At 38.2% G+C, this 72,089-nt stretch overlaps 2 long non-coding RNA genes across 4 annotated transcripts; both read right to left on the reverse strand.

Moving 5' to 3' along the window:
- Positions 1–10,447: 10,447 nt before the first annotated feature.
- LOC111147348 lies at positions 10,448–37,993 on the reverse strand. 3 transcript variants are annotated; one of them, XR_002640615.1, is made up of 7 exons: positions 37,420–37,993; positions 28,117–28,318; positions 27,629–27,688; positions 25,315–25,431; positions 18,252–18,336; positions 17,747–17,853; positions 10,448–12,337 (listed from the first exon to the last, which is right to left on the reverse strand). It is a non-coding gene; the product is annotated as an uncharacterized LOC111147348 (long non-coding RNA). The 3 variants fall into 3 exon arrangements; XR_002640617.1 differs by lacking the exon at positions 25,315–25,431; XR_002640616.1 differs by lacking the exon at positions 10,448–12,337 and having other exon boundaries at positions 17,746–17,853.
- Positions 37,994–43,683: 5,690 nt separating this feature from the next.
- LOC111147349 lies at positions 43,684–50,737 on the reverse strand. The gene is made up of 2 exons (XR_002640618.1): positions 50,678–50,737; positions 43,684–43,839 (listed from the first exon to the last, which is right to left on the reverse strand). It is a non-coding gene; the product is annotated as an uncharacterized LOC111147349 (long non-coding RNA).
- Positions 50,738–72,089: the final 21,352 nt, after the last annotated feature.

The following is a 72,089-nucleotide window of genomic DNA, read 5'->3' on the forward strand; positions in this document are numbered from 1 at the left end:
AGTTTTTCATTAAAAACACGCTTTCATAATCTAAGTACTGTAGACTACGACTTCAACAAAGGAAGCCCTGTTGTACCGTGTTGGAAATTAGAATTCTATGAAATCAAGTTTATCTTTAGAAGGAGGTTTTAAGAAACCTGAAAGAACTGGTAATAAAGTAAACAAGGAGCAGATGTTGCCTCAAGGAGGTTCTGGATAAATTTATATTTTGACATGAAGCTAACGAAAAAGGATGGTGTCATTGGTGTGATTTTTGCAAAATTTATACATTTTCTTTCTAATCTGCGGTGTGTAACTTCCTTTTAATTTCATGACTAGCTGAACAATTTTAATAATACTGAGTGTGCTTTGATTTTAGATTTAATAGGCCATATATTTTACAAAAAACTACCACATGAGATTTTAGCAGTACAAATCTTCCTCTTTGTTCAAAGGAAGAGTTTCTCATGAAACGATCTGTTCTAGTCCTTATAATTAGGTCTGCCCAGAAGATAGGCCTTGAGAGATAATAAATAATAATCTAATAGTATATGTGATATGTAAGTTTGTAAACTCTAAGGAATTTCATGATGTCATCATGACCACACTGGTGTGCTAGACGTCCTATAAAGATTTAAAGATAAATATACAATAAACAGAATATACCCTATTCTCTAATACTTAGGAGATTTATGGAATTTCAGAAATAAATAAAACATTGTAGATATTTTATTTCAATATCCTAACTTTTTATATGAAAAAACAAAGGGGGATAAAATGGCTATCTCCCCTTCTCTTTTGCTTTGTACAAGAGTCTCCCTGATCTTTGGTTTCACTTTTTGAGGTTTCGATCACCACAGTCAACCGTGGTCTGGAGCAGATGACTTTTGATGATACACCTTAGCTTACCCCTAAGTCACAATGCCTACATCCTTCACCTACCTCATCATACAGGCATTTTATCATCCCATAGCATCACAAGGAGAAGGGTTAGTATATGATAATCAAGTGCTCTGAGAGAGAGAGAGAGAGACACCACATTCACATAACTTATTACAGTATATTGTTCTATTTTATCATTAGTTATTGTTGTTACTCTCTCACCATGCCTAGTTTATAAATTCAACTTTGCCACAGGTATGCATGGATAAGAAAAAACAGTATCTACAGGGTTCAGTACTATCTGTAGTTCAGGTATCCATTGGAGGTCTTGGAATGTATCTCCAGCAATTAAAGGGGGACAACTGTATTTAAAAACCATTTCACTATACTTATATTTGATATCTATACTGCAATGCCCGGCTTTTACACACAAGCAAAATGATTTTTTTAAGAGTTTAATTAAAGTTTATGTTTTATTATAAAGGTATGGACTTCACTAGAACTAATAAGTAAAGACTGAAGAAAAGAAAGTTTCAGGTGGAAAATTGTTTCATTAGAGAAATGGGATCCAGAACCAGAGATCCTATCAGCCCAGACTTAAAACGAAGCAGAGAATTGATATTCATAAAGGTTTTCCAATAAGATATTTATTTGTTCTGCCCCTTTTCCAAAAATAAACACAAAATTTTCGTAATAAAGAGATTCAAGGGGCGCCTGGGTGGCTCAGTGGGTTAAAGCCTCTGCCTTCAGCTCAGGTCATGAACCCAGGGTGCTGGGATCGAGCCCCGCATTGGGCTCTCTGCTCAGCGGGGAGCCTGCTTCCTCCTCTCTCTGTCTCTGCCTGCCTCTCCACCTACTTGTGATATCTCTCTCTGTCAAATAAATAAATAAAATCTTAAAAAAAAAAGAGAGATTCAAATATGTAGTGCTATTCCACTAAAGCACTGGATGCTAAACCATTGGGCCCAAAGTTATACAGAACCAGAACTGACTAGTTGGAGAGCCTCTTCAGGTTGGGAAGGCTGGATAGTTAAAAGAAGCATGGCTAAAGCACGTCTATTGTTCTGACTTCCCCTAATGGTCACATAAACCCAGAAATTTCTTTCTCCCTTCCTCCCCAGATTAAAGATCAGCCAGGGTTGAAAGCAGAATTTAGAATGTCAGACCCATGAAAATGTAATGGTTTGGGAGTATTTAATCTTGGTAAACTGTTAAAAAGATCTGAGTAGGTATTTGGTTTTATTTGGGACTAACAGCAGACTCTAAGCCAGAAGAACTCATCAAGACATTTAATAGCCACTCCAAATAGATTTTGGCTTAAAGAAAAAAATTTAAAACCAGACTTACAAAAATGTATCAGATGACAAAGCATTTTTATATATATACATAAATATAAATATATATAATTTCTACCACTGAAATTTTGGAAAATTGAAGAACGTATCCAATTTGGCCTTCAAATATTATTTTTTATCTATATAGTCTCATCTTCTTAGAAGATAAGATTTTGTCACTTCTCAGATAGTAGCTACACTTGTGGTGAACACAGCATAATGTATAGACTTGTCAAACCACTATGTCATACACATGAAACTAAGGTAAATATTGTGTCTACTTCAATAAAAATTAAAATGAATAAGAATACCAAAGGATATGCTACAATAGAGCACACAAAGACTTTTTTACAAAATCATGAGCAATAGAAGAAATTGGAAACAACGATAAAGAAATGATTAAATGCATTTGACTTGGCTAATGATAAAAAAAAATAAATTTTAGTCATTCTCTTTCCTGGTGCAGGAATAATAATTAACCTGTTCTACATAAAGTTATACTGCTTTCCTCTCTACCTCCTACTTAAAGCAATCCATAAGAATTTGGCTTTAAGAAAATTATCTCCAGGCTCTTATCCAATAAGACTCACTAAGTCATTTATTATGTACTCAGTGCCTTAATTGTAGGGCAAAGTGTATGTTATAGCTTGAGCAGTATATAAAATATAAGCAGAAATCTTGATGTCAGAACTATTTTCTATAGAGTTTTGCATCAATTGGTCCATCAATGTCCTATAGATAAAGTAATGAGCAAAAACTTCAGAGCAACATTCACTGGAATGTTGAGTTCGCCTAGATGATGGCTTACTCATTGCTTTATCCCAGCTGTAAAGAGCCAGACACATAGTTGTGCTCAATGAACAGTGAATGTGGAAGGAATGGAGACTTCTGGGCTATGAATGTGTGATAGCATGTTCAGACAACTGTTCCTAGTAAGTACTGGCCCACAAGCATCACGTAGGCCACATAATGAAGAAGGTTGGCAGATGCTAAATTTGCTACTGGATTATTGATCCTAAAATGATTTTTTTTTTCCTTGCAAGGAAAATTACAGGCTGGTTTTTTTGTTTGTTTGTTTTTTCCTGGTTTTAAAGAATGCAAGTTCTGAATTTACTGTCCGCTTTTCAACAGAGTATGTTTTGTAGTTAATATCACCTTTGGCCACCCTGTCAATGCTACTGTTAATTTACTTCACCCAGGAGAAGGTATGTGCCTACCTCCATTTTTCCTAAAGGTTGTCGGTTTCTATTTTTTCTTCCACTGAAAAAAGCCATTACTACTTAAAAAGCCAGACACTTGGATTGGCTGAGCCAACATGTTTTTCAGATCCATTTTCATCTGCCTCTCACTACTACAGGACAGTAAGAGTTTAAACTCAATTTCCCAGCCTCTCTTTCAGCTACCAGTGGTCATGTGACAGTTCTAGCCAATGAGATGCGTATCTCACTGGGGCTAGTGTTCTCTGTGCCCTTGCCTCCTCCTTCTTGCCTGGAGCACAGATGGTAGAGTGGCCTCCTGCAGATGTAGGAATTAAAATCTTATGCTAACATTGGCAAAGCAGAAAGCTGTAACAAGCCCAGAACACTGACCCCGTTATGGAACCACTGCACCAGCCTAGGAGGACCTATCTGAACTTCTTTTTATGTAAGAAAAATTAATCTCTTTCACTGGAATTTTGGTTTTATACTGCTAAACACAATCCTAACCGATACACTGGAATAATGTATTTTTGGTGTGGAGGTCAATAACTTAGAATGATTTCCAAAAAATAAATATTTACAAATGATTTATTTCTCTGGTAGGTAAGACAACAGAGAAAATGCCTCATTAAGATAATTTTGTAAGAAAAGGCAGTTTCTTTTGTTTTGTTGAATATAGGTACCAGAAAATTGATGGTTATTCATCTAAAAAATACCCGAGAGTCTTCTAAGCTCACAGCTATATAAACCAACTCAGGGATTTATTATGAATAATTCAATTGAGTTATCTGCTTCTGCACTTAATCTGTTGTGATATGTTATTCTTATTGAAATATTAAAGAAAATCCCATCTTATATTCAGATGTGGCTGAAAAGGGGAGTATTTTAATAATAGCTTCTGAAAAGTTAATTGTAGTATGGAATCCGAAACTGTCAGTAAACTCTACTTCATTAGATCAAATGCCACTGGTCTCGCACTTTGAATGGATCTTTGGCCCGTGCATAACTTTGTAACATCATGTACTGGTCATTTGGAAAATGTTGGTTAAGTATGTTATAATGCTTTTCTAATGTTGACCCATTTCATCATGTAACATAGGAAAATCACAGTCAATAATACTGTATTGATTATATCAGGAAAGTCTTTAAGTATTGGGAAGCTGTTACGCCTACAATGATCAATACCAATTTCCCAAATTCTTCCACCAGAAAGCTCAGATTTTATCACTGACTAAAATACTGCCAGTTCTTTTCCTTGAAGTAACAGGCTCACTTTGATCATTTTCAAGGGAATGTGTGTCTGTCAAATATACAGCTCTGAATAACCATAGCCCTCTGTCAATCATTCTTTCAAGTAAAAATGGTGTCCCACGACAAAAGTGACAATGCAGCTTCGAATTTAATCAATAACACAAGTTCTTGTCCTTAAGACACTCATCATACATGGTATGCTTTAGGTTTATTTCCTATTAGGTCTTAGAGAATAATAAAAATGCATACGCTCAAGGACTGATACTTAGTGAAGTCATTTTTACTGCTTCCTCAAGGACGTTCTAAAGTAAATATTTTTGTCTTCTTTTTTTTTTCTTTCTTACAGTGAGTAGTGGTAGCAAAGAAAACAGAGCCAACTGATACAGTTGGGGTCACCTCCTCGCTTCCTGCTAAGGAACCAGGAGTTTTAGCCACACTGTTTTTGTATCATCAGTGTAAATGTCAATGCAACATAAAAAGAAAATAATGTCTTAGTATTATGAAAATACTTTTGAAGCCAGGAACTGTCACGGATACCTGTCACATTTTGAGTACCATTACCATATAGACTATTAAATGGACCAATAACTAAACCAAAAATACAAAATATATCCTCAAAAGCTATAGCCCCAGAAACCCATTAATCACAAAACAAAAGAAAGGATCATTTATTCATAAAGAATGAATTCTTTTGCTGAAATAATTGCCTGGTACTCTAGAAACAAGTTATTATATTAAAATATGCTTATTTCTTCTTCTAACGTACATAATATATGCTATCATTTGGAAAAGCATGAGGAAAAAAAATTAGCTGTCTGCTAGCACCCACACAGATTAACCGTTGTTGACATTTAACATGTTTTCCCAATATTATATAATAAGCTTTTAAACTATCATTCAAAATACTCTCTAAACATAACTTCTACTGTGTTTTGAAGTGATACAATATTTTTCCGATATTTTCTAAGGGTTAGGTAGCTTAGTTCCAATTTTCTTCTGTTATAGGCTTTGCTGCCAACATTGAATATAGATGCACACTTGGCCATTATTAGGTATCATCAGACATTTTAATTTAGTCATGTTTTGATATTGCACTGTGGCTTAATTTGCATTTTCTTGGTAAATAATGACACACAGCAAATTTTTCACGTGCTCCCTTACCACTCATATATCCTCTTTTGCATATGTATTTACATTTTCTTTAAAGATTTTATTTATTTATTTGACAGAGATCACAAGTAGGCAGAGAGGCAGGCAGAGAGAGAGGAAGGGAAGCAGGCTCCCTGCTGAGCAGAGAGCCCGACTCAGGGCTCCATCCCAGGACCCCGGGATCATGACCTGAGCCGAAGGCAGAGGCTTTATTTAACCCACTGAGCCACCCAGGTGCCCCTGTATTTACATTTTTGTTACACTTTTTCTCTTGTATTTTTATGGTACACATTTTTGGAAAAGTTTGATTCTGTTGCGTATGCCATTTTTGTATCACAGTTCTTTTTAGAAAAACTGTTGTGACTTATTATAGAATGAATACATATTGCTCATGGGAAAGAGAGAAAAGAATGAAGAAAACGTAAACGTACTCATAATCTGACCACTAAGAGATAACAAGTCCCTTAGTTTATTTTTCCAGTCTTTGCCTTATGCAGTTTTCCATAATTGAATCAATATTGTATATTCATTTTAGCGTCCCATTCCTTTGTTTCATTTCGTTACCTTATCTTCAACATTTTTGTGCATTGCTAAGTATTCTTTCTATATCACTCTCTCTCTCTCTACACCACCCACAGGAAATTTAAGTTTACCTAGGGTAAATACACACAAAGTAATAAATAATAGAGAACTCCATTTTATAAGGCGGGTATTGGGGAATAGGATAAAGTGGACATGAGAGCTAGGGAAGATTGCTGAGAGCTGGAGCTGTCAGGAAAGCACAGGGAAGATGAAAGACGAGTTAGGCCTTGAGGGGATGGCAGCTTCGTGAACCGGGCAGCATGGAGCAAAGATGCAGAGGCGGGAGGAAGCACGGCTGGGTTGTGTTGGGGTCAAGTGGGTTTGGGCAAGGACTATGTGAGGAGAGCAGCAGGATTGGTTTAGTTTAAAAGATATGGGAGTGGCCAAATATCAGAGGTCCTTCCAAGGCTGACTCCCTGTAGAACTGAAATGTGTTTGGAATTATATCAGATTTAGTGTTCTGGGGGAGAAAGACCCACTTACCAAGAAGACACTTGTTTATGATAACATGAAAAGCAAAACATCACGTGCACACTACCATTTCCAGAAAAGACAGTAAGATCACTGCTGTTGCTAGAAATTGTATAAGCCTCCTGTGGTGAATGGCACATACATTTTGTAATTTTATGCTAATGACACGTATGTGGGATGGGTGTTGTTACTATTTCTGGCACAAGTATGATCCTAGCAGTTTGTAAAATGCATAAACTTAGTCCACATAGATGGAGCTTCAATCTATGGGTCTCCCAGAGCCTGGGTGGCTCAGCAGGTTAAGCACCGGCCTTCAGGTCATGATCTGAGGTCCTGGGATGGATCCCCACGTAGGGCTCTTGCTCAGCTGGAAGCCTGCTTCTCCCTCTCACTCTACCCTTCTCCACCATCCCCCTCCAACCCCAGCCTCCACAAGTGGTCTCTCTCTCTTGTGCATGTGCTCTCAAATAAATAAATAAAATCTTTAAAAAAAATAAATAAGGGATGGGTCTCAACCCTGGCTACATAAGAAAATCAAATATGGAGCTTTTAAAACTTTCAATGCCCACTTCTACACCATCTGCTCTGAATTACTGATTTAATTAATTTGTAAAGGGACTTAATCGCTGATGGTATAATGTGTCTCCTCCTGCCCCACTCCTCCTGCACTTGAGAACCACAATGCTTCACTACCATGGTGTTCTTGGGATGATGGATGATTATGGAAAGCATCAAGACACTTTCTCCAGGAAATGTTTAGATATGAATGCTTAATTTGATTACTTTCTTGAACACATGTTGAATTTCTCCATGAAATTTATTTTCAAGAAATGTACACATGTGCTATGTTTTCTGTACCTTTCATATGTGAGAATATCTTTTTTATTCTATACAAGAAGGATAATTTAGGTAAATGTCACCTTCAGCAGACCAATATTTACTAAAGTCTTATAGCTATTTCTCCCCTCTCCCCTCTGGCATTTATAGTTGCAGAAAGCAAATCTGATGCAAGCATTTTTAATTTAATTAATTTAGATCACTTGTTTATTCTTGAAACTTGATCCTTTCTAGCTGTCATCTCTCATTTTTTTAATCTCTTAATTCCTTGGTTTTCTGATAAGTTCTGAGAGAGCATCTCTTATTTAACTAATTCAACATCATACATTTTTAATTCCTTCACTGACTCCAACAAAAATTCAAACACTCCTGCGATATTTAATTCTAAAATCCTAAAGTTTCCTTATATGACATACTTAGCTTCTCAGTGCAGCCTTTTGATTTCTGAATCTTGTTTCATGGACTTCATATTCTTTCACTGCTACTGGTTATGTCAAGCAGTATAAAAAAATACTTTCCTTAAGTTTTTAGGATACTAGTTACTTACCCATGTTCTAAAATATATTTTCCCAGGGCGCCTGGGTGGCTCAGGGGGTTAAGCCTCTGCCTTTGGCTCAGGTCATGATCTCAGGGTCCTGGGATCAAGCCCCACATAGGGCTCTCTGCTTAGCAGGGAGCCTGCTCCCCCACACCCCCCACCTACTTCTCTCTGCCTACTTGTGATCTCTCTCTCTCTGTAAATAAATAAATAAAATCTTTATATATATATATTTTCCCTTATTTTGTTTTGTTTTCCTTTCTCTATCTAAATGAAACAAGATCTGGTTAGACTCAGTGTCAACTGATGGGCATATAGATTTCCCAGCATGACATTCAGTGTCTGTGGGAAGCTAGCTGTAAGTTAGCTAGAAGGCAGGTCAATAAATGTTCCTTCTAGCCCAATTCTTAGTTTCAAAGAAGCAGTCTTCATCGTAGTGATTCTGTCTGTATTGAATGGCTGGTCTCGGATATTATCCTTCCCAGTGTCAAATGTTCCAAACAAATTTAATAAATGTAAATTTATAACATCCAGTTAGAATTGTTACAAGGGGTTCTTGTGTCTTTACCTCAACCTACATCATTTTTATCTATGGGATCAATATATCCATAATAGAATGTGATAATGTTCTTTTCTCCTCCCTCCCTTTCTTCAGTTGCCAGATTAACTACAAGATGCCCAGTTAAGTTTGAATTTCAGATAAACAAGAAATAATTTTTAAGCATAAGTCTGTCCCACAAGTATTTGGGATATACTTACACTAAAAACAATTATTTGTAGTCCTACTTGCTTTTTGGGACACAGTTATATTAAAATACTGTTTGTAGTTTTTGCAAAACTCAAGTTTCACTGGCCATCCTCTGTTGGTATTTGCTCAATTTGGCAAATCTCTCTTCTCTCCGCTTGTTTTCTGGGAACATCCGTCTCTAATTTGTATAGAAAGAGATATATTCATGGTAGTGTGTATACATGAGACCCAAAAGGCTCTTGACCACTTCAGTCACACAGTGCACCCATGCAGGAGAGGGGCGGCTGCTCAGGTTATTTGCTGGTACTGTTCTGGTGTTTCTGAGCCAAAGGACAAATGGGGTGGGGATTTCTCTGCTCTCTTCAAGATGGCCAGCTTGCTGCCTTACAAAGACCTGGCAGCAGTGGCTTTCCACGGCATTTTTCAATCCAATTCTGTCCATCTTGCAATTGGATATAAGAGCTCCTAGATTCGAAAAATTCAAGTTTATGGTGACGTTTGTTAGTTTTCATCTTTTCGTGTGACAAATCAGGAGAGGCGGACTCTGGGGATATTAGCCAGACATTACTGGAAGTCAGACTCCTGGCACTATTTACTCTGTGTGTGTGTGTGTGTGTGTGTGTGTGCGCGCGTGTGTGTTTGCATGCTTGGACTACAACTTCAGAAGCATTCTTAGAGACCCAAAACAAAGGAGGCAATTATTTTTGGCTTAATGAACCCTGCCAAAATGGAATCAACTGTGATATCTAAATCTATCTCAACAGCAAGGCAGCCTTTTCTGAAAAAGGCTACAGTGATGCTGGATACAAGATTATGTTGCCTAAAGTATGTGTTCCAGGTGGTGCTCTGGTTCACTTTTTGAGTTTTTAACCTGTTGTTTGTCCAAAGACATGTGTTGTCATAATTCAGGGCTATTTGGCCCAGGATTATTTTTGCCCTAATAAGGAATAGCCTGTCAACCGTCTGCTCATCTTCTGCCTGTCTTCTAGCTACCCAACATGACACAGGCATTTTTTACAAGAATTTCTTCTTCCAGCTACTCTTGGGAGATAGTCAATCCTGCCACCCCTGACATAACTTAAAATCATAACCGAGATGAAGGACCATCTGCCACTGGCTGTTTGGCAACCTTAAGAGTCCAGGAAAACAGGCAAGTATAAGAAAACACCTTCAGAATCGCTCTTGACACTCTTAGCTCAACCAGTTCCCAGCTACCAGGTCTTCTTAAATAAATCATGCATTTAGCTCAGTTCAAAGCCCGACAGTGGTTACAGACCTTGCTTTTGTGTAAAAGTGCAATGCCTCGTGCTGTGTTTCATCCTTCCCAAGCACAGGCCAACCCACCTGCTTTGCCCATTTGATTTCTTCCAGCTGGCTTCCCATTTGTCTTGATTTACTCTCAAGGTTTTTGCCTTACCGGCTTAGAGAGGAGGCCTACTCATTCATTTCATGAAGATTATCTTTTTATGGCTGTGTTATTTGGTCAGCAGAACACAAATTTAGTAATAATTATATTTATTTGTAGAACAAGATGATGGGTTTCTTTTGTAAGGAATAATATACTCCTTAAGAGGCAAAGACTGACGAGAATTCACACAGAAAGAATCCTTTCTTCCGCTGTCCTTTGTCAGAGGTGTTGAGGTGAGCTGAGGTGACGCCACATAACCCTCGACCCTGCGAGCCCCTTCTGGAACTTCTTACAATGGGGACAGGCTGTTTGGAGAAAGCAGACCTCTTGAGGAGAACTGTTAAACAGAAGGGTGCTCATTTGAGATCCAGAAATGGAGAGATTAAAGACAGTTTCGACTTGGATCCTGTACGGGCTGAGTGTTCTCCAGTCCTGGGCCTACTTGCTGCTGAGGAAGATGGGGAAGCTGGAAAAGTCGTGACATGAGTGACTTACCTCCATGAACTTCACTTTTCTTGATCTGTAAAATGAAGCCAGTAATTCTGTATGAGCTGAGGTAAGAGCTAAGCTGCTGAAAGAAAGCAATCACAAAATATGTTTTTAAAAAGACAATGGCTTAAATTAGAGGTTTGTTTCTCTGCTTCTCCTAAAATGTTTTAAGGTGGGCAGTGTTGCTCCTCCAAGCCACTGAGGATCGTGGATACCTTCCATCTTGCTGCTGGGTCATTCCATAGGACATGGTCCACACTCACAAGGACAAAGCTGAGTCTCAGTAAATCCAGGCAGCCTGCATGGAGGGAGGAAGGACGAACTCCAGGATGAGCAATTTTAAGAAAGTCTGACTGGCAGAGGTTTGGCTCTTTCCCTCACAGCCCATTGGTCATGTGACTAAGTCCTCAGCAATGGGATGTGAGCATAAAAGCATGAAACGCTGAGAAATATAATCTCAAACAGGGAGTTTATGTGCCCAGGGAAAAGATAAGGATGGGATTTTGAAGGCAAATAGCTACTAACCAGAAACAGCAATCTCAAGACCTAAATGTAAAGATTAAATATTTAAGAAAATATTTTAAGAGTGTTAAGCACGTGCTAAGAACCTACTGCTCAACTAATAAAAATTATTAGTAAAAAAGGGGGGGATTAGAAATGATGTACAGCTCTATACACAGACATGGAGGGAATGGAAATAACTTGAGTCAGATCTGGGAACACCTGAAAGTTAAACAGATCATTTCTGGATGGTTTAATTAATTGAGTGTCACAAAGGAGATAGGGTATGGACGAATTCTCCTTAGAGACCTCTCTAAAACTATGACAAGATGAGGAGTCATTCCTTTTTTGGTTATAGGGACTATGGCTATACTTTGTTTCTAACACAGTTCTTTCTTTGGAAATTATAGGTGGTAGATAATTGCTAGCTTATTAGCTGCTCTTCAACCATATTGAGCATTGAGAGTCCCAAAGTAATAAGCTTAAGAGCAGAATAGACTGACTGGGGTCTTGTCAGTTGAACTGTTCATGTATGGATTTCTGAGTAAGGCATTCTCGAAATTACTGTGATTTCTCTTTATGTACCTTTGGAACAATCCAAGGGTTTGGATGGTATGTGCGCGATGATACACATGAAATATTTGACTCATACAAAATCCATTTAAAAACTTGTAAAGTATCACTGTGCCTTAGACAGAAAAAATGAACATTTGGGGAATTATTTAACAAAAACAAAGTTTTGTGGGAAATAAAATCCACAACAGACTTCTATTTGTGTAACTGTGGTTAGTTAAAAACTCAATTCCATTTGTTACAATTTACAAAATTTTAATTCTGACTTTAACAAAATATATATACATATTTATATGACCATAAGGATACACACTGAAAGTTAAACACAGGTTATTTCTGGTAGCTGTAGATATGGAGGGTTGTTATGTTCTTTATCTTTCTCCAGTATTTTCTTTCCTTAAGAGAGAGATAATTAAAGAGTAAGACTTGAGAATACCTTTTAATAGATCTTCTGACTACAAATGTTCCAAAAGGCTTTTCACATTGTCTGTAAACAAAACAATCCAGTATCCTCATTAGGTGTCCAGGGGAAGTGGGTACATTGTTGGTTGTTTTTTCAAGAGTAAAACTAAAGCGTAGCGTTATTATGTATGGTCCCCCAAGACAGTGGTGGGAATAGGACTGGAACCTGTAACAAGTCCATTCAAGGCCCCAAAACTCATGAAATGTATTGTTCACAGAAACATTATGAGTGCAAAAGACCGACATTTCCTCTGCCATTGTTTCTTTTCTTAATGCTCCCTGGTGCCCCATACTCTTCCAGGAAACAGCTCCCCACTCCTTCCGCTTAATGAACATCAAAAGGCTTAGAAGCCATTTATGTATCCATATGTGTTCATTGTGGAGACTGAAACCAAATCAAGTTTCAAGTTCTCAAGTAGGAATTCCAGTGAGTGCGGCAAAGCTACTCTGGGATATGAAGGGAGGCTAATTTTCCATACCCAGCAAAGTCTAAAGTAATCAATATCCAATAAGAGATCTGTCTTTTAAATTTGACTCTCTATGTCCAGAATAGAGTTCATTGTCTTCATGGTTTCTTCAAACATCCTCATACTACGGATTGAAATCTCTGGCAGTGAATTTTGAATACAAATAATTGAGTCGGGGTTGCAGAGGGGAGTAGAAATTTGTAGTTGTAAATGAAAAGTACTCCTTTAGGAAGTCTTACTACAGAATAGTGTCACTGTTCTGGCCTAGAGGTCTGGTCTCACCCCTTACTTTAGCACGTTTGCTCTTTCCCAAACATTATCTTCTCATTTTTCATAAACAGTAACAAAAGTTAATTTTGTTAATACAAAATTGTAAAAGTGGTCATATTGATTCACAAGAAGAGAATGTATTATATTCCTCCTATATATATAACTTTAATTTACCTATAATGGAGGGACAGGGGAGTGAAGTACAGAAGATACTAATCAACCTACAGCTTACACTGCCTTTTTGAGAAGTTTTTCTTTTATTTGCATTGAAAACCTTAGGTAAAACATGTTTAATTTCCTTTTTCTGTTACTTGTCTACAACTCAGCAATGTGGTAAGACAGGAAGACAATGTATGACTGAAATGTCCTCCAGAAAGGTGAATGCATATTCCCACTCCTCCGTTGTGTGGGGCCCATTTGAACCAATATTTACGGGGGTTCTTTGGTCACAAAAAGTTTACTGTCAACAATGAAATCAAATCTGGCTTAAGAAATCTAAATACTTTCAGTCAAAATAAATTTAGTAAACTTATACCTTGTTTTTCAAAGTGTACTTCATGAAACACCTGTTCTGAGGCATTACTAATAGGTATTATACAAAAACTAGCCAATCTCAATTTTTCAGAAGTACACACACACACACACACACACACACACACACACTCACGTGAACATACTCTAGCCAATGAAACATAAATCCAAGAAAAGAGCTATGGAAATAAGAAATAAGGTTGAGCAAGGAATCAGGAAAATTAATACCTGCCCAAATAATATTTAAAGTAACACTGTGCAGCTAAATGCCTGAGTTAAAGGCTTCTTTAAAAAGAGGAATACATGGCGGGGGGGCGGCGGGGAGGGCACCTGGCTGGCTCAGTTGGAAGAGCTTGCAACTCTTAATCTTGGGGTCAAGAGTTCAAGCCCCATGTTTGGTGTAGAGATTACTTAAATAAATAAAATTTCTTTGGGGCACCTGGGTGTTCAGTGGGTTAAAGCCTATGCCTTCAGCTCAGGTCATGATCTCAGGGTCCTGGGATCAAACCCCACATCGGGCTCTCTGCTCAGCGGAGAACCTGCTTCTTCCTCTCTCTCTGCCTGCCTCTCTGCCTACTTGTGATTTCCATCTGTCAAATAAATAAAATCTTAGAAATAAATAAATAAATAAATAAATAAAATTTCTTTTAAAAAAGGAGGGGTTCATGGGAACTTGTTTCAGAAACTGGAATAATTAGCCTCTGCCTACCTTCCTGGCATCTTTAGATTTAAGTATGAAAATAATACCATGGTGCATCTTACCTGAAGAAAAATGAGACCAGATATCTGGGAGCAAGACCCAAAGTAGGAAGTGAGAGGTTGTTGCTAGGTCAATTCTATGAATTATAAGTATGCAAAAATCATGCAGATTAAATTTGGACATTCGGAAGTCAAACTTTGTACTATTTATAACACAAAGAATTAGTCATTCATTTTCTAGAAGGGGATTATTACTTTGTAGTATGGAAAGAATATTTTCTTCCTGGGGGAAATGCAGATTGTAAAGCGCCACTGTGCATTTTCTGGACCATGCTTCTCTTAAAGGCTATAGTTCCAGAGAATGACAAGAACAGTACATGTCATGATCTTGGCAGCCTAAGAAAAATTCTGGTTGAAGCTTATCACCCTTCTCCATTCTCCAAAATACACAAACATCTCTGTAGGAAATATACAGAATTATTGTCTTTGGATGGTGACTTGGTTTCCTCTTTTTTATACTGTTCCATAGTTAGCAAATTTTAGGTTCATGGTTATTTATTTTTTACTTGTGGAAAGGTGAAAATGTCTTACTTTGTATTTTAATAGGGAATCATGAAATACTTACACATATATTTTGAAAAATACAATTTTCTACCAACATATCAGGGAAAGAGATAAGAAAGTTGCACACCAGAAATGTTTGAATTGAAACATTTGAAATGTAGACCAAAGAAATTTAGCTAACTTTCTAGTTGTAGCTTTGATAAGACAGGCTTAGACATGGTTAAGACATGTTAAGATACCTTAAGAAATGTGGATATTAAAAAATAAACTTTTGTTTTCTATTTTGTATTACCTAGGATTTTGTGCTTAATGTCCTGTTTCTATAGCCATGCTATTTAGGTAGAAGTTGTTCACTCCAGAATTTGTGTGATCAAATCTATTATCTCTCTGACTATTTAGTTTTCCCTAATTTCAAATATCTATCTTTTTCTCTCAAAACATGTGTAAGGGCATTGTGAGTGCCCTGAAATCCTTTTGGTGTGTGTCATGGAAAAAAGAAAGGAAGGAAGGAAGGAAGGAAGGAAGGAAGGAAGGAAGGAAGGAAGGAAGGAGGAAAAACAAAACTTATTGCAAATGATGCTAAAAATTCATAATGTTGAATAGCCTCCTATGATCTACACATGCTTGAGAGAAGATAAGAAACCAATCACTTTCTCTGTGACAAACACACAAGGAGCTTTACAAGTTAATTGAAATAAATTTCAAAACAGACAATTATAAATAATATATCTACCCTAAACCTTCAAAATCTCAAATCTTTAAAATGCCTTGCCTTTTTTGCAGCATGAAAAAAGGGAGTTTGGGAGATATGCTTCCAACCCTGAGATGTTGATGGGATGTACCTTTTCCAGACCTGCAGGAACCTTATCTCTGGCATGCCCTTGGTTATATAGACTTCCCTTCATTCGTTTGAAATTATGACTCCACACAGACCCCTATAAACTTCATTCGGAGGAAAAGAAACATCTTTCTATATAGCCAATTATTTATCTCTTTACTCTAAGCCTGCCTTCTCTCTCCTCCTTATCTTACAGAAGTATCACATCATACATTGAATATCTATGAAAACACTGTGCACCAGGCTTGGGCCTCCCATTACATACTCTCTGTTTCCCATGTTGACATCTTTTTTTTTTTTTTTTTAATTTATTTGAGAGAGAGAGAGAGAGAGATCATAAGTAGGCAGACAGGCAGGCAGAGAGAGAGGGGGAAGCAGGCTCCCCACCAAGCAGAGAGCCCGATGCAGGGCTTGATCCCAGGACCCTGAGATCATGACCTAGGCTGAAGGCAGAGGCTTAACCCACGGAGCCACCCAGGTGCCCCTCCCACGTTGACATCTTAAATTCTCTTATTTAGCCCTCCTCTCCTCAGAGTACTGCCTTTGGTTTCTATGTCTTCCAAAAAAGTTCTCTCATTCAACCACAAAAACCTTCCTGGGTAAAACGGAAGTGACAGAAAATATGGCACAGTAGAAACAGCATGAGCTCTGCGTCAGAGAAACTTAAACTTAGGTTGAAGCCCTGGCTCCTCTGATTACCAGCCATGTGAACTTAAATGAGTTGCTCTCTCTCCACCTCAATGTCCCCACCTACTGTATATGGTAGTATGCCTGCTTCCCAGAGCAGTTAGAGGCATTCAATGAAATATAATATAAATGGTCTTACACAGTGCCTAGAACAGGGGAAACAATAAACAGTAGTAATTCCAATGCTCAAAGATAGTTTCCACTTCAGTTCATACGGGCAGCTTCAGAATGGTCAGGTGACACTTTGTGCTCTCTTACGGGCACGTCCATTATGTAGACAGCCTACTCAACCAGCTCTCACTGTAATAATGAATAAATGAAATACAGTCTACACTCGGGAGGGCTTCTCTTCATTGTTGTAAATGTAAGAAAGCCCTCTCTTTTCCTCTTCTTCTGGTCTATAAGTTAATTACAGTTTCATATCCGCCCCATCCTTTTGTTTGATCTTCCCTGCAGTTTCTTAAATTGAAAAATACCAATAAATTTAGATTAGCCATAACGAAATCATGGTTTTCCTTCCTTTTGCCATTTCCTTCCTTTTCATCTTCTTGTAATTTAAACTTTCCACATCCTAGAGTGAGAAATATGAGTTCCCAGTTTTTCCATAGCCTCAATAAATGGGCTGGAAAATGTTTAACGTACCGCTTGAACCAATGAATTTTAATGGTTTCCCCACATCCTCCTGAAGATTTTCATATTTAGCTCTTCACTTTGTCTGGTGTCTTTAACATCCCAGTCTCATCATAATGAATTGAGCCTGTGGTATCAATACTAGAAGAGCTATTTCTTAGTTTAAATGGTACCAATGATACTTTGCAACTAAAATTAATTTTGCATTATTATGTTCACACAGTTCTTTCTCATTCTCTCTTTGTTTCTTGTTTGCTTGTTCTGAAATAAAAACTCCTACAATATTTCTTCTCTTTACTCTTAGTGGAACCCAGATGTGGTCTAGGATCTAGGATCTAGAATTAATCCTTAACTTGCCCAGGGACCCAACAGGTACCCAGCTTTAAAGATGTTTTTCTTATACTTAAATCTTACTCAAAACCTTACTCAAACGCATCTAGAGAAGTTGCACTCCAGGCATGTCAGATTTTTATCAAAGTGTTTAAGCTTTGTTTTTTATCATGTAAGGGATATGACTTGTGAGTTTTCCTTGATCAGTGAGAGAAAGTTGACCTTTTGTGCTAATTCCACTTCCTGGTGACTCAGCCGTCTTTCTCTTGGGCTGGTCTCTTTGCTCAGCGCCAATAACTTCTCACATTCCACTGATTCAGCACCTACCTCTCCTTATCCAAGTTCTTCTTTAAACCCATTATACCAGCATCATCCTTGATGCAGTGACTTCTTTGTGTGGCCAGTGACTTAATTTTTCAAAGCCTCAGTTTCCGCTTAGGAAAAAGTAAAATGAAAATAAAAACAACATACCATTGATCATCTTACTAGAACATATTAAGTGGGAAAAAAATACAAATGAGAGTTACTAGCAATGACAATCTTCTCCAGGAAGGAGGTAATGGTAAAATAATGAGAATTCATTTTATCACAAAAACTCAACATCCGGGCAGTGACAAATAGGGAGTAATTTCTTTTGCCCTATCATTTTCCTCCAGGAATTTGGCCTGTAGTTATCCAGGTTCCATTTTTCTTTATGTATTTCCAGTTCAAAATAGTGGAATGGAAAGAAGTAAAAAAATTTCCCAAGACTTTTCAAAACTTCCGTATGGATTTAAAGTGGATAGGGAAAAGCAGTACCAGGTACTGATTAATTTCCTCAGCAAATACTTACCAAGTGCCATTTTGGTGTTCTGTCACTGCTTCTGTATGTGGAAAGGAAGTATTCCTCTGAGCCATTCTCACTTCGTAGAGGTCAGCTGTTCAAGGAGCAGAGCACATACATATGTTTCCACAACTACAGAAAAAGGATACACTAAGGATCCTACATCTCTATTCACTGATTTCAAGAGCTGAGCTAAGCACTTTTATAAATAGCAAAAAGAAATAATTAGACTATGATTCCAGTAAGAGTGTGCACTGATTTCACACTCTCCTTTACTATGGTGTATTTTTAATAAGGTCTGCCTTTGAATTAGGTTTGATTAGGTCTGATCATTTTTCATGCGTTTTACTTCCTTGTAGCCTAGAATTACCAGTTGTTTTTTTTTTTCTTTTCATGATTATAAAGTCTTTGAATAAAATATCTAGTATGCCAGGCTTTTAGAGGAATAACTGTGTGTCTACACTATCAACTTTTTTTTTTTAAATAGGAAGATATTTAGAATTAAGGAGTTTTCGTGAGGTCTAATTAGGTCTCTTTGCAATCCTAACAGAAGAATGGTAGAATATAAATCATTAGATGAGATCATCATTTTCATCTAGAACCCTGTATCTCTAAAAAATGAGTGTTCCCCAAAGTGAGCACCATTTTTTTTTAAACTGAGTGTGTTTTCTAGCACTTAACACTTTATACTTTACCTAACATGATTGAGATTCATTTGACCTAGGAATCATGGTATTTATCCCTTACATGTATTTTTACCTCTTCTAACCTTAAAGTACAATTAAATTAATAGAATATATGTGCAAAATTTTACAGTTGCCAATTATAATACTATTTTGAAATATAAATAATTAATACTTTGGGAAGATGGGATGGTTTCATGGGAAAAGTACTGGATGAAGTTAGGAGACCTGAATTCTACTTTTGGTTTTGCCACTCACGGGTGGTATGAACTTGGAAAAATCACTCAATTTCATTTAAATTTGGTTCTTTATCATAAAGCAATAAGGCTGGATCCTTTCAGTGCTAAGATTCTAAAATAATAAAGATAGGCCCCTTTCCTTTTCCAAGTCAAACAAACTATCTAAATATGCTGAGCGATGAAGGAGCGCCTGGGTGGCTTAGTTGGTTAAGTGTCTGACTCTTGGTTTCCGCTCAGGTCATGATCTGAGGGTTCTGGGCTCAAGCCCTGTGTCAGGCTCTGCACTCAGGGCATAGTGTGCTTGGGATCCTCTCTCTCCCTCTCCCTCTGCTCCTTCCCATCATGCTGTCTCTCAAATAAATAAATGAATTTTTTAGATAGATAGGCAGATAGATAGTGATGGAACTCTTATGAGGGAGCTAAAGAACTACTTTCCATTTTTAAATATTATTTCTGTTTGAGATAGGAAAATACATAAAAACAATAATCTCACTGCTCAGATACTTACTTGGAAAAATACATGTACCGGGTTTAAAAAGAAATCCAGACACTGGAGGCAACAAATAAAATGAAAAGTCAAAGTCTTCAGCTCCATCCCCAATGGCCCCAAACCATTTCTTAGGAGATAAATACTGCTAATATTTTGCTCTGACTCCTTTAAAAATCATGGCATACTAGAAGATACATGTATGTGTTGCTTAAGTATTTCCTAATATACCACAAAATTGCATGCGTATCATATTTTTAAAAGATAAATCCGTGGTTTAGGGAATATTTTGTAACATTAGGGAGTGGCTAAAGAACTTTAAAATTTATTTTAAAAGCCTAAGCATTATTGTAAATAGTGTTTTCCTGTCCTACATACAAAGTAAGAACAAAGGCATGTTTGGAAACAGGCCCATGGGTATTCTCTGATAAACTTCCCTCTTAAATAGGTATAGCACTGTGGAATTGAGATTGTTTTTAAGCAGGTTTGAATATTATGCTCAATTTATTAATCCAAATAAAATAAGTTGGGATGTGATTATTTTTCTTCATCAAGTAATTATTTTCCTCAAAGTTTAAGTGTAACACAAAAAGGACAACCCAAATAGCCAAAGCTGGGACGAGTTTAGTGGCCTCAACACACCACCACCAATTTAATGATTCAGACAGTTCTTTTGGAAAGATCTCAAATGTTCTCTGAAAAGGCAGTGCAGTTTCTGAAAGCCCCACAGGAAGACCTTAATGGTAACAATGGAACCATCTGTTCTGGAAAACAGACTCTGAAATGAATTATAGTTGGGATGAGAAGATCAAGCCCTATTCTATATTTGTGGGTAACCCAAGATATATATCACAGCTGTTAGGGGCAAATTTATAGGGCTCCTGGAGGTTATATTTGTGATTCATAATGGCAAGATGAGCTCAATATTTAACCTACAGGAAGTTAGATTTACCAACATTTAGCAACTGCAGGATTCATACTCTCAAAGCAGAAAGTATATGAAATCTTCCTTAATGTAAGGGAGCAATGAGAGTGTACCAGGAAAGATAGCAGCAGGAGTCATTTCTTTAGTCAAACCAGCATCATAACTCAAGGATAAGAGAAGTCATCTTTAAACACAAAGAAAACCTCTGCTTGTGTTTATTAAAGACCACTGAAAAAAAGGAGCCTTCTACACCCCTATATTCATAAATATATGGCAGCATGTCTTAGGAATGCAGACTCGGGCTAGGCCTCCTCTGTTCAAACCCCAACTCTGAACCTCAATTGCTATACTATGTAGGTCAAGTCTTTAGTCTGGCTGGCCCCACCTAAGAAATGGGCATGGATAAAGATAGTACCTAGCTCAAAGATTGAGTATGTTAATACATCTAAAATACCTGCCTGGCACACAGTAAGAGCTATGTGACACTTGTTATTTTCATTCTTACTCAGTAGGTCTATACCAAGACCATGGTAACGTTCCAAGTAAAAACAACAAAAATATCTTTAAGTTGAAAAATAATTCATCCAAAACAACGTGACTGTTAATACACAAAAATGAAAACTTTAGGGGTGCGTGGGTGGCTCAGCCATTGGATGTCTGCCTTCGGATCAGGTCATGGTCCCGGGGTCCTGGGATCAAGCCCCGCATCAGGCTCCCTGCTCAGCGGGAAGCCTGCTTCTCCCTCTCCCACTCCCCCTGCTTATGATCCCTCTCGAGCTGTGTTTCTCTCTGCCAAGTGAATAAATTAAATCTTTTTAAAAAAGGAAAGAAAATTTTAGGGGAAGGGAAGGAAAAACAAATAAGACAAAAACAAAGAGAGAGGCAAACCACACAGAATTCTTAACTATAGGAAACAAACCAAGGGTTGCTGGGGGGCGGGTGATGGGGTATTTGGGTGATGAGCATTAAGGAGAGCACTTGTAAAAACCACTGGGTGTTATAGGCAACTGACGGATCACTAAATTCTACCTCTGAAACTAATAATATACTATATGTTAATTAAATGAATTTAAATTTACAAATTTAAAAAAAATTTAAAGTTAAAAAGACTAGTATTCAGCCTTTAAATTATGAATGTATGTGCAGACTATTTAAATATATTGTATAAAGGCTTATGTTTGTGAGCTTAAAAATCCACCAGCTGTCAATCCATTTTTGCATAGAGTGTGCATACAAATAAAAGTGAAATTGGTGAATTTATTTTAAAAATACATTTTACAGCTTTTCCTAAGAATCCCTTAATGAAAAGGCAGCAAAAAGATAATGAGGAAGAACCAACCAGATGTTGGTTTCCCCTAAAATTTGCCAGACTTTTACAGCATCATTAGGGTAGATTTCCATTTAGGTCTCCACAAGTTTAAAAATAAGTGGGACATTTGGATCTAGAAGAGAGCAGAGATTAAAGGCTTGGAAACCAAAACCTAAGAGGAAGGGATTGCAGAAATGAAGTTCGTTGGCCAAAAAGAAGAGAGGGCTGTGGGTGACTTCACTGCAATCTTATTGTATATAATATGCCTTCTAAAGGGGTCAGAAAGCAGATGTTGTTCTCCAGTGAAAATGGCATGCAATGGAATGGGAGACTTTGGGTCTGACTTGATAAAAGTCTTTTTAAAGAGTTAACAAAAATTTTCTTGTAAAGAGTTGTCAGACAACTAAATCTTTGTTCATTCAACCAATAATTATTCCATTCCTTAGTTCCTGTATTAAGTGCTAAGGATTAATTGATAGGTAATAATTCAGAGGTAGACATAGATATAGCTGTATTGACTGGGAATTTCCCTTTGTGCCAGAATTGTCCTTGCAGTAGACTTGGTGAACTATGTGTACTAGAGAATGACAAAAAATGGACTTCCAGGTGGGGAAGGCGGCAGTGGCATGTTCCGAATTCCCTCCTCTGAGACACAAGAAGGCGTGAGTTTCCCAAGAATACCATAGGAAGAATGCACATAGTGGGGAGTACTTTCATTCATACCCCACCCAAAAGGGCTGACCTGAGGGCAAGAAAAACCAGCAGCAAGATCCCCTGTGATGTATCACAGGAACTGAGACAGCTTTGGGCCCAAAGGGGGAAAGAATGGATGACCCCGCCTACTCCGAAGGCAGACTTCCTTTGGAGAACCACCTGCCTAAGAGCTCATCCAGGAGGACTTTCTCAGGAGCCTCATGAGGGAGCCACCATCTAAATGTCTGCCTCCCAGAGGCAGTAATAACCGGTCTCAGATTAGCCAGAGAAACCACAGGAACCAAAAAGCAACAACAACAAAATGACACAGAGGCCAGTGTAGTGCTATTATCAGAATGTGCAAGTGCTCCTGTGAGACAAAACAGTCGTCTATTATCTCCCAGTCAAGAGAGTATTAATGCGCACCATTATGCTTCTCCTTGCTAAGAAATGCTCTGAAGGCTATATACATTTTGCATTATTTCTTCCTCGGAGTCTGTCAGAAAAAATTAAATCATAATTCACATAACTGTGGCTTTATGCATATTTGTTGTATTCTAACGATTGGAAACTTGGTAATCAAACGACTCTGTCTACTACCACTCAGCATATCTGCGTAACCAAATACTGTGTTCTCTTTCACAGCAGTTCTCACACTCCCACCAACACGCACACTTACTGGTAATTATGGTGGATGCTGCAATGGGTCATCCAGTGTTCTGGGAATTTAACCTCAGACACAGTAAGCAATAAACTAATGATTAATGGAAGATATATTTTTGGTTATCAAAAATTAATATGATACAAATTTCTAAAATGAAAGCTCATCTCCATCCTTGCCTCAATTCTATTATTATTAGAATTATTTCATCTAAATTAGGAGGGTAGCAAAGAAGTTGATTTTCTCTACTGCTCTCCACCACTAGCTCCCAGCTAAGGGGAAATGTGGTCAAGTTACCATTAGACTAAATGGCAGCAGAAACTAACAGATCCATGTCGGCCCCTACCATTTCTCCTTCTCTCTGATTTCCCCAGCTGTGTCTGGGAATCAACTGCTAGTTCATCAGAATCAGAAGAAGTGGAAAAGCACCGCACACTAACTCATGAACGGTGCCTGGAAAAAGTTACTCCTTTCATTATGTAACAAGATGTAGAAATTCCTGAAACAAGCCTATTTCATTTAATTCGAAAACCTCTTTTTGGAATAAGTTGTGTGTTTCATTATATAGCCAATTGGTATCCGTGAAAAATGTGATTCTGATCAACTGTTCTGGCTTGGATAACTCGAAGAAATTCTCTGAAATGGCAGCCAGGCACAGTTTCCTATGTGACTCTCACTGGTGAAGGAACATGCTAATGTGTAACTTGGAGGTGGCTGGGAAAATTTTTAGAAAACTTAATTGAAGGCCACCTGAGTGGCTCAGTTGATTAAGCATCTGCCTTCGGTTCAGGTCATGACCCCAGGGTCCTGGGATGGAGTCCCACATCGAGCTCCCCGCTCAGAGGGAGTCTGCTTCTCCCTCGGCCTGCCATTCTCCCTACCTGTATTCTCTCTCTCTCTCTCTCTCTCTGTCAAATAATTTTTTTTAAAAACAACCTTTAAAAAAGCTTAATTGAGGGAGTTTTTAGGTTGGATTCCCCCCAAAATCAGACCCTGAGACAATGATTTGAGTTGACAGTTTGAGAAGTGAACTTAAGCAGCCCTGGTAGGAGAAAAGGAAGGAAGGAAGCCAGCAGAGGATATATTCAGAGATGCTTACTGCTCCTAGGCAAGTAGAGCTTAATCCCTCCGGGTCAAATACACCTCAGAGTTATCCCACCTGAGACAGGAGGAAGCTGGAGTATTTCTCTACCAACTCCTATCACTGGTTTGTTAAGGGATGCTTCCAGGGATGTTCACTACCCAGATCTTCCATGCTTCCTCCCACATCTCTAGGAGCTAAAGGAGCTCTTCCAGGCAGAAAAGCTCACGGGTAGAGAGGTGCAAAAGTCTGCAGTGAGAAGCTAACTCTATGGGCACTGAGGGAAAAAACAGCGGGGCACCAACAGCATCTGCTAGAGAAATCATGCAATCCCCTGTCTTATAGCCTTTGGAAAGAAACAGAAAGAATACTTAAAATCCGTTCCTTTTGGGAAATGGATTGTCAGATTTATCATAATTTTAAGATTCCAGGCCTCTAGAAAAATTCTAATGCCATTGATAAATAAAAGCAAACCATTATGAGTTTACAAAGAAAGAATTTTAGGAAGACTTTACGTTTAACATTGAATATTTATAAAACTTATATTGTAAATAATTAATATTGTTAACACATCCATACTGCCCAAAACCAACTATAGATCCAGTGCAATCCCTATCAAAATTCAAATGGCATTTTTTACAGAAATAGGAAAAAAAAATCCTAAACTTCACGTGGAACCACAAAAGGCCATGAATAAGTACAGCAATCCTGAGAAAGAACACGAAACTGGAGGCATCACACTTCGTGACTTCATACTATACTACAAAGCAATAACATTTAAAATAGAATGGTACTAGCATAAAACCGAACAGAGACCAAGGGGTCAGGATCAAGAGCCCAGAAATAAACCCATGCACTTACCAGTAGCCCACAAGGGAGCCAAGAATACTCATTGGAGAAAAGATAGTCTCAATAAATGGTGCTGGGAAAATTGGATATTCACAAGCAAAATAATGAAACTAGAACCCCATTTTATACCATTTACAAAAATTACCTCAAAAGTGGATTAAAGGCCTAGCGGTAAATCCTAAGACCATAAAACTCCTAAAAGGAAACATAGGAGAAAAGCTTCTTGACAGTGGTCTTGGCAATGATTTTTTAGATAGGACGCCTGAAACACAAGCAACAAAAGCAAAAATAAGTAAGTGGGGCTACATCAAGCTAAAAAACTTCTGCATAGCAGAAAGAAATGATTATTAAAATGCAGAGGCAACCTAAAGAATTGGAGAAAGTATTTGCAAACCACATATCTGATAAATAGTATCCAAATTATATAAAGGATGCACATAACTCAATAGCAAAGAACAAATACTCTAATTTAAAAATGGGCAAAGGACCTGGAGAGACATTTCCCCAAAGAATATATTCAAATGGACAATAGGTACATGAAAAGGTACTCAACATCATCAAGGAAATACAAATCAAAACCACAATGAGAAGGGCGCCTGGGTGGCTCAGTGGGTTGAGCCTCTGCCTTCAGCTCAGGTCATGATCTCAGGGTCCTGGGATCCTGCCCCGCATTGGGCTCTCTGCTCAGCAGGGAGCCTGCTTCCCTCCCACCTCTGCCTGCTGCTCTACCTACTTATGATATCTTTCTCTGTCAAATAAATAAATAAAATCTTAAAAAAAAAAAGAAGAAAAAGAAAACCACAATGAGATACAACCTCACAAACGTTAAAATGGCTATTTCCAAAAAGAACAAGAGATAACAAATGCCAGTGAGGATACAGGGAAAAGAGGGATTTTTTAAAAAGGGGGATACCTTGTACACTGTTGGTAGGAAAGTAAACTAGTACAGTCACTATGAAAAACAGTATGGAGGGTCCTTAAAAAATTAAAAATAAAACTACCATATGATCCAGCAATTCCACTTTTGGGTATGTATCTGAAGGAAATAAAATCATTATCTCAAGTACCCTCATGTGCATTCAGTATTGTATGTAATAGTCAAGAGAGGGAAACAACTGAAGTGTTCATCAATGGACGAATGGATAAAGAAAATGTTACACGGACAATTATTCAAACATAAAAAAGAAGGAAATTCTGCCATTTGTGACAACATGGATGAAACTTGAGAACATTATGTTAAATGAAATAAGTCAGAGTGAGGAAAACAAATATTGTATGATCCCACTTTTATGTGGAATCTTAAAAAAACCAAAGTCATAGAAACGGAGAACAAATTGGTGCTTGTCATATGTGCGGGGAGTTAAAGAGTACAGAAAATGGATGAAGGTGATCAAGAGGTATGAACTTCCAGATATGAGTAAGTTGTGGGGATGTAATGTACACCACAGGGGCCACAGTTAACATTACTGTCTGGTATATTTGAAAGTTATTAAAAGAATAGATCTTAAATGTCCTCATCAGAAGAAAAAGCTATAACTGTGTGAGGTGATACATGTTAACTAACTTTATGGTGGTAATAATTTTGAAATATATACAAATATCATAATGTATACCTAAAACTTATATAATGATATATGTCAACAATATCTCCATATAGCTGGGGGGAAAAAGGGTATTGTAAATAATGATTATTTACAAAAAATATGCACTTAAAATTGAAGGTAGAAAGTGTTCATTTTTAAAATGTTATGATAAAGCAAGCTGGAATCTATGTCATGGACAATTAAGTGTATTTGTTTAAAAGCTTAACATAAACGTTAATTTATTTGCCCATCGTTTTCATAATTCAGTCTTAGAAATCAGTCTCAGTAATATGTTTGGAATTCTCTTTGTGACCTATATATATATATACATTTTTCTTTTCTTGCCTCAAGTGTAAAGCCCCCAGTTTTCCTAGCTTTGTAAATGATGGCATCAAGTTCACCCCAAATACAGCATGTGCTGTTCTTAACTCTTACTGTGGCTTCCTCTCCAAGTCACGTTTGCTACAGAGGGTTCAAGCCTGAGAAGCCTGCACAGAGCTAGGGTAAGCCTGGAGGTCTGTGATTGGCCTGTGACTTGCCTGGCACCCACGTCGCCAGCGGGCCACGTGCCTCCTCTCATCGTCTCGAGAGAGACTCTCGGCGTTGCCAAACGGCCGTTCTTCCACGGACTCAGTCTGTTGGGCCTGTTGAGCTAGTACCGTCAGCACCATAGTTTGCATAAAACCTTTATTCAGACGGTGCCTTGCAGTTTACCAAGTTCTTTTATACACATTAATTCATTTAATCTTCAAGATATACGAAGTATGAATTATTATATTTCTTTCACTGGTGTGGAAACCACAATTTTAAGAAGATTAAATAAATTCCCCATTTGGCAACCAAATAGAAAGTGATAGAGCTCATGTCCAAACTCACTTCTTAGAGGGAGAATCTTAGGTCTCTTTTCACCAGCCAGGTCTTCTTTTCTTCTGGTTCCTAGGGGACAATATACATCGCTGTACATTTAAGGCAACAAATCACTGAACCGCCAAGTCTGAACTGCGACACAGATCTACCTTAAAATTAAGCTAAGGCAGAATTACAGTCTATGTGTTGTAACGAGCACTGGGTATTATAAGAGACTGATGAATCACAAGACCTGCTCCCCTGAAACAAATAATACATGACATGTTAATTAAAAAAAAAGAATTACAATGCACACATTTATTATCAGAGATCTGATAGCAAGTTCCTTTTGTTTTCTAAACCTGAGTATCCCACTCTCTTTTCTTCTAAGACTTCCACTCAGATAAAATTTGAATGACATTTACTAAGTATATTAATTATCTGTATAACAAATTACCCCTAAATTTAGAAGCTTAAAGTAATTATCCATATCTCATAGGAGATCATCACGATCCTACCAGGTGTTACAAATCCAGGAGCCACATAGCTGGGTGTTGTTTCTCTTAAGGTTGCAGGGAAGTCGTTGGCTGGGCTGCAGTCATCTGGGGCCGGAAGATCCACTTTCAGGATCACTTGTGTCCCGGGCTATTGTGTGGACATCTTTGTTTCTTCTGCAGGTACCTTTCCATGGGCTGCACAGGTGTTCTCATGATATGGCAGCTGCCTTCCCCCACAAAGCAAGTGATAAAAAAAAAGAAAAAGAAAAAGAGAGCTAGAGTTCCAGGTGGTAATGATAGTCTTTTACAACCTAATCGTAGAATGACATTGAAAATGCATTTAATACATCTAACCTACCAAATGGCTTAGCTTCGCCTAGTCTACCTTAAATGCTGTATTTCTCTGTATTCTGTTCGCCACACAGACTATAATCCTGGTACAGTGTGGGGGAGACCCTAAGAGGGCGTGAGTACCAGGAGTGAGGGGACACTGGGGGCCCTTTGGGAGGCTGGCTCTCACACTGAGGAGCATACAGAAATAGCAGCATGTTAATCTCCCTGTTGCTCCTCAGAGGCCGATCACAGTATCTATACATAAAGCAGAATTTTGTCCTGTTATTTGTTATGTCATCTCCATGAGATTAAGCTCAAAACAGATCCTAATATAGAATTAACAAGACATGAAGATTCCACCACTACCCTCAAAGAACAGAGAAAATATGCCATATAGCATAAATCAAGAGAGGGTCAATAATGACGCAAACTCAAAAAAGCAAATGGGCTTCCAGAAATAATGGCAAGGTGCAGTATACTCGGGGAAGAACAGAAGTTTGCGACAGCAATGATTTGTTCTCAAAGTGGCTATCGATGAAGCCACTTGTCCAAAGGGCTGGAAGAAAGAGAAAAAGGTCAAGATAGACTTGACTTCCTGCCTGAATTTCTTCAGTGGCTTCCTATTTGGCAATAGGCCAACTCCTCAGCACGGTTTACAAAACCCCTTAGCATGGTCTGCCCCTCAGGAGTGGCACTGCCAAGCACCACACTGCCTCGGAGCCCCCCTTTCCCAGCCCATCAGCAGGGCTTCAGCCTCCCTGCCTACTTACCGCCCCGGGGCACGACTGGCTGTGTCCCAGCTACACAGGCACACTTTTTCATTCATTCTAGCTCTTTCAAGGAACACCCTGCCCATCGTTCATCTGCAATCCTACCTACTCACCTTTACACATTCCATTCAAAGATCACTTTGGAAAGCATTTTCTGACTCTCCTCTTTGTGACTCCTTACCCCAGCCCTAATATCCTCACTGTAAATGCTTTTACACCTAGCATGGCACTCACTCAATTTAACTGATTCTAATATAGATGGCCCTTGATTTACAATAGTTCAATTTACGATTTTTCGACATTACAATGGTACAAACATGATATGCATTCCCTAGAAACTATACTTGCAATTTTGAATTCTGGTTTTCCTTCCAGGTTAGCTGTAGGTGACATGATCCCCTCCTGTGACACTAGGCAGTCACGATGAGCTGAAGCTTCCATTCAGCCACACCATCATGGGGGTAAACAATCAATACACTTAACAACCATTCTGTGCCCATACAGCCATCCTGTTTTTCACTTTTGGTACAGCATTCAATAAACTATATGAGGTATTCGACACTATTATTACATAGGCTTTGTGTTGGGAGGTTTTTGCTCAACTGTAGGCTAATGTAAGTATTCTGAGCATTTAAGGTAGACTAGGCTAAGCTAAGCCATTTGGTAGGTTAGATGTATTTTTTTTTTTTAAGATTTTATTGATTTATTCAACAGAGAGAGAGAGAGAGATCACAAGTAGGCAGAGAAGCAGGCAGAGAGAGAGGGGGAAGCAGGCTCCCTGCTGTACAGAGAGCCCGATGTGGGGCTCGATCCCAGGACCCTGAGATCATGACCTGAGCTGAAGGTAGAGGCTTAACCCACTGAGCCACCCAGGCGCCCGGTAGGTTAGATGTATTAAATGCATTTTCAACTTATGGCATTTTCAATTTACAATGGGTTTATTGGGATATAACCCCATCATAAAGAAGATCTCTATGCACATTCCAATCTTACAGTGGAATAACAGAGTTTATTCTGACATCTTTTTTTTTTTCCCTTGGTGGTGGGTAAAATAATAATGCACCTAAAAAAAAAAAATTGTTTCTTGAATTTGATGAAATTTATTTGCACTTCTTTTTATGTTTATTCCTTCCCTGAGACTAAAAAGACCCTGAGGTCTGAGATCATTTCTTATTTATTTCATATCCCAATTGCCTGTCATAGTAGGTTCCCGTAAGTGTTAAAGTACATAAATGAAGGACACAGATTCTTAAATAGCTAATAAGTAAAACAAGCTTCACTGTTCTCTACCTTGTCCCAGGAAAGATGATCCTGATTAGCTATGGGATTGCATTCAAAAGGGTCAGTTTAGGGGTGCCTGTGTGGCTCAGTGGGTTAAAGCCTCTGCCTTTGGCTCAGGTCATGATCCCAGGGTCCTGGCATCGAGCCCCATATCGGGCTGTCTGCTCCTCAGGGAGCCTGCTTCCTCTTCTCTCTCTCTGCCTGCCCCTCTGCCTACTTGTGATCTCTGTTTGTCAAATAAATAAATAAAATCTTAAAAAAAAAAAAAAGGGTCAGTTTAGGGTAAAGGAATAAAGATTCCCTAATCTGTTGACCCTGTGACATCATTTAAAACATTACAACTCCCTTCTTTTCCTGACACTTCCTGGAATTGATATTGAAAACCCCAATCTCTTGGCAGGACACCATGGCTTTCAATAAAGGACTTATAATGGTGTGTATACACCATTATAAGTGTATATATATATATATGTATATATAGATATATATATAATTGTAAGTATATATATTATATATACCATTATATATTATATATATCATTATATATCTATACACACACATACATACTTACAAATACAGTTGGTGAAATGTCTGATCAATGGAGTCAGACATGCTTGAACTGAAGTTCAGGTTTTAGTATTTATTAGTATGTGACCTTGTTGTTTACCACCAGGAACCACGGTTTAATCCTTTGTAAAACGGGGGTAATATAACTAATTACTCAGGGTAGTTGTGGGGACTAATTACATTAACAAATATAAAACATCTGATCCAGAGGCTGGTACAGGGAGGTAGACATTTAATTTTCAGACCATCTTTAGGTCCCCAGCACCTGGCACCTAACAACAAAAATAATGAATGAGAATAATCCACACAGTCAGGCGAGCAACATGGACCTAGAAACCCTTGCAAAATCATATTAATTAGGCACTGAGGCAATTGCCCAAATTAGTGATATTAAAACACAATGAACACCAGTTCCTGTAGAGGGCTCATTCTGCTTGAGCTTCCATTCGTTTATCTTCATGTATGACTGAGTCATCTTAAATTCGGATCCGGTATTACCTCTTGTCTTCTTCACCGAAACATGTTTCACCATGATAACACAGAACTTATGACGATTAGACTGTGCATTTCCCCACATACCATCATTTTAGGGACTAGTCTGCTGTTTTTGTTTGAGTGACATTGTAATTCAGCTATGTGCTGGATAATAATCTTTAGCTTCCACTGACTCTGTCTCAGCAAAACTACCTTATTTCCTCTAAAGCTTACCCACAGGCTTTGCAACTTTCTTTTGAACTTTCTCCAGTCCCTAAATTGTTTGACTGTATTTCCCTTTCTCTTCTATCATACACTTCTCATGTTGAGAAGTCTTTGGGTAAGCAGGGAGTCCCTGTGCCAACTGGCAAAGACTAGGATAGGCATGGAAAGTGATCAGGCCTTTTAAAAAGAATTTACAACTGTGGGAGCAGGGCAGGTAGAGAGAAGAGATGACAAAGGAGGGAGCAAGGAACTGAGGAAGGGTTAAGCGAAATTAGAGAACAGAAGAGTGGAAAAAGCAATAATTGTAATGATTAGTTGCCAAAGACAAGGAGATTAATATGAAGAGAGAAGAGTTTTGGCTGGTTTCCATTTCAAAAGGATGAAACGAGGGTTGGGGGGGTGGCAGATAGAGACCCACTTTACACAAAGATATTAAACTAAGAGCCTGACATAAAATGCTGAATCTTCACCAGATAAATCCTGCCAAATTAGCTGGGAAGTAAATTCTAGGTATCAGTGCAGAAAGAGATTAAAAACCCCTTTTATCCTACAGTAATCTAGAAACATGATTCCAGAACAATAAAATAAACAACAAATACTATTTTCAATCTTTTGGCTCCTTTTGCCCATATCATAAACTCAGCTGCTCTGTTGGGGCTAACCCTTGCCCAGCAGTCTATGTGGTTGGATGGCTGCCTAGTCTAAGTGTTCAGATCAAGTCAGTCTTTTCAACTCTTCTTATAAGCACAACTTTCAAAGATACTCTCTCTAAAAGCCAAGTGCTTTGATTAACAGGTTTAAGTGCTATAATCACCAGGCGTTTGAACGCAGATTAACTCATAGGCCCAGATAATGAATCTTGTTCTGTCATGTTGTTTTTAGCCAAAAGTTGAAAGAGAAAGCTTTGAAGAATGCAGAGAAACTTGACTATGAAATTTTGATGGCCTTGGGGCAGAGAAACTTAACAGAAAGAAAGAATCGTCGTTCATTCAAAGAGTATTCATGGCCTTGGAAAGACTAATGCCAAAATTCTGTGATTAATTACAGTTATTGAAGAAGCTTTTAAAAAAAAAAAAAAAGGCACCATGAATTTTTAGGTTAATCAAAGACAGAGCAATTGAAATAAACTCTCCTAGTGTCAACAGTGAGTTCTTGGTCAAATGTTCATGAGCCTCATTGTTATTTTGAATCATAGGACTTCATCTCCCAGCAGATTTCACTTTCATCCTGAAAGAAAATGGCTGACTGAACGTTATTGATTTGATAGAAAAGTGTCGATGATTTTGCTTCCTAAAAGTGATTAATGAAATCCGAGTAGTGATATTCAGGTTTTCTTGCCTGAGAAACACCATTTCACTGTGTCCTCCTAAAAATGTAAGGACTAAATATTGTGACTAGTAATTTTTCTAGAGAAGAAAATTTCAAGAACGGGGATAAAATAATTGAAAGGAAGGACCACCTAACATACCAATAGACCATCTCTGCTTCAGTAACCCAGACAAAGTTGGTCTGTGATGGATTTGCCTGCCAGAGACCATACCACGAGCTCTGCCAGAGACCATACCATGAGCTCTTCCAGAGGCAAGGGGTACCAGGCTAATGTTTCCCAGAGCAGAAGGAGATATCTAGGTTTAAAAAGAACTGCAACTTCTCTTCTTTACATTTACAGGTCACCTTTTGTTGTAGTCAGTAGGACTAATATTTCATGAATAGAAAAATCCCTTATTACCAGGCTTCAAGAGGGAACTTGGATTAAACAGTTGTGGCCACGGCTTCCTCTGTGGGGCATGGGAAGAAAAAATACGCCTTACGCCTGAGATTCCTTCAAGTTCTGAGTAAGTTGAAAGTCAGCTCTTTAGAACGTTAACTACTAAGTTTGAACTTACTACCATTCCTAAATCATCTGTTTCTAACAGATTACCTGTAACATACAAAGGAATTAAAACAGTGAACTTTACACACTTGCAACCAATAGAGGTTCCAGATTTCCTATTACTTAAGGAATGGAAATACCTCTGCTGCATTTCAATTACTTTTCTAGCAACGTAGCTAAAATGATTTGTATGTTATCCTAATTCTCACTTTTCCGTATAATCAAAATGAAGGAAATATATGTGTGTATAGAGAGATAATTTGTGAAGCCCTAAAAGGCTGACACAGTGGAAGAGACATGCAGTTTCCATTCTAGTAAAACAAACCATATGACTAATTAAACATGTGTGTTTCCTATTGCTCTCTTCACTAATTGCTGAAAATATATGCTATTTAACTAATCAGCAATAAGTTTGGGGTCACTCTCATCCGACATCTTCTGGACTACATCTCTTTCTCACCTGTTAATGAGACTTACTCATAATGTGAAGCTTATATTTGTAGACTCGAGCTTATACTTTTTAGACTTATAAGGCCATTAAACAAATTTTTAAAAAAGTTTTCTATGAGAACATTCAATGTTGTAAAAGTGGTCCCGTAAATATACTATTTTTTTTCTTTGCTACATCAGAACAAGATAGAAAAATTCAAGGTTATATTCTATTCCTGGAAGAACTGTATGTAAAATTAGAAGGGATTCTCTCTCACTACATACTGAGTTGCCACACTGTCAAGCCAAGTCCTTCTCTCCCTTCTAATCACTTCTTCATTCTCTCCTCCTTCAAAAGTTCTCCTTCCAAAATTGCCCATCTTTTCAGAAACTGTAACTCTCCTCCTAAGAAAAGAGACATGAATATGGGCAAAAGGCTGACCTACATCTGCTTAATCTAGCCCTCTTAGAATAGAAATTTCTGACAAAAGCAGGAAATTATTTCTACATTCTGTATAGTCACAAATACAATTTGGCAGAGAGTGAACATTCAATGAATAAATTAGCAAGTTCAGTCGTTATCAACCAAATGTTGAATCTGAACCTTGGCATATTGATTTAGCACAAATACAAAAATGAAAGAAGGATACTTGGGCCAAATTTCATCCAACCCCATTTTTTTAGTACAGCAATATAATGATTTGACAAAAGAAAAATGTTGCTTTCAAAAATAGATGGAAATTTTACATGAAGACTTAGCATGAGCTTAAGGTATACAAATATAAACCCTAGGTTTGCTTTTGTTGAGATTATAAAGGCCAAATAGCATGTGTATCTGCTCCCCTCTCCCTCTTTTAAAAGTAATAATAACTTTATTATAAGGTCTGGTTTGGCTGTAGGCAGAATTGAACACTTGGAGCAAAGGAAAGTGATGTGTTGGCTCCCATCACTTTCCCGTAACTCATGAATATTAACTTCTTCCAAAAGATCACCACCCTTGGGAATTTCAGTCCTTCTTTTCCAAATCTATTGTTAACATGTATTGTTTTGCCTCTCATTAAAGGAAGGCAACTGAGACTATTCAAATAAACTCAGGGTTTAAAAAAAAAAAAAAAGATGGCAGAGACCCACTTTACACAAGTAAAGAAAAAAAATTTACAAGTTTTTTCAATGTCACTGCATGTGTACAAGCTTCAACTAAAACAAAACTACTCTTAAATCCAGTATTAATAACATTATTTTGATGGAGTCCAGTAATTGCTTCTAGTGTGTTTCATCCTCTTCTTAAAAGACCTCCTCATTTAAGCAGCTCATATTTGTCTCCGCTAACGTCACAGCGTGTACACGCTAGAAACTAATTCCTTTGGCCCGGTGCAAAAAACAGTGGTTTCTCCACACCTGAAGCTGGACATTATCTAAGACATCAGGTCATCATCAAAGAGGACCTGAAGGCCCCTGTGTAACTTGTATATTAATGTTGCTCTCCTGGCAAGCAGACAACTTCATCAAAGAAGTCAGCCAAGGAGGGTCTTTAAATGGAAGTTCTGCATACGAGGAGCAAATGCATTAAAAAGTTGCTGAAGGGCATGAAATGCTTTGATGTGAAGATGGAAAACTCCAAAGCAGGAAGGATTTGGGGCATTTTGAGTCTGATTGACTCTGTGGTTTCTCTGAGCAGTTATTCCATGGGCTAAAATAAATGCAGAAATGGTATTTTGAGACCACAGCTGAAAGGGAAGCACAGTGAATTTCAATAAAAATCCAGTTGAATCTTTAAGTTCAGATCTTAAAACAGCGAGGGATATGAGAAAAGTAATATTGTTTCCTGAAATTTCACTGTTTTTAAGAAGTTAAAAAAAAAAGGAGAAAATCCCATTTATTCATTTTTATTTTTAGGAAAAATGTTGAGTCCTTATTGCCTAGAACCATATGGTAGATGCTCTAAAGTCCCCCCGCCCCTCCCCCTGCTGCAAAGAAGATCTTATTTCTTTTATAATTAAAATGTTGGAAAGAGGCCTTTTAATAAGTAATCTGATCGAGGTAAAGTTCAAAGAGGGGTAAGCACATATATTATTATCTTCTCACATTGTTCCTTCCAGTGGTCAGATAGCAAATCAATTTCATAGAAAGCTGTTTCAGTGGGCAATGATTTTATGCCATTATGGTAGTTATTTACAGATCCTCCTTGATTTATGATGGGGTTACATTCTGACAGACCCATCATAATCTGAAAATATCTTAGGTCAAAAATGCATTTAACACACATAACATACTGAACATCATAGCTTGACATAAGCATACTTTAAATATGCTTAGAACATTTAGCCTACAATTAGACAAAACCTCACATAAAGCCTACAATAAAGTGTTGAATGCCTCATATAATTTATTGGATACTATACTGAAAGTGAAAAACAGAATGGTTGTAAGTGTAGGTTTGTTCACCCTTGTGATCACATGGCTGACCGGGAGCTGGGGCTGCCCAGCATCATGGCATAGGACAATATATCCCATCACTAGCCCGGGAAATTCAAAATCAAACGTATGATTTCGGCTGAATGCGTATCACTTCCACAACATCATAAAGTTGAAAAATTATAAGTGGAGGACCAACTGTACTTTTACCATCAGATGCATCAAAAAGAACAAAAATTAAGAAAACTCAAGCAGAACTCTAAACTTAAACAGTATTTTCTACAAAGAGTAATGGTAGGATATACTGAGGTTATATGAAATTAGATATGTAATGAAACCTCAAAAATGTAACATGATTAATTATGCAAATATTCATTTTTTAAATAGAGTCTTAAGGCTTGGAACTAAATGGAAAAATAAATAGAAGAGCATAGTTAAGAACGTAGCCTTCTGAATCTGAGTACCTCAGTTTTGAACTCTGGCTCCAAAGAAGTTACAGATGGATGACTTTGGACAAGATACTTGAGTGTTCTGTGCCTTAGTTTTCCAAGCTGTAAAATGGAGATTTTAATAGAACTTTCTTCATAAACTTAGTATGAGGATTAAATTACTGAATATATGTACAGTTCTTGGAATAGTACCTAGCACTTAGTAAGCTCTCAATAAATGCTGGGTTTCATTAGTGGTGGTGTGGGATACTAACACAAATAAACAAACAGCCCAGCAAACTCCTAATCAGGCATCTGGTTCTGTGTCTGCAACTAGTTAAATTCCCCAGACCTCATTGAAGCCATCTATAAAACGAAAGGGTTGGGCTAGGTCATCTCTAAAGTTCCAAATTTAAAAACATATTACTCTAAAACACAATTGTTTGGAAGTATGCTACATGTTCTGCCAAGTTTTTAAGGTGGAAGGTGATACTATTTTAACACACCATATTCTAAAGCACTTACTTACACAAAGATGTAGTTCTTGGATTCTACTTCCTCATCTTGTATTTTCTCTTTGACCAACAACTATGGAAATTCATTTGTTGCTTCTTCTGGGAAAAAGGCTCTTGCCAAGCTCTTGCCAAGGTCACAGTGATTTTCACGTTGCTAAGACCAATGGTCACTTCTTGACCTCGTACTCACAGATGATTTTCCCCCTTTCTCCATTCACCAGCCAAATTGTCTTTTTAATAGATAAACAGGTTCTTTCATTTCCCTGCATAAAATCCTGAAATGGTTTTCCACATTTATAACACATTAAAAATCTCCTTGAGTTCTGTCATCCATCATGATCTAGACACATCCAACCTTATTTTCTACCCTACTCTCCTTGCTCATCGACTTCTCTCCAACCACACTACCTCAGTTCTGAACTTTGAACACCCTGCACTTATCTCAGACTAGCTGGTGTTATCAGAGGCACCAGCTTGGAATTCTTTATCCACAGATCATGGCTGGCTCCTTAGAGAGACCTCCCTGATTAATCAGTACCCTAGATCCCTTGTCTATATTTTCCTATCTCATATTTTTTAATGAAACTGAAATTTTCAGTTATTATCTGAAATTATATTTATTTTTACTATGTAAAAAGAAAGTAAACTCCATGAAAACAGGCACATTATCCAGCTGAATGCCAAGATCAGAAAAAGTTCTCAATAAATATTCATTGAATGAAAGATAATCCATTTTCTCTTACATCATGACCAAAGTGTTCCCTGCCTTCCTTCATCACCCTTCATGTCAGTTCCACTTATTTGATATCTGTCACAAATTATTCTGTATTTACCCCAAAGATACATATGTAGTGAAAAGAAGGGCCATATGTATCCCAATGTTCATAGCAGCAATGGCCACAGTCGCCAAACCAAGATACCCTTCAATGGATGAATGGATAAAGAAGATATGGTCCATACATACAATAGAGTATTATGCCTCCATCAGAAAGGATGAATACCCAACTTCTGTATCAACAGGGACAGGACTGGAAGCGATTATGCTGAGTGAAATAAGTCAAGCAGAGAGAGTCAATTATCATACAGTTTCACTTATTTGTGGAGAATAAGGAATAACATGGAGGACATGGGGAAATGAAGAGGAGAAGGGAGTTGGGGGAAATTGGAGGGGGAGATGAACCATGAGATACTGTGGACTCTGAGAAACAATCTGAGAGTTTTGGAGGGGAGCGGAGTGGGAGGTTGTGTGAGCCTGGTGGTGGGTATTTTTGAGGGCATGTATTGCATGGAGCACTGGATATAGTGCATAAACAATGAATTCTGGAACACTGAAAAGAAATTTAAAATAAATAAATAAATAATTTAAAAAATTATTCTGTATTCTGGATTTTTCTTCTGCGTGTATGTTCTAGTTCTCCAATTATAAAGTGACTTGTGGGATGAAATTGTGTCACACATTGAGTCTCTCAGAAACTAGTGGGCCTTTTTCACAGTATCTCACCCAATATTTTTTAACATATTAATTTTAAAGGAAGACAAACTGACTGTTAATTTATAAAAACTAAGTTACCTGTAGCCAAAAGGAGAAAAACAATACAGAACAAAAAAGTGCTTAAATATTTATAAAAACTCTCTATCCAATAGTTTGTCCAAAACCGACACATTGTCCTAGGCAGTAGGAAGCAGTGAGAGATGAACTTCAGTTTTGTTAATGGACAATCCAAATTATTTTGGTTCTTTGAAAAACTGATTTGTTACCCATGTTAAGAACAATCGATCTATAGTCTAAATATTAAACAATGTAATCTAAGGAAAATCTAATCTCAGTTGAATGGATTTTACTTTACATTTTACAAATCTTACGGTAGCTGGTACCTAGGAGCAGAATCTTCATTGTCTTCGTTAACAATCAGAGTCATATTTCTAAATAACAACTATTATTTTGTCTCTTCTGAGTCTGACATTCTGTCTTGATTCCTCACCACTATACTCAGCAGTTCAAACTTCTTAGCATGTCTTCTTAAGACTTTTCAGGAGTGAGCCTCTATTTACAACTCAGTCTCACTTCTTACCATTCCCTTGCCCCTCTTCAGAGCTCTTTTGTCCAACCCCCCAACAGACACAGAGTTAGCTCTAGACAATAAAAAAAGCACATCTCCTAGGGAACTCCACTACTTCCTCCTCTACAGTATTTTCTCTGGCAGAAATACTCTGACCTCTTACCCTCTCCTTAGTTGTTTCACTGACACTCATATGCTGGGGAGCACCCCTTCCAGCATGCCTTCCCTGATCTTGTCTACCTCCTACCCAGATGACATTAGGCTCTTCGTATGATCTCATAATGTCTTGTGTTGACCGCCATAGAGTGCACATCTCACACTACAAAATGGTCTCTTTTTACCAGGCTGTCTCCTGTAGTCAAGGACAAGTTCTCCCCAACTATATCCTCAATAACTTACATATAGCAGGTGCTTAAGAAGTAGTCTTAAAGAAGTGAATAAATGGATGGATGAGATATTGTCATCGACATGGCTTATTAAAATGAAGATTAAATAATTACTTTCAGGGACGCCTGGGTGGCTCAGTTAGTTAAGCAGCTGCCTTCGGCTCAGGTCATGATCCCAGGGTCCTGGGATCAATTCCCACATTAGGCTCCCTGCTCTATGGAGTGCCTACTTCTCTCTCTGCCTCTCGCCTGCTTGTGCACTCTTTCTCTCTCTGTCTGACAAATAAAATAAATAAAAATCTTTTAAAAAAAAATAATTACTTTCAGATGTAATTTACTTGTATGGAAAAAAGAATCACAGTGTGACTAGAAATTTTACAATCAAAATCAGCAATTCACTATCTTTGGAGTAAGAATAGTCACAGTTCTTTGCTCAAAACTATCTTCTTCAAAATGATTAAATTATTCCAACACAATCTTTTAAACAAATACCTTTATAAACATATCACAAAGATGCCCATGATTACCAAATAAACATTGATATTTCTCTCATTTAACCAGCTTACCTTTACAGACCTTTAATAAGCAATAAGAGAAAAAAAATATGGTTAGAAGATATAGTCAAAAACTCTTTTTAGGTCTCATTTGAAGGCATGATTATTTGGCAAATATTACCTAAAAACATCTTTGAAAAAACTTCTACAGTTTTTTCTCAAATTTTAAATGCATGTTGTGTCCCTCTCTAAGGGCAAAATATTTGGGAGTGTTTCAAAGAAATTATATCTGATATGTTCACCTTACTGTTAACCATATTTTGAGTATTTTAAAGAATAAATGCCTTTGGGGTGCCTAGGTGGCTCATGGGTTAAGCCTCTGCCTTCGGCTCAGGTCATGATCTCAGGGTTCTGGGATTGAGCCCCACATCGGGCTCTCTGCTCAGTGGGGAGACTGCTTCCTCCTCTCTCTCTGCCTGCCTCTGCCTACTTGTGATCTCGATCTCTCTCTCTCATCAGGTAAATAAATAGAATATTTAAATATCTAAAAAAAAAAAGAATAAACGCCTTTAAAGGTAGAAATAATTGTGTTATTTTTTTCTGGTTTTATTGAGATATAAGTGACATATAACACTGTATTAGTTTTAGGAGTACAATGATTTATGTATAAGAAATGATTACCACAAGTTTAGTTAACATCTAGCACTAAACCATTAATGTAATCAATTATTATTTTAATTAACGACCCATTAATAATGTAATCAATTGTTAAAATACTTGCCTTATTTTAAATGGAATTACTTCAGGGGAGATAATATACAGTTACCCCAATTCTTGAGTCACATTAATGCAGCTCTTTGTGGTTGGGCTGGTCATTGTCAACAAGCCTGAGATCTTTGGGCCTGTCTAGCTGACAGGGTGCACACAAGAGAGAAAACAAAGACCCCCAGGTAAAGGAAAAATGAAAATCAGAATGAAACAGAAAACATCTGACGGTAAAGATGTAAAGATAAAGTCTTTCTGAGTAGACTTGTCGATTAGACTTTATCTAAAGCAATAGTTTTTGGCACAAGGGCAATCACCTACCACCACCACCACCACCACTCCATAATAATTTTCCCTTCCTTTCCTTGACTGAGTTCTTGTTTACCTCGGTTAGGAGAAGTCTACACAGTTGAGGGTCTACAGTTCTACCATGAGATCTCCTCTTGGAAAAAGCTGGTCATGTGAAGGAAAGAGAGTTTCTCTCCGTTCTCCACAGATGGAGAGAAGCCCTGGAGAGTCCATGGAGCAGCAGACTGGGGAGGGTGCAGAGAGGTGAGGCTGATCCAGAGAGAGGAGCCAGCTCTACAGCAACGAGGAACACAGGCAGAGGCATGCTGAGTGCAGGGCAGACCAGGGCTAAGGACCTAGACTTACTTCTTCCCCCTCCACCCCTCCCGTGCACACACAACAGACCCCTGGGGAGAGATATCCAGAAAAGTGAACTTCCTCCTAATCAAGGGTATATAGCCCAGACATTGACATACTGGATACTGCTCTAAATTTATCTCAATATTTGGGAGCACTTCATATGTCCTGTAGGAGGCAGGGCCCCTCTCCTCCTGCAACTCTGCTGTATCCCACCTTTCTCTTTCACCTGTGCCCTAACTCCCTCTCTCCCTCCTTCCAGTGGGTGCTCTTTGGGCAACTAACTCCATTTTCTGATTGCCCTGAAGCAAATTCCTAGTTGCTGTCCAAGGTAAAAACACAGCTTTCAGTCAAAATTTGGACTCCTTATGGTTTTGAGTTTACAGGTTATATGATAATGAATCAAAAGAAAAATATTTATCTGATCACTAATGATAATTTTGTTATAAATATAAATATATGACACAATGACTATTTTTGTTAGAAGTTACATTCACATAGTTCTTACTAAATTTAAATATAAGAAGAATTTCTAGTTTATCCAATAAAGCATAAATAACACATAGGCAATGATATAGAGAACAGAAAATATTAATCACATTTAAATAATTATTAACCTAATTTCTGGGTTTAAAGTCACTAAACAAGTGTTAAAAACAAGACAACACTCCCAAAATGGAGTCGTTTATGCTAAGCTCCATATCAGGAAACTGAGGCTTACGTTAACTAGTTTCAACCCTCCCAGAAATGGAGTCTTAAACCAATCAGCAATCTCCTGATCAGCATTAGTCAGGTAATCTCCCTGACATACCCCTGCCATCCCCTATAAAGAAAGCAACCTTGCAACAGTAAATCTGCTTTCCTATACAGCTTTAAAAAACTCTACCAAAGGAAGAAATATTTTAGGAAGTATCTGAGTAGAGAATGCTTTTCAAATTGGAAGACCAAAGAAAGACATGAAGGAAAAAAATTGTTCTCGGCACAGATGAAACCTGAGAAAAGTATCTGAAGTTGGAGTTGGAATTACCAGGCAAAAAAATCATAAATGCACTTACCTAAGGCAAGTGCACTTTGAAGGAGTAAAGGCGTAAGTAGTTGTGTTGGTTAAAACACTCCAAAACCCCTTATATCCTTAATAGGCTATTTCCATTCCTTTTAGGTTTAGCATAGCATTGAAAAAATGGAATGCAAGGCGACATTTGAATTTATTTAACTATCATGAAGTGATGTTTGTAGTGCTTCTAAAATAAAGACAAGTTTTATAGTATATAAAAGACAGAAAACAAACTCCACAAATAGAAGCATGAAATCCATTTGGAACGGTTAAACCAACCAGAATGTGTGGGTATTTGTAACTTGAAATACACTCAATCATTTTGTCAAGCACATTTTTTTTTGAGTTGGATATTTGGAGAAAGATGTAATCCATATGTTTTTCATTCATTTACACTTGCATTAAAATGGGGTTCAAATTATATATTCATGCACCATGAGTGAGTTATTTCTGTTGAAAATGGATCTTTTCTTGATTAAAAAAATTTCACACTACAATACAGTCCAAGGTTGTCAATTCATCTCATAAACTCTTAGTCTAGAATATAGATATTTTTTTGACATATGAGAAGATATACTAAGTTTTACAACCATCTGGCACAATTAAAGGTCAAGATCTTGCCTTTTCTATCACTATTAATGACCACTATTTGCCATGAAAAAATAATCATATAATAACAATAATTTCTATTTGGCTCCCTGTTTCAAGGTTCAGTACATTTCATTATACCTACCTTAGGGGACTCCAGATTTAGAAATTCTTCTTTTATACTTCATTTAGGTTTTATCAAGTAAATTTATTTTCACCAAATACAGGGAACATTATTATAGGCCCTAAACCCTAAAAAACCCAAACAAAATAAAACAAAACAACATAAAACAAAAACATAAAATTTAATTTTCATGAGCCTAAGATTTCACTTTACATAGAATAGTATCCCTTGGTATCCAGATCAGCTTCTCTTGTCCATTAACTGATTTCCATTTGTGATGATTTATGTCATTTTCCCCTTCAATAGATGTCTTCCTTGCTGCTTTTTGTGGGGGGAAAGGCAAAGAGAAAAAAGGAGAAGAAAGATCACACTGAAGCCCTGGAAGCCAGATGTCACAGCCTTTGCTCTCACCAGGCAGAGCTCCCAGAGACACAGTGGCACATTGTCTGAGATGAGAGTGGAGAGGCAAAAGGCTCCCGTAGCCCTAAGAGGGGAAGCTTCTGGCTGCGGCTGGATCTGTGGTAGCTTTTTAATTCATCCTCCACCATACCAAATGCCACTTTTGGCGGTAGCCTAGTGGTGTTGACACTTGTTTTTGTATGCCATAGTTCAAAAGACCACACTTGTGAAATAGCTCTAGAATGTGCCTTGTAACAGTTGTAACAATAAGGACATTTACATCCTTTTTGGGGGGGGGAACACTTAAGTACTACTCTCTCAGCAAATTTCAATTATACAGTACAGTGTTACCAACTATGGACACCATGTTCTACATTAGACCTCCAGACCTTATTCATCTTAGAACCAAAAGTTTAAACCCTTTTACAAATCTCTTTCTCTTCCCCGCACCTCCCAGTCTGGCAACCCTTTTTCTACTCTCCTTTTCTGAGTTCAAATTTTCTTTTCTTATCTTTTCTTTTTGTTTTCTTTTTTAGGATCACGTATGTAAGGGACACCATGAGCATCTGTTTTCTCTGTCTGGCTTATTTCACTTAGTGTAATGCCCTTCAGGTCATTCATCTTACTGCAAATGACAGGATTTCCTTCTTTTTTAAGGCTGAATGCTATTCCGTTGTGTAGATAACCACTCGTCTCAGTCCATTCATTTATCAGCAGACACTTAGCCTATTTCCGTATGTTGAATATTGTGCATAATGCCTTTATGAACATGGAAATACAGCTGTAACTTCAAGATAATGATTTCATTTCTTCTGGATATACACCCAAAAGTGGAATTTTTGTATCATATGGTGGTTCAATTTTTAATTTCCCGTGGAACTTCCATACTGTTTTCCATGGTGGCTTACATTCCCTCCAACAGTGCACAGGGTTCCCTTTTCTTCACAGCCTCCCCAGTGTTTGTTCTCTCTTATCTTTCTGAGACTAGCCATCCTGACTAGATAGCTCGCTGTGGTTTTGATTTGCATTTCTTTGATGATTAATGACGTTCAGCATCTTTTTTTTTTTTTCTATTGGGTATCTGAATATTTTCTTTGGAAAAATGTCTGTTTAGGTCCTTTGCTCATTTTTTTAAAAGACTTTTTTACTTATTCATTTGACAGACAGAGATCACAAGTAGGCAGAGAGGCAGGCAGAGAGAGAGGAGGAAGCAGGCTCCCCACTGAGCAGAGAGCCCAATGTGGGGCTCCATCCCAGGACCCTGGGATCATGACCCGAGCCAAAGGCAGAGGCTCCAACCCACTGAGCCACCCTGGCTCCCCTCTTTGCTCATTTTTTAATTGTGGCAGAGGAGGTATTTGTTTTGCTATTGAAATGAATTCCTTGTATGTTTGGATATTTACTCCTTATCCTGATATATATTTGGAAATATGTTTTCCCATTGCATAGGTTGCCTTTTCATTGAATTGATGTTTTCCTATGCTGCACAGAGGATTTCTAGTTTATTATAGGTCCACTTGTTTGTTTTTGTTTATTTTGAGATTTTGAGAGGGTTCAAGATATGTTCTTGGTCCTTAGAAGAGAAAACACCCTCTGTTTGTACTCTACACTTCAATGAGTTTAATTAAGGTTATCGTTTTCGGAGTTGTTTTGTAAGCCAAGAGTATGCCCACTGCCTTCTTCTTGACCATATATTCTATAAGGAGAATATGATGACACAAAATGGAATTTTCCTGAACCATGTGCCAAAAGTGTAAAATCCTATTAGTAAGAATAATATGAATAAATAACCAGGTGTTATAGACTGCTGTATCCCCTCAAAGGTATATTCAAGTCCTACCCCTTGGTTCCCGTGAACAAGATCTTGTTTGGAAATAGAGTCTTTGCAAATGTACTTATGTTCAGATGAAAACATACTAACTTTGGGTGGGCTCTAGTACAGTATGACAGGTGTCTTTCTAAGAGAAGGAAAATAGGTCACAACTATAGAAACAGAGACCCAGAGGAGAGATTACCATGTGAAGACAGAAACAGAGTCATAAGCCCAGAATGCCTAGGGCTCCCAGCTTGGCAAGAGGCAAGAACAGATCCTTCTCTAGAGGCTTTGGAGGGACCAAGACCTTCCCAACACCTTGACTTTGGACTTCGAGCCTCTAGAACTGTAAAAGAACAAATTTCCATTGTTTAAGCCACCCAGTTTGCAACGCTTTGTGGCACTTCATGCAGTTGGAGATAGGAGTCTTTCAATGCTCCAGGGGAGTTCTGGTGGTATATCACAGAGTACCACAGTGTCCACTTCAACAAATTCTATTTGCAGTCCTATGTTCTAGAAGAACATGGTTTCTGATGAATGAAAATTTATGTGATTATATAGAAGATATCTAGTCAAGAGTGAAGATATGCCTACCCAAGTGCGGAGAACCGTCCTCCTCCACGGGTATCCTTCCAGGGAAGGCCGCCCCCCAAGGCAGCTCATTATGGGCTTTACCAGAAGGACTGGCATAGTCTGTAGCCCACTGAATCTGAAGATCCAGTGTTCATGGATTTTGGGTTAGTACTTTTTAGGCAAGGTTTTATAATATGAGCACGGGGGTAATTACTTAGATTAAATAACAAGTAGCTTTGGGTTTGGCTACTTGAGGGCAGGGATCATTTTAGATGGATCTTGGTACCCCCAATGGTCTGGTACAGTATGTGCCAGCAGTAGGTGCCAAAAGTGGCTAATGAAGGGGCGCCTGAGTGGCTCAGTGGGTTAAAGCCTCTGCCTTCGGCTCAGGTCATGATCTCAGGGTCCTGGGATCGAACCCCGTATCAGGCTCTCTGCTCAGCAGGGAGCCTGCTTCCTCCCCACCACCAACTCTGCCTGCCTCTCTGCCTACTGGTGATCTCTCTCTCTCTGTGTCAAATAAATAAATAAAATCTTTTAAAAAATGGTTAATGAAGTAGTAAGTAAACATTAGGTATGTATAAATGTTTGGTTATACATAAAAGATATGCTTTAAGTAAAAACTGAGCACAACTATCGATGCTTTACCTTTTTGAAAATAGGATAGTTTACAAGGATGTTTGTACACATTATTTAACTCAATTTTCAATACAACTTTATCAAATAGACATTATTCTCAGTTTTATGGATAGGAAATGAAGGTTCAGTGACATGCCCAAGATCACACAGCTAGTGAGAGGTGTAAAAATGGTATGAGTGATTCATAGTTCCAATCTTGGGGCCAAATTATATTCTCTGTCCCCTACACCACAATTGCTTTTTGAGGAAATGCCTGCACAGGTCTTGAGACAGCAGACTTCACTTAAATCACTGCATCCCTAGAAAATATTCACTTCAACAGTTTCTATCACAATTTTCCCCCTTTCTGTGGGGTTAAAAATATCTGAAAGGGGTGCCTTTAGTTAGAGCCTTAGTTATGCCTTAACTTGATTTTGATCTTGGGGTCATGAGTTTGAATCCCCTGTTGGGTGTAGGGATGACTTAAAAAATAAAATAAAGTGGGGCACCTGGGTGGCTCAGGTGGTTAAAGCCTCTGCCTTCGGCTCAGGTCATGATCTCAGGGTTCTGGGATCAAACCCCACATGGGGCTCTCTGCTCAGCAGGGAGCCTGCTTCCCTTCCTCTCTCTCTGCCTGCCTCTCTGCCTACTTGTGATCTCTATCTGTCAAATAAATAAATAAAAATAAATAAATAAATTAAAAAAATAAATAAATAAAGTAAAATAAACTTGGGTGAGGCAGACTTTAAAAAGAAACAAAAAACAAAACCTGAAACCGTCTTCTCATTTGAACAATATAAGAGTAAACGTGTTAATGCTTAACTTACACCAGCAGCTAACTGTCAAGAAGAACAGTCCCTGTTTAAATCCAAGGAATTAGTTGTATAATTATACAACTAAAATTTTAGCCAGATGTAGTCACAAATGAATTATATTAATTAACCCCCTTCTTTCTGTCTTCTGAAGATTACAGAAATTTTATACTAATTTTATCTACACTGTACTTTAATATTACAGACATTCTTAGCTAAAATATCTATCGTGATTAAATATTTTACTGAAAGCCATCATGTATCATAACCTAATATATAAAGCACATGGTACTAGACTGGATTCTTTAGCTGCCCAGAATCGCTCTGCATGAAGGAGCAGTTCTTGAACTCTGCCTCAACCAGCACATTCAAAATGATTCCCATGGAGTCAGGATTGGAACCATGCAACTGTCTTTTGGACCCAACTTTGGTGAATCCAGTCCTATTCTATAAATCTGAGATTTGGATTTGAGAAAGACTGCAGGGACCATTAAAGCTGAATCACAGAATTGCAATGCTCCAGGAAGGAGGTCCAGGATCCCCAGTAACCAAGAGTTAGCCTGACGTGAAAATAGTTGTAAGGGATTCTGAAAAACCAGCCAGACATAAATTTTTAAAAAAACCTAATCATGAAGGCATAAGCTGGATCAAATTAGAATTTAACCACCTCCTTACAGATGAAATCATGAACCATTTAGACATTTTATAATCACACCCAGTGTCCACCACACCATGGTACAGGAGACAAAAAAAGCGAGTCACATGTAACACTACTGAACTGTACACTTATAAATGGTTAAGATGGTAAATTTTGTTATGTTTTTACCCGCCCCCAGACTCATGCAGAAATTAACTTGCTAGTTAAGAATGTAATATTTATCCAGTTGAGAGTCTCTGTTTCCAAAAGAGAAAGTGAACTTAGTTAACTTTCTAGGCCATGGCAAAGAGTTGAGGCACTTATTGTGTCCCTGAATAATGGTAACATTTAGTGTTGAAGACATTCACAGACATCAGCAGAGCGTACTGGTGAATGCTTAACAATCAGCTTTCAAACAACATAACTGATGCGTAGAACTGGTCAGTTTCCACAGTGTAATTGCCTCTGCGCCCATTTCAAAGCACCAAGGTGACGTCAGTAAACACAGAGCTGGGAATAAATGGACACAATGTGCTCTTGTGAGCACCCGCACGCCAAGGCAGGGGGGCAAGGCAGAGCAGAACCACCCCCAAATGTCACTTGTGTCTTCATTTCATTTGTTTCAAGTTCAGAATGTAGTTATGCAGGAATAGGTAAAGGGAACAAATATTTATGAAGTGGCTATTGTGCACCTGACCCAATTTAAATTACTTCATTTTAAAATGTTATGTACACCACTAAAAATGGTACACTTAAAAGGGTGACTTTGTGGTATGCGAATTACACTGCAATCTTTGAAAATGTTGGGTATAACACTGTAGAGATTTGACTAAATCTCTGGATAGATTTTTTTTTTCCTCTTATGAAAGAATCCTTTTAAATTCTTTCAGATGAAAGATTATACAGGCCATGAAAAGTCCTGATCTTTATCATAATCAAGCTGTTGTTATCTGAGTACTTCTCTAAACTGAATGCTACGCCAGCTTACGGTGTTTCCCTTCAGAGCAGAGGGGACAAGTAGCTAAGTGGGAAGTTTCTACTGGCAACCTAGTATGAAAGTATGGTCTCTGTACTTGTCAACTCTTCTGTCTCCCACCAAAAACTGATATTGGTATTTACAAATTATTAGTCCCAACAAGACTTATGGTAGGAAAAAAAAAAAAAAAAAGAGTGACGGAGACAGCCCTGCCAGTTATGGATCAACAGTTCTGATGGTGTCATGGAACGTGAGCTTTGCATTTTTATCTGCAGGCCCTTCACTGCTTCTTTTAGAGAACTACAGTCTCATCATTAAATTAATTATCCAAATTAGAATACCAAAATCATAGAATTTTGGAATGGAGAGTGCTTACAGATTTCTTGTGACTTATTTCTTTTACAGATGAAGAGGGAAGAATTTAGTCACACCACGATTCTTTTCAGAAGAGAAGTCAGTTTACTGGCTCCTTGAGGAGTCAATTCCATCTCACGGTGCTGCCACGAGGCATTAAAATTCCAAATGTTTATGTTTTACGGAATTCCTACCCTAATGTCTAGTTCCAGAACCAGCACCTCTCCTCCATGGAATTACCTTTATTTTACCAACTTTTAGTACTTCCAGATATTTCTAACAGTAAGAAACAACGCCTGAAACATACTAGACTATGTTTCAACTGTTTGTCTCCCACCATGAGTGACACTTAAAACTGTTATGAGGGATCTAGTGTCTCCAGTTCCATTTGTTTTTATATTACAGATTATGACATTTATAATATATTCATTACATTATTATATATTATAATTCTATTATTTACAATATATTCATAATATATGGCACATATAATATGATATAATAAATATATAATATACATCATATCTATATTATATATAGATATATATGGCAAATGCATTTCCCCAATTAGTTCTTTTTGAGCTCTTTCTGCCTCTAACAGAAATGTAATTGGCAGTACTTTATAATGAAGCCAATAGTGACGCATGTTGATGTCAGGAAAAGGAACTTTCAGATTCCAACCACACCATCACCGGTAAGCCTACTAATAATCATAGCTAATGTTAATGGGCCTTAAATGAGTATAACTTAATTAACACAATTTTGAAAATAGGAGCTATTATCAATCCAGCTTCTCGCTGAGGAAAAGGGCCAAGAAGAAGCCAAGTAACTTGCCTAAGTTTACTACTCAGGGTCTCAGGTGAGGTTTCAGGAGCCTCAGCAGGTAAGTAGGCTGCTGCCCTCCATCAGTGACATCTAAGGGGCTCTGGGCTAAGACGGAGAGACAGACACGGCAGGAGAGCAGAGACTCCTACCTTGTCTTCTCTCCCTCCTCTTTCTTCCTCTCCAGTGATGGCATTAATGTCCATCTGCACCACCTGTGAACCATGAGATCAGTCACTGAAATTGCAGTTTTAAGGCTCACTGCCTTTACCTTGTACTGGACAGTTAGTTTGCTTAATGCATTTTGTAATAAATTTAAGAATGTTAAAACTGAGTTTAAAAAAACTGAGTTTTCTACATATTAGTGAAACTGAGTTATGAATCCCTTCTTGGAGTGTCTATCAACATCAGGCTTTTGTGTGAGGCATAGCATCCAGAACTACAGAGGATATTTATAGTGCAGACTATTAAAATACTGTATTAATGTAATGGAGAGTTTTTTTTTGTTGCCGTTTTTGTTCTGATCATTTTTCTTTCTAGGAAATTGATCACGGCCCACTTGCATCCTGCTTATCACATCCTTCAGAGATGGCAGAGGGACATGTGTCCTCTCTCCATTTCTTTCCTCTCCTCTACTAGAGCCTGATTCTCAATTGCCTAATTTTCCCCAAGCCCCAGAAAGAGGCTTTCGAGTCAGTCTGGAAGCTAGCCATTTGAATTCTGACCCAGGAGCCACTCTGAAAGCTGGGTCATCTCAGCAATTATCCAGTCTCTCCAAGTCTTCACATCTTCAACTATTTAGGAAAATAACAACACTCATCTCATCTAGAGGCTGTGCGAGTTAAATGGGGAAACAGGGCACAGAGCCCACTAAGCGGCAGGCCCTTCCCTCCGTGAGCCCTTCCCCTTCTAGGCTAAAGGCTTGGGGCACAGGCTTCTCAGGGATCCTTACCATTTTTAGGTCAAGACCCTTTGGGGATCTAAGGAGGTCTAAGGACCCACCATGCAAAAGCAGGTCTAGCCTCACAAATGTGGCACATGATTTCATGGGTTTCGAGGACCTTCCACAGCTTGCCTGGGCCTTCACAGACCAATTGTTAGAAACTTCTAGAACAGTACAGCATTCTGATTGAGGAGCGGTGAACTTCACGGGAAAAAATACAAGAATAAAGACAGCAGGAAGTGAATGATCAAAGGAATTTAAAAATAACTAAAAGAAAAGAAATAAATGGAAAAAAGACAAAAAAGGCAAACTTGGTTTGGGCAGAGAGAACATATAAGACATACAGATCTGGGGCACCTGGGTGGCTCAGTGGTTTAAGACTCTTCCTTCGGCTCAGGTCATGATCTTGGGGTCCTGGAATCGAGCCCCGCATCAGGCTCTATGCTCAGTGGGGAGCCTGCTTCTCCCTCTCTCTCAGCCTGCCTCTCTGCCTGCTTGTGATCTCTGTCAAATAAATAAAATATTTTTTAAAATATTAAAAATATTAAAAATATTTAAAAATATAAATAAAATCTTTAAAAAAAAAAGTAAAGAAATATGGGTCCCCATCTGTAGCCACTGTCGGCACCCCAGATCGATACACTTGTTAGCTGAGGATTTAGGTAATTTGCAGGGTATTTAAATAGTTAATCATGGCCTTAGAAACATTTGACAACAAAGTGTACACTAATCCAAAATATAATCAAATCGTAAAAGCCAAATGGACCTTCCAGATGTCGGGGATGAATAATTCATGTCAGTCCTATCCCAGCCCCTCACCCAGCACATTACACTAATGAGGCTTTGCCTTTATGCCTACATTCGCCGCTTTAGAATTATGGGACCACGGTTTCTGGAGGCTTCTTTGAAAACCATAGTAATAAATAAATTAGCTTAATTGTTTACTGCTTTATCAACTCAGATGAAACGATTATGTTTAAAAAAAAAAAAAAAAAAGTGACTCCCAGAGAAGAGCAGACAATCTCAAGCCACGTGAGAGCTCTCCCCTGGTGCTATCGTACTTTCTCTTGCTCTGTGTCAGCCTGGATTTGACAGCAGATTGTGGCCTATCTGCTATTTTCCTGCTCCTCTCCCTTCCCTAATATTAGCCCTCCAATTAAAAGAAGGAGCCTTGGGGAATTGGGGAAAGGGGGCCTATTCATATCTATCCTACAATGCACAGCGTAGATTCCACAACAACAAATTATCAGGCCCTAGATGTCTAGGGTGAAGGTTGAGAAACCCTAATGTAACCCCAAAGTTAGAATATGGGTCTGAGAGGGCAGTTTCCACCTGGGATTCTCTTTATTCACACCACCATAGTATTTGTGTGTCGTTTTCCTCAACAACCCACTCACTTTTCTTACAGATCCAGAAAACCACCGAAGCAGGTTATCTAGTGGATGGGGGAACAACCTAGAATATTTCCACTCTCCTTTCTGAGTCTGGTGCCCAGGAGAACCATGACTGGAACAAAAGCCAGGAAGGAATCCCGGGTGTACCTCCTAAGGGCCAACTGACTTGAAAAGATACTGAACCTCCCTGAACCTAAACTCTTCAGTAGTAAAATGAGAGTACAAGGGTGGATTCTGTAAATGTTCAGAATCAACAATATATATCTGTGTCTCTCACGCAGTGTTTACTGAAGTAGGTGCTGATAAATGTTATTATTAATACTTAATAGCAATGGATCCCAAACTACATTGTGCATCATTATGAACCAGGGAAGTTATTAAATTCACCTTCCCAGGCCCCATCCCCAGGGGTCCTGATCTCCTGTGGCAGGAACTGTATCTAGAATCTGAAATGTTGAGAAGAGACAAGGTGATTCTGATCTACATGATCTGTGGCCCACATGTGGAGAAACCGCTGCTGCCCAGGGGTTCACATTGGATGTCCTGAATATTCTGAGCCAGATCCTCTGATTTTTTTTTTTAACCTTCAGAAGAAAGGCAAATCTGTGATACTTCTTCTTGACCTTTCTCCAGAATTTAAATTCTGGGATAATTAATCTGAAGAGTTTTGCTTTCCCCAATCTTATACCCACTTCTCTGAAAGCTATCAACTCACTGATGTTTCCAACTCTTATTCTATGAAAGAAAGAAAACATTTGGCCAGATGGGGCTATAAATAAAAATCTGGAGGAGAGGAAAAGTGACATATGCTGACTTACCCTTGGAGAGCATCATGGAGCCTTGGGAAAAGATCTGACTTTAGAGTTGAACAGACAGCAGTTTCTTTCGTTGTCCTGCCCTTTGCTTGCTCTCTGAGTCTCAGTATCCTCTGCTGTAAAATAAGAAGGAAAACATGTACTTCTTCTATTAGCAGGTGCTCTCAATGATCTATTCTGCATGGGCTGGTCATTCTGAGATTAGCCCCTCTTCTGTGTGGCAGACAATACTTACCCCTTCTTCTCTTCCTGCCTTTATTATTTTTTTAAGATATTATTTACTTATTTGAGAGAGAAAGAGAATAAGCAAGGGGGAGGGGCAGAGGGAAAAGCAGACTCCCCACTGAGCAGGGAGCCCTACCGACCGTGGCTCCATCCCAGGACCCTGAGATCATGACCTGAGCCGAAGGCAGACACTCAACAGACTGAGCCACCCAGGCACCCCGATGCCTCCCCTTTCTTGCTTGCTAACAGAATCTCATCATTTGACAGGAGCAGCAAATGCACCCAGGAGAAGAGGAGCCTTTCTCACTCCTGCAGTTAGGAGCAGCTGTGTGACAACACAGTTCTGGTCAATAAGGTTCAACATGAATTCAGTAAAAAAATATTGCTTCCCTTTCTTCCTTTTCCCTCCTCTACATTTTTCTTCTCCCTTTTCTCCCTCTTCCTCTGAATACTCTTTCTACTAACTGGATTGTGTCTGTGAGCCCAGACGTGGAGTTCTGTGAGTGGATGCAGATCGCTTGTGTTCATGAAGGTGAAGGTCCGGGCTGAGGTTGATGGACTAGGAAGCCCGGGTCTTTGATGGGGTCTTTAAAGCAGCTCCACCAGTCTTGGACTGTCCACCTTCATGCTACATGAAGAAAAGAAGCCTCCTATGTGTTAAACCACTGTTATTAGAGTTGTGCACTATACGCATAATTCTTACCCAAACTAGAAGTATTTCACCCCAATCAGGGAATCACTGACAGTAGCAAGATCCAGACTCTTCAGGTTAAACTTCTTGACTTTGTAGCTCTGCTCTTTGCTTGGAACTAACTTGATCCTCCAGAAGATCTTCCCTCTAGAATATTCTCCAAATTGTAGCCTGTTGGGTGATCTGACCTACCGTTCGTCCTAAAATCTTTGCTCCATTTTTCTTTCTTCAATTTTTTTTTCCTGGTCTCATTCACTTTCCCAGTACTGATACCTTTCATTGATCAGAATGTTTGTATCCCCTTAACGAAGCTCTTTCAGCCCTCAGGGCTGGGACTAGGACATGCAGTGATGTGAAACAGTGCAAAACTTGAGGTGGCACTTAGAATTCATTCAAGCAGAGTGTCAATATGTTAGAGTAAACAACTCCGTAATACTTGCCTCAGTAGCCCCATTCCCACGGCCCTTCCCCCTACACTTCTCCAGCCCTGCCCCCACTATCAGCTTTTGGGATTGATTTGACCTTCACTTTTAGTGTCTATCAAATTGCAATTTATGACCACTAGCCTTTCCTGAAATCCCTGTAATGGATATGATATTTTCAAAGGTGATATACAACAGAATAAGAAACACTGAAAAGAATCCATTACATAGAAAGCATGTCTTACATAGTAAGTGTTAAGTATTGTTACTTGTTCCAGCTATAATATAAATATGTGTGTCTGTATGTGTAACACTGGGTCATGAGATAAGGTAATATTTACTGTGGATTGTGGTCCAATAAATTTTGGGAAAAAAATTTTTGTTCTTTGTTCCAAGCTTATTATCCCTCTCAATCCAGGTTTCTTACCTTCTACCTACCACACTAGCTATCTACTAAATTTCACCTGCAAATTTAGTTTATATAAGCTTATAAGATATCTAGCATAAATTAGCTACAACGAGTTTATATATGTGCTATATAATGATTCCTAAAGTCTAAATTTGTTCAAAATGATGGATTCTATCATTTTTACACATGGGCCAACCTCTCAGGAATACATAACAGCTTATCTTCTTTTTTTTTCTTTCTTTCTTAGAGCAAGAGAGAGAGAGCCAGCTCAAGCAGGGTGGGTGGCAGGCAAGGGAGAAATAGGCTCCCCGCTAAGCATGGAGCCTGATGTAGGGCTTGATCCCAGGACTCTGGGATCATGACCTGAGCCAAAGGCAGCCGTTTAACCAATGGAGCTCCCCAGGTGCCCCTACCTTCATTTTTTTTATTTTAAAACATTGTTTACTTTCTTAAGACAATATTCGTATGGGTGTTCCTTTGAAGGATTTAACTTGATCATTTCTAGGGTTCTGCGATCATAGAGTAGAGCCAGCCTATATTAGGAGCTGGGGAATATCAATCTAGTTTTCCTATTTCTAAAAGAGCCATGCTTCAATTCTTCTCACACTTGAAATTTTTCAGCACGCTTAGAAAACACGAAAGGTATCTAGGATTCTCAGAATGACTCATAGCAACAGCGACCTCTAGTTCTGCTAATGTTTATACCAGCACTCAATCTTCTGCAAGTGTTCATTGGAGTTTATGTGATCTCTTCCACCCGAGAAGTTAAGCGTCACAGAAAGTCAGCACAGATTTATGAGACATCTACTGTAATTCAGTATAATGCATGAAACAAACAAAATATTACTTAACATAAGGGCCTTAAAACTACATCCAAAACAAGGCATAAAAACAAAGTATATGTAACTGCAAAAGCAGCAAATTTATCAAAGAGTTACCCAAAGAGCTGATGGAAGGCAAACTACATCGTCTTGCCTGCACAATGTTACTTAGTTTAGCTGCCGCTCAAGCATTTTGGCATACAGTAGCCAATCATGTCTGCACAAAGTAGGGACACAAGAAGACACAGAGAATTAAGAAAATCCTTTCTTAATTTGGATTTCAGCCCTTCAAAGCCCCTCAAAGGAACTTGTGTCAGTTCCCAGATAACAATTGCCTTGGCACACTGTAGGCTCTCAGGGAATGTGTGGAGAAGCAACGAACGAATGTTTGACCAAGGATATGCAAATGTAGACACATTGTGGATCTTTCAGAGAGCAGGCTACTTATGAAACTGTTGGAGCCCATAAAGAAACAAAAGAAAAATATTTATGAAGGTATCTTTTTCCATTCATTTTGAATCAAATGGGAATTCAGAAGACTCAGGTTCATGTATTTCATATTCACTTATATTAATCCATTAAACAGTTATTGGTCACTAATTGCTCTGAAGAGACTCACAACAGCTGAAGCTGAACAGCTTATTTTTCATTTGAAAAATAAGGCTTTTATCTTTCAAACAAGAACTTTTATTTTGCCAAGAGTAAAACCTGAACTCAAACACATGACAAATGCATTATTTAAATAACATTTCAAATGTGATTCCTTTGCTTGTGTTATTCCTATTTTCTATATTCGTCTGTAAACTGTACTTTATGAAATAAGGCAGCGGGGAGATAAATTTTTCCTTATCTTGTTTACCGTTTCCTTTCTTGGCTTCTGTGTTAGAGAATGTATGATCATAGATGTTGCAAAAATCACTCTCACTGTGCTAAGGGGCCTGGCATGACTACAAGCTCCAAATTTAATTTCACAAGTATTTATTCAGTTAATGCTAAGTGCTTCAAACAGTAATTGGGAACCTATAGTATTCTAGGTCCTTCACACAACAAATTTCTGAGTTGCTTCCTATTGGCCAGGGTTCAAAACATTTAGACATTGTTCCCACCCTCACAAAGTTCATACTAATTAATTAATCACCACATATGACCTTTGAAACAAAGTGGTTAAATCCGGCACTACTTCTGCTATGCTTCCATGTTTCCAGTTGAACATTAAGTAGGTTGGAAGACATTTCATCTTTAGAAATGTGTTCCGTTTGTCTCCAGATTGGATGGTTTGCATTGTCTTCAAAATGTTTTTGGGTAGGGATCATGCAAGCCCTAACAAGAAATGAGTTCTTCAGCATTGTCAACATAAAAGGCAAGGGATTCTGTATGCAGTTTCAATGTGTGAAACCTCAAATGTAAATTTTCTAGTTCTCTAAGTTTCAGTTTCCACCTGCATAACTGAGGTTGGACTAGATGATCACTTTGCAAATATAGCTTGTTTGCTCACTGGACACGTACAAAGCTACAAAACAAGCCTGCCAGAACCAAATTTTTTGAAAAGTCACTGTCCTACAACATGTTGTCATGCCTACATGCAGTAGGTATTCTTTTCTGATCATGAAAAAAAATTAATGCATACTCCTTCTCATCCTCCACAGTTCACATCATCTCTGATGACAGGCTACGAAAGCTATCCAAAGATTCCCAGGGAAATATGTCAACTTGTACAGGGACCGTGCAAAAGGCTTAATCCCACACTCCTTAATCCCATATGTTTACATCTATTTTCACCTGTAACATGTATGTCCAAATGCACCCTATGCACAGCTCTATGCCTTTATGTTCCTATGTATATGTAATTCATTATATGCTGAGTGCCAGGGCTGAGTTCAATGTTCTATGTACATTCTTTTTTTTTTTTTTGACAGAGAGAGAGAGATCACAAGCAGGCAGAGAGGCAGGCAGAGAGAGAGGGGAGGAAGCAGGCTCCCCGCAGAGCAGAGAGCCCGACGCGGGGCTCGATCCCAGGACCCTGGGATCGTGACCTGAGCCGAAGGCAGAGGCTTTAACCCACTGAGCCACCCAGGCACCCTTCTATGTACATTCTTACCTATAATCCTCACAAGCCTACAAGATGGAAATTGTTAGGTCCATTTTTCAGATTCAGAAAACAGTGTTTGGAAATAGAATATAATTTGCCCAAAGCCGCCGATAGGACAGCAACAGAGCTAGAACTGAAACTCCAGTTCATACAACTCTGAAGGAAGGACACCAACTTATATACATAGAGGGAGAGATACAATATGGTTTATAAATCGCTGGAAATGGAGTTGTCAAAAGACAATTGCAGGAATGTTTGTTTCAGTAAGAAAATATGCCAACCCTGTAGGCATAAATTTGCAACAAAAATACTGCATGGAAACTCTACCATCCTTATGCTGATAGAGAAGGCATCTCTATTAAGGTAAGACTAACCAGAATTCATTAGAAAACAACATACAATATGTTGCTCACCACTCAAAAATTCTTCTCCTCAGTAACAAGAATGTTTTAACAAACAAAACAACTGTGGTGTCATGGAAAACTTACGTCTAGGTAAGTATTAACCACAGACTTCTTAACGAGTATTCACCCACCCTGCCCTTTCTTCAGTAAAAACGAGAGCACTTCCCATTTCGCATGTTCAAATGCTAAAACATGAAATAATGGCAAAATCCATGTCTTATGTGAAGGAGCATGCATACATTGCTTGTTATTTAATAAATATAGATATTTATTAAATATAACATATAAACATACATATATATTTAAAATTAGTGGATTACTTTAGGTAACTGTGTCGCATTCACTTCGCTTAGCTGGTATCCCTCAAGAATCTACAGATTTTCAAACAATGCCATTAAATTAACAATGAGCAGATTTGAATTTTGCTATGCAGTATTTTATTGACAACCTAGGATTTCCATACTATCCTGCAAAGGTAAATATGGGTATTTATTGTGGGGTCAGAGAATTCAATGTAATGGTAATGTTAGTCTAATCCACAATTAATATATTCCAGAGAATATCTAATGTATTTAATGTTCTTGCAATTGTCTATGTATGGGCTATTGACGGAGATTTATCTAGCCATAAACATTGTATCAGTACATGAGTTTTTTTTTTTCTTTTTAAGTTGAATGTTCTACTTTCCAAATTACTGAACTAGTTTTCAAAGGATTTGTCTTTCAGAAGGATAAACTATTATAAAGGTATTTAACAATTTTTTAGATTAAGTATATTTTACCTTTTTAAAGTTTTAATTTAAATTCCAGTTAGTTAACATACAGTGTAATATCATTTTCAGGTATACAACACCTGAAATTCAACACCTCCATGCCTCACCCAGTGCTCATCACCACAAGCACACTCCTTAATCCCCATCACTTATCTCCTCCATCCCCCCCACCCATCTCCCATTTGGTAACCATCAGTTTGTTCACTATAGTTGCAGGTCTGTTTCTAGGTTTGCCTCTCTTTTTTTCTCCTTTGTTCTTTTGTTTGTTTCTTAAATTTCACATATGATTGAAATCATATGGTATTTGTCTTTCTCTGACTTATTTCACTTAGCTTTATACTCTCCTCTCTAGCACCCATGCTACTGCAAATGGCAAGATTTCACTCTTTTTTATGGCTCAGTAATATTTCATATATATTTCATATATATATGAACATATATAATATATACATATGTATTATATGTATGTATTTTATATATGCATATACTTATATACATATATATATGTGTCACACCTTTTTTAATCCATTCATCAATTGAAGGACCCTTGAGCTGTTTCTGTAATTTAGCAATTGTAGATGCTGTTGCTATAAATATCAGGATGCATGTATCCCTTCGAATTAGTATGTTTATATTCTTTGGGTAAATACCTAGTAGTGTGATTGCTGGATCCTAGGGTAGTTCTATTTTTATCTTTTTGAGGAACCTCCATACTGTTTCCACAGGGGCTGCACCAGCTTGCATTCTCACCAAAAGTGCAAGAGCATTCCTTTTTCTCCATATCCTCACCAATCACTGTTGTCTCTTGTGTTGTTGATTTTAGCTCTTCTGACAGATGTATCTCATTGCAATTTGGATTTGTGCTTCCTTGTTGATAAGTGATGTTGAGCATCTTTTCATGTGTTTGCTGGCCATCTGTATGTTTTCTTTGGAAAAATGTCTATTCATGACTTCTACCCATTTTTCAACCAGATTATGTAGTTTGGTTTTTTTTTTTTTTTGGTTTTTTTTTTTTTTTTTGGTGTTAAGTATCATAAGTTCTTTATGTATTTTGAATGTTAACCCTTTATCAGATATGTCATTTGCAAATATCTTCTCTCGTTTTTTGTTTCATTGATTGTTTCCTTCACTGTGCAGAAGCTTTTTACTTTGATGTAGTCCCAATAGTTCATTTTTATTTTATGTCCCTTGCCTCAGGAGCATATCTAGAAAGAAGTTGCTATGGCTGATATCAAAGAAGTTACGGCCTTTGTTTTTTCCAAGGAATTTTATGGTTTCAGGTCTCACATTTAGATCTTTAATCCATTTTGAATTTATTTTTGTGTGTGGTGTAAGAGAGTGGTCCAGTTTCATTTTTTTGCATGTTGCTGACCAGTCTTCCCAACACCCTTTGTAGAGGAGACATTTTTCCCCCCACTGGATATTCTTTCCAATTTTTTCAAAGACTAGTTGACCATTTAATTGTGGGTTCATTTCTGGGTTTCCTATTCTGTTGATCTGTGTTTATTTTTGTGTCAGTACCATATTGTTTTTATTACTACAGCTCTGTAATGTAATTTGAAGTCCAGAATTGTGAGGCCTCCCGCTTTGTTTTTCTTTTTCAAGGTTGCTTTGGCTATTCAGGATCTTTTGTGGCTCCATACAAATTTTAAGATTGTGAAAAATGCCATTGCTATTTTGATAGGGATTGCACTAAATGTGTAGATTGCTTTGGGTAGTATAGGCATTTTAATGTTCTTCCAATCCATGAGCATGAAGTATCTTTTCATTTCTTTGTGTCCTCTTCAAGTTCCTTCTTCATTAAAGGTACATATCAATTTTTAATGTGAAGTCTGGTTTATCAGAGGGTGGTGTTCTATTTATTGCTATAATCAGGAAAGGGCTGCCTCTACCAGCTATTATAGTAGACTGCTGACAGTGTGGTCAGTCTTTAGATCAGTTTCTCAATGAGCAGTACAGACATGAGTAGAGATCTGTCAAATTGCTCTCCATTCCTTCCCAAACATTTTGGATCTTATCGCTGGAGAGAGCAGGGCATATATATTTAAGAAGGCATATTGAGGGGTGCCTGGGTGACTCAGTTGCCTATACATCTGCTTTCAGCTCAGGTCATGATCCTAGGGTCCTGGGATCGAGTCCCCCATCAGGCTCCTTGCTCAGCAAGGAGTCTGCTTCTCCCTTTCCCTTTCACCTGACTCATGCTCTTTCTCTTTCAAGTAGATAAATAAAAAATCTTTTTTAAAGAAGGTATACTGAAGGGCACTTGGGTGGCTCAGTGGGTTAAAGCCTCTGCCTTCGGCTCAGGTCATGATCCCAGGGTCCTGGGATCCAGCCCCACATCGGGCTCTCTGCTCGGCGGAGAGCCTGCTTCCTCCTCTCTCTCTGCCTGCCTCTCTGCCTACTTGTGATCTCTGTCAAATAAATAAATAAAACCTTAAAAAAAAAAAAGGAGGTATATTGAATATTACAAATTTAAAAAAATAAATTCTTACGTGAAATTACAGATTGCAAAATGGGCAAAAACTCAACTCAGGTCAATATTCACAGATAGATTTTGTGGTTCTAACTGGGGAGGACATAACTTTTCTAGAGGCCATTACTTTTTTTAAAAATTTTCATAGCTATGGACATGCATGGATTTAGCAAAAAGAAACAAATTTTTTTGAGATACATGGCTTGAGATGATTTTTAAATCAGCCCTAAACATTCTTAGTATTATAACTCATGGTTTAGACTTTGCACCATGACTCCTGAATATACTATCAGATGCCAACTGCACTGTTCTGTTTTGTTTTTTCTTTATATTACCCTCAGAGTTTTGCAGGAATTCTAGGAACATTGGCCAGATAGAAAAACACACTTTCCTAGAGATTCCTGAGATGATCCTAAAACCCTCCTGAAATAAACAGCAGTACAACGGTAAATTTTGGAGAGATACCCTTTGAGATACCCTATGCATAGTAAGTCTCTGCAATATATGAAAGTGAAAGGAAAATGAGATCTACACGCCCAAAAAAATCACAGATGTTTCGGTAGCTGGTATATGGTGGTGTGCTGGGCCCGGGCCAGTTCACACTAACTTGCAAGAGTCTTTTGTGAACATCCCTACCAAATAGCTTGAGATCAGTCATGATAGGAGTCGTTATCGGGCAGAGATGACAGATGCTCCAAATCAATCCCCTCACCCCCACCTCCAAATATGATTGTTACACATTTACTCGCATTTATGGAGGAGGCAAGGAGGTTTGCCTAAAGACCTTTATTTTTGAGCATTCCAGGTAGAAAGAGTGCCATGGTTTTCTGTTTTATTTGGTAAGATTCTCCATAATATTTATGGTGGGAATTTTGTTTTCAACCTGATTAAAATGGCGTCCCTACAATGTTTTCTGATGGTTTAAGTGGATCTTGGATCTGTGTTTTAATGCCTGGCAGAGAAAGGTCCTAGGTAATCTGATGTAAGAGTGTTTAACCAGGTACTTACCAGCTGCTTCCATGCTCTGGGCTTTTAATACTGGCAGGGCTTCCCCAGCAGGGGTTCCATATTCATTGAACTGTAATGGCCATACTCATGCACCCAATCTCCCTCAATCTCTTGACCCTTTCCCTTTGAGATTCATCCTTAAGCACAAAGCCATGGAACAGAGTCCATTTTATATATATAGTATATATATTATATTTTTATATATTATGTAATATATATTATAAATATATATTTTAACAGCCTTATTAAAATATAATTGACATATGAAGAACTGCAGATACTTGATATGTATAATTTAGACACATGCAAACACCCATGCTATCATCACTCTGAAGGTAATAAACCTATTCAATACCTCCCAAAGTTCCCTTGTGTCCCTTTTGTGTGTGTGGGGAGGTGTTATTTGTTTATTTGTGGTGAGAAGGCTTAACATGAGAACTACCCTGAAGTAACTATGGAAAATAGTATGTAGTTTCCTCCAAAGATGAAAAGTAGAGCTACTATATGATCCAGGAACCTCACTTCAGGATATCTAACCAAAAGAACTAAAATTAGGCTCTTGGATAGATGTTCATGCAGCATGATTCACAATAACCAAGATACAAAAACAACCCAAGTGTCCACCAACTGATGAATGGGTTTTAAAAACATGGTATATACACAAAACGGAGTATTACTCAGCCTTTAAAATTTTATTTATTTATTTATTTATTTATTTTTATTTGACAGAGATCACAAGTAGGCAGAGAGACAGGCAGAGAGAGAGGAAGAAGCAGGCTCCCAGCTGAGCAGAGAGCCTGATGTGGGGCTCGATCCCAGGACCCTGAAAACATGACCTGAGCCAAAGGCAGAGGCTTAACCCACTGAGCCACCCAGGTACCCCTTACTCAGCCTTTAAAAAGAAGGAAATTCTACCATTTGTGATATGGATGAACCTGTAGGACATCACACTAAACAAAATAGGCCAGTTGCAGGACAAATACTGCATCATTCTACTTACATGAAGAATCTAAAATAGTCACTCATAGAAACAGAAAATACAATAGTGGTTTCCAGGGGTTAGGGGTTTGGGAATACGGGGAACCTTTGTTCAATGGGTTAAAGTTTCAGTTATGCTAGATGAACAGGTTCTAGAGATCAGCTGTACAACACAGTACCTATAGGTGATGATGAAATGGTATCGTGTACTCATCCATTCTCTTACACAACCACTCAACTTCATTCCCCCTCCTTGGGAAACTGTGACTATGTCCCATCAACCACAGGGAAAGGACCATTTGTTAATTGTTTGGTAATTACCAAACCATTGGTTAAAATAAAAAAAACCAATTGGTATTTGGACTGATCTAGGTAATAGAGTTAGGGAAGAATAATCCCTCTTGTCCTTACAGGGTGATGACATTGGACACTCAGCTATAGCTGGGAAGAGGACCTGGGAGGAATCAATTTGTTCCTGACATATCCGAAATGTACATCAGAATGAACCTCATGAAAACAAAACTGTATACAAAAGTCAACACGATCCTGGCAACATTCAGAAAGATGTTAGTAACCAATAAGAAAACTGTGTCCTGGCCTCAATCAAAACCATATCTGGCACTGTGCGTAGTGATGCTGCTGCCCTAAGGAAAGCTAGCACAGGACAGAGAGCATCCCGACGGGACAATGCACACAATGAAGGAGATATGGGACCTGCTGGGAGAGGCCTCCTCTGTGGACTGGAATAAGGAAGATGGAGCGGAGGGAAGATCAACAACTCCTGCCTCACGAGGACAAGGAAACGTAGGAAAGGTGAAAGGAATAGACAACAAATAATAGGTGGCAAATTTATGGGAATTTTTAACCTGTGAGGTGACAGAAGTTGAATCAAAAACATTTAAATAAATGTAAAAGTTGACAAAGATACAGAGGAGGAAAACTGTCAAACATATTCCTCATTTCTGAGGAGGAATTTAGAATAAATTTCATTCTCTTCATAAACTATGCTTCTCTTTTCAGAACAAACTAGATCATGGCCCTTATGCAAACAGAAATTCCCATGGTATGTACACAGAAATGGAGTCCATCCTCTCCTGGAACATAAAATTAAGAAACTTTATCCAGAATTAAAAGCAATTTTTATTACCCTTGGAAATAACAAATCCAACACTTCTTCGTAGGTGAGAAATGCATGAATTTCTTCCAAAATCAACAATCAACCACAAACCTTTGGCTGGCCTAGAAAGGCTTAAAGGCTTGAAAATTGTAGGGGAGACTTATAACAGCAAGTGTTGGAGCTCACATGCCCACACAAGACCACTCTGAGCTTTCAGGGAAAATGACCTACATATGGTCGAGGACAGCATTTTATTCTACTTAATCTATCACATAAATCACCTCCTGTGTCTCGTCTTCTAAATTATGTGATCTTTATCTAAAGTAGCTTAATCTGCATTCTGGTATCTTCTATCCATGCAGGAACTCTTTCTATTCCCATTAAAATCTAAATAGAGAACAGAATATAACACTTTTGAACAAAAGTAGGAACACAACAACCTGAATGCCAGGGGGCTATATTTTTAAGGTCTCAGCCCAGAGAGGGCAGAACACAAGGTCAGGGAGCTTCCATTTGCATAGGAGAAAGCTAGAGCAAAGTGAGGCCAGGCAACAGAGCCAAAATGTGTATGAAGTTCCTAAAATCCAGTATACCAAAGCAACTTAATGCCCTGATCCAATCTGTCTCCTGTTCACCCAACGGCTGATGCCACATTGTCGAACAGGGTAGCAAAAGGGCAAAAGGATGCCTGCAAGGCTACATCTGTTCCATGTCTACCTCTCCCTTCTCCAGTGTCATCTACGATGTGGTTCTCGAATTTGACCACAGGCTGGAATCCCCTGGGGAACTTTAGAAACTAATGATGTCCTGGTCCCAGTGACAGAGATTCTGATGGAACTCTTCTGAGGTTCGGCCTAGGCATCAGGATTTTTAAAAGTTCCACAGTTGGTTATAACAGGTGGCTAACGTTGAAAGTCACTGATTTACAGGAACAAAGAAACAGTCTAGGAAGCGCTTCTCAAATTTTAATGTGTGAATCGCCTGTGAATTGTATTAAAGTATGGGTTTTCATTTCGTAGGTCCAAAGTAGGGCCTCAGATCTGCATTTCTAACAAGCTCCCGAGGGATGCTGAGGTTTATGTGGTTTGGGAACCAGATAGGGATGAACAGGCCCCAGGGTTGCCATCACTAAATTCCTGAAGCAGCGTCCACTTCACCTGGGAACTTGCTTAGAAATGCAAATACACCCTTGGGCCCAACCCCAGACTTGCTGAATCAGAAACAGCGGGGTGGGTTGGGCCAGCACCAATCCGCGCTTTCAATAAGCCCTCTGGGTAGTTTTCACATGAGCTGAAGTTTGAAACCGCTGCTCAGAACTTGCCTTTCCAAGTGTGGTTATCACACCAGCAGCATCAGCGGGAGCACGTTCTAAGGTCAATGCAGGATATCAGACTTCCTGAATCAGAATCTACATTTTTAAAAAATTTTTTATTTATTTATTTTAGAGAGAGCGCGAGTGGGAGGGGCAGAGGGACAGGGAGAGAGAAACTCAAGCAAACTCCATGCTGAGCCCATGGCCCAACATAGGGCTGGACCTCACGTCCCTGAGATCGCGACCTGAGCTGAAACCAAGAGTCAGATGCTCAACCAACTATGCCACCCAGGCACCCCCAGAATCTACATTTTAATAACACGCCGGGTGATTTCTATGCATTTTAAAGTGTAAGAAGCACAAGAATCTTGGCAAATTTCATCCTCAAGACCCTTGCCCAGAACACTGATAAAACATTCATTTGAAAAAAAAAAAAATAACAGTACTGATTATAATTGTGATAGTATATGGCAGGTTTCTTTTTAATTATAAAAAGAATCTTGTTTATAGTGACAAGTTTTAAAATCTGGCAAAGCCTAATCAAACAAATGGAAACCACACATGATCCCACCATGTGGAGAAGACTATTAAAAAGTGTTTATTCCTCCATCAAATAACAGTGTTTCTAAAGAGAGAATAAAAACAAATTATTTTAAGAGATCATTTTATCCTGCTCACACAGAAACTTGGCAATGTTTTGACTGCAACTGAGACCCCTTAGATCTTGCCCAATGTGGCAAAAATATGAAGCTTTTGTTTAGGAAAGAGAATGTCGGTGGCTAAGGGGGATAACATCACCTCCGGTTCCTATGGTCATCTTGGGAATAAGAAACCTCCCTGCCACGATTCAGAATGTTGAAACCAAGCTATTCTGTCCTGCTTCTACATAGAAGTTCAGGACTCACAGATTTAAAAATACCACCCAGTAATGAAAAACAGGGAGGCCTCATTTATGTTACCAGCAGTGAATAAATTCCCAGAAAGCTTAAACACTGATGTGTCCTAGTGACCTTTAAATATATAATAAGTAAATAGTTTGGAAAAACAGTAATTCACATGAGTCTCAAATGTATTCTCTTTCAATCTACAACAGATCAGCTTGTTTTCTGTCAGAGAAAGCAGACTGTTAAAATTTTAACAAACGGGGCCACTTAGAACTGTTACAAGCAGAAGCCTAGGGAAAGAAATGGGAACCTTCACATAGAAACAGAGATTCCCGGCTCCGGCATACTCACCAGACCAGGGAAAGCTAAGAATGTTAACTTTTTTCAGTGGCTCTTTCTCTAGAAGTCTGTTGCGGTATCAAACTCCAGTGTGAAAAACCAAGCAGCCTATCTATCAGCATTGGAAGAAGCAGCTGGAATCTTGCTTTTGTACAAACAGAAAAACTGAACACAGGGGTGGAAAGTAAGATAGCTGGAGAGCTGAAAGATGGAGAATTTTGGAGAGTCAGGGTTGGGCATTATAGTAAGATGGACATGTCACAGGCAATGCCCCTCAAAGATGTAAGGACCTATTATGCTGGTGCCTTTGAAAAATGTGCGAGAGTGTATTTATATTTTAGTGAAATAGTGGCTGCACATTTGTATATTGGCATACATACAGTTTTGCTGTAAGGCACTTTTCTTATACTTCTTCATGTTCTTTTCCATCATGGTAATCTCTATTAGTTTAAGTTATATGTATAAATAGACTTGTATATTTTATGTATTTCATTTCAGACCAGTAAAAGATTATAAAATTGTTTTAGAAAAAGGTCATGGGTTTGTTAGAACCTGTGAAACTGATTAATTACCTTATCTTTGACATAAATATAATTACCTGCAAAGCAACTTCATTGTCATTACCTCAATACAACAACAAAAACAATGTTCGTTTTATCCCAAATTTGGAAAATATGTTTGAGATAGTCTAATTGGAAACCAGTTCATGTGACATGTATAATGCTGTTGGAAACCCAAACTGAGACGGCACCAGAGGTTTGGGGACAGCCAAACTGTAAAGAAGTGACATTAATATAAAATGTTATGAGCAAAAAAAAAAAAACAAAAACAAAAACCAAAAAACAAAACACAAACAACCACAACATGATTTCAGTACAACTCCAACTTAAACGTCACAAGGGTAGTTTTTGACATACAACTGGGCCCCATTTCACATGGGTAACTTTATCCAGAGAGCTTTAAAGTTAAGGATATTATTTATTCACTATACTAATATGGAGGTTGGCTGGTATAAAATTAAGTAGTCTGGATAGGTATACTTTGCAAGTGGAACAGAAATATTACTCTAGAGTTAGTTTCAGAATAGGGAAAAATTCAACAAGCCCCCTAATTAATTTTGGGAACAGAGAGGTACTTTTCCATTGTCACATTATGTTTTTCTTATTGTCACTCATGTAACTGAGTACCTTAATTATGCAAAATAACAATATGTAAAACAATATCAATCTGTACACAGAGTCTAAAAGACTTTTGGGGTTTTTTTTGTTTTGTTTTGTTTTTTTTATTTTAGAGGGAGAGAGAATGTACAAGCAGGGAGAGGGACAGTGGGATAGAATCTTTAAGCAGACTCCCAGCTGAATGCAGAGCTCAATCCCAGGACCCATGAGATCATGACCTGAGCAGAAACCAAGAGTCAGACACTCAGCCACCCACACATGCCTAAAAGAAATTTTTAAAAAGATGTGTCACAGCACTGTTTTGCTGACTTTGAGTCCTTGCAAAATATCAGTGTATGTCTCTGCTAACCGCCAGGCAGCAGAACATGAGGAACTCTGACCCAACATAGCAGTGCTTTTGATTTGTACTTAATTTCCCCCACACCTTGGCTGTCTTAGGGCAGGAGAATACTAGAATCCAAGCAGGAACTCCTCAGGAACAGAATCCTTATGGGTCAAAAGAAGAAACGGAATCATCCCCTAGTTTCGAGATCTCTAACACAGTAGCTGACCACATTAGCCTTGAGACACAAGAACAGAAGCCAAGATTCTTTTTTTTATTAATTAATTTATGTAATTTCTACAACTAAATGGGGCTCAAATTCATGATCCTGAGATCAAGAGTCTCATGTTCCTCCCACTGAGCCATCCATTCTTTTTTGTTTGTTTAGTTTCAGAGGTAGAGATCAGTCATTCAACAGTCTTATATAAAGAAGAAAAGATTCTTAAGAGGACTGGAGCAACAGCTGAGATTTCCAAGGGCATCCAACCTGCTACAATGTCATTCACTACATTTTCTTTCTTTGTTTTTTTTTTTTAAGATTTTATTTATTTATTTGACAGAGAGAGATCACAAGTAGGCAGAGAGGCAGGCAGAGAGAGAGGGGGAAGCAGGCTCCCCACTGAGCAGAGATTCCCCATGCAGGTCTCAATCTCAGGACCCTGAGATCATGACCCAAGCTGAAGGCAGAGACTTAACCCACTGAGCCACCCAGGGGCCCCTTCATCACATTTTCTCACCCAGTGGTTCTTAGCTCTACATTTGAATCACCCAGAGAGCTTTCAAAATAAAATCTGAGGCCCGTCTTATATCTCTAACCAATGAAATAAAAATTTCTGTGATTGGGACGCAGACATTTGTATTTTCAAAGCCCCCCTAGGTGATTACAATGTTCACTCAAGGTAAAGGGAACTATTTATTGCCTTAGCCATATCCCAAGAATGAAACTCAACACAATCGTAATAAGCTTCACAAATTACGTGTAGTAATTGTGATCACTATCGTCTAGGACTATCCAATACTGCCCTTAAATTAAGTTCAGAACTGGCTGGCTTGGCCATTGGATCAGATGGGAAAAATCAGCTAAACAAAACACAATTCTTTGATGGAAATTTAGCTTTTTGCCAACCGCATGTTTGAGTATTTGTGGCCCAACTTCAAATGAAAACAGAAGTTTTTTTTTTGTTGTTTTTTTTTTTTTTCCTAACTGAATCATGATATTCACAATATACAGCTTGACTGACAGTGCTTGTGGGCAAGTGAACAAATTTAGAGATTCCTTTTTGCTTGAAAGTACACTGTGGACATTTATTTTATTTCCAGAACAGGACTTTGAAAGCTGGGCTTGATTCTTGCTTTAAACAATCTGTGGGATTTGGAGCACAACCCAAAAGTATCTACATTTTAATTTTGTTGACTCTAACTAAAGTTTGGACTGAATGATCTCAAAGATCTTTTCCATCTCTTAATGTTCCAATTCAATAACATATAGTTTTCTCCCCTTCCCAAGGCATGTGCCCTCAAATCATTTAGATTCATATGGCGATACCATTTATTTTCACTACTTAGGCCACATATTAACGGCAATGAATTACACAATAGCTTGATCGTTTTGCATGGTATACAAGAAGTACCAAAAGTACTAAGCTTTTCACAGAAGAAAGCACAAAGTTTCATTGTTATCCATCCATTAGGTGTGAAGAGACAGCTCCAGTAGAGACCAAGAGAATATCCGCTTTCTAATATAAACATCATTTTTCTGTAAAAAATTACTGTCTTAGGAGGTACTCGCTGAAGGGAAATTGCTGGCCCTGGAGGCAAAGATGTGATAAGATAATGATTTCTATTCTTTCATTTTGGCCAAAGGGTAAATAAGTCACAAATGAAATAACCTTGGCACTATTAATTCTCAAAAGCAGATTTAGGCAGAGACTTCAATAAGCCTGAAATCAGCACTTAATTTTTCATTTTCTCTTTTCTGGGAGCCTTCAATGGAACAGTTTCAATTCTCAATTTAAGACAGGTTGCCAAAAACTGATTGGAAAAACATGGTGCATGAGAAGATGTTTAGGTAGGTTTTAAAAAAACAAAACAAAACAAAACAAAAAAAGAACCTGGATACAACCATTGCTTGAAAGGAAAATGACTTTTGTACCATACTTTATCCTTTTAATAGAAAAAGACATTTATATATATTTTTTTTTCTTTTTTTTCTTTTTTTTTTTTTTTGCCGTTGATTAGATATTTTGAGAAGTGTAGGTCAAAGCTTAGAAGTTTAGGAACTACATTTCACATGGAAATAGTTTGCATAGTTTCCACATTCTCTTTTCTTTTCCCATTTCCTTAATAATATTGTATTTTAAAGTTATGCTGCTTTTTGTCTTCATAGCCTCAGACATGGATGATTTTACCTTTAAATAGAGAAGTTCAAAGAAATAATGTTGGAAGTGGTATATATATACTTTTTAACCTATATTTTTCTAAAATTTCAGATCACCTCTTCCTATTTGAGTGATCAGATTATTCATCTGGTGTTTCTTCAAATAAAATTACTCTCTTAGGCTCAAAACTGATGATATAAATATCACAAATTTTTGATGAAATACTTCTTTCACAACTACAAGGTCTTAAGGTACCAAAAGAAGAAAACATTGCGCTTCTGATTTATTCCTATTATATAATGAACAGGCCACTGACCAGAAATGAAACTAGATGAAGAGGAATTTGAAGTGCAATAGTTGCTTCAAAGGTAAGTTTTAACTATTCTAATTTGAACCCTTTTGAATCCAGTTTGTTAAGTTTAGAACTATGTTGAATTAATCTATGTTGGATTGAACCATTTTCAACAATTTTCTCGGGGCGCCTGAGTGGCTCAGTGGGTTAGGGCCTCTGCCTTCGGCTCGGGTCATGATCCCAGGGTCCTGGGATCGAGCCCCACGTCGGGCTCTTTGCTTAGCGGGGAGCCTGCTTC

This window comes from Enhydra lutris, unplaced genomic scaffold, assembly GCF_002288905.1.
Source record: "Enhydra lutris kenyoni isolate GAN:26980312 unplaced genomic scaffold, ASM228890v2 scaffoldscaffold16, whole genome shotgun sequence".
NCBI lineage: Eukaryota > Metazoa > Chordata > Mammalia > Carnivora > Mustelidae > Enhydra > Enhydra lutris.